At 47.2% G+C, this 71,335-nt stretch overlaps 3 protein-coding genes and 1 pseudogene across 3 annotated transcripts; 1 reads left to right on the top strand and 3 right to left on the bottom strand.

Annotated features, from left to right (window-relative positions):
* Nucleotides 1-18,679: 18,679 nt before the first annotated feature.
* LOC136173577 (eukaryotic translation initiation factor 1 pseudogene) lies at nucleotides 18,680-19,310 on the bottom strand (annotated as a pseudogene).
* A 35,782-nt stretch (nucleotides 19,311-55,092) lies between these two features.
* On the bottom strand, nucleotides 55,093-55,437 carry LOC136173597 (keratin-associated protein 12-2). The gene has a single exon (XM_065943288.1). It carries the CDS (start codon nucleotides 55,435-55,437, stop codon nucleotides 55,093-55,095), a length of 345 nt encoding a protein of 114 aa, XP_065799360.1.
* A 2,032-nt stretch (nucleotides 55,438-57,469) lies between these two features.
* Nucleotides 57,470-57,850, top strand: LOC136173580 (keratin-associated protein 12-2-like). Its single transcript, XM_065943267.1, has 2 exons — nucleotides 57,470-57,614; nucleotides 57,648-57,850. The coding sequence occupies exons 1-2, from the start codon at nucleotides 57,470-57,472 to the stop codon at nucleotides 57,848-57,850; spliced, it is 348 nt and encodes a 115-aa protein (XP_065799339.1).
* Nucleotides 57,851-65,820: 7,970 nt separating this feature from the next.
* Nucleotides 65,821-66,570, bottom strand: LOC136173575 (keratin-associated protein 10-8-like). The gene has a single exon (XM_065943265.1). It carries the CDS (start codon nucleotides 66,568-66,570, stop codon nucleotides 65,821-65,823), a length of 750 nt encoding a protein of 249 aa, XP_065799337.1.
* Between the last annotated feature and the right edge of the window lie 4,765 nt (nucleotides 66,571-71,335).

The following is a 71,335-nucleotide window of genomic DNA, read 5'->3' as shown; positions in this document are numbered from 1 at the left end:
TGCGATTCCATCACTTTAGAGACAGAATGCTTCTTGCAGAGTCTTAAATTGTGAGGGCAAGTGCGAGAGCGACTTGTAAGTGAGACATGAATTAGATATCGGGGAGTGAGAAGGGGGATGAAGGAAGAAGGAGGACAGAGAAGAGATTGAGAGGGAGCAGAGAAACTGGATGAAGTAAATGGAGTCTGGCAGCTTTGAAGATGACCCAATTACAGGCCAATTACTTCTAATAACACCTTGTATTTCCTCAGTGCCTTTCTCTAGGGAGCTCAAAGCCTGTTACCGATAACTATGAAACTGCATGACCTTCCATCAGGGGCAATACTGTTATTAGCATCATCACTATTTAATAGGCAAGGAGGCCTACAGAAGTGGAGGGACTTGCCAAGGTCCCTGGCAGCTCACAAAAGAGGAAGCCAGCATGCAGGAAAATGGTCCCACCGTTAGCAGCCGCCTCCCAATCCGGGTGAGTTGTATGGTCTGCCTGCCCCATGCTCTCGGAGCAAATGACCATCACTCTGAAGAATTAGTAAGTCATACCGGTCTACAATGCACTGTGAGGTCACAGACGTTACCAGCCTGGTTTTCAAGCTGAGGACGCCCTGACTCTTCCTAAGTCACTCCATATGTCAAGACCAGAACTGGGACAGGGTGAATCTCAGGACTGGGAGGCCAAGCTTTGTCCTTGGGCAGAAAATAGCACCAGATCAGGCGATGCCATGACTCAGAAGACATGCGAGGGTTGTCGCCTCCTCTCTTGCCACCGAGAGGCCACTTGGGACCTCCTTACTCCTGGCCCTCAGCTCCTCAGCTGTCCCTGACTCTGCTGTGATGAATGTCACCCCTCCAGCCTTCTCTGACACATCCTCCCACCCCTAGAGCCTCATGGAGCTCCTAGTTATCACCCAGCGGGGCTGAGGGGTCTAGAGGTCAGAATGTGGGCGGAGGGCATTCCTCAGACCTGAGTCAGAGAGATAAACTCCCAAATAAAGCAGTGGCCGCTCCCCGCCAACCCCCCTCCTGGGAAAAAAAAAAAAAAACCCAGATGCATAATCCCCAACACCGGAGCCAAGAATGTACCTGAAAGGGCTTGATTTCTTGGCTTCCTTCCTCCACAAGTACCTTTTGTACCTTTATTAAAATGAGAAAAATGCGGAGCATTCTTGGGTTGCCTGTGGCCTCAGGGGCAGTCCTGTGGAGACTGGCAGGGGCGAGGCTGCTAATTACCCTTGCCCAGGGGCGAGGTGTCCTTCTCTGCCAGGTTCCCACGCTTGGGAGCGGGGAGAGAGCAGCTCAGGTGGAGGTGTGCTCCCTACCTGGAAGGCAGTGAAGTGAAAGTCGCTCAGTTGTGTCCGACTCCTTGTGACCCCGTGGAATATACAGTCCATGGAATTCTCCAGGCCAGAATACTGGAGCGGGAAGCCTTTCCCTTCCCCAGGGGATCTTCCCAACCCAGGTCTCCCACATTGCGGGCGGATTCTTTACCAGCTGAGCCAACAGGGAAGCCACCTGGAAGGCAGGGCTGCTGAGGAACAGGCCTGAGAGCCAGAGCTCACCAGCTGAGGCAGAACAGGAGGGAAGGGGAAGAGCATACATTTAAAAGAGTGACATGGCCTGAGGACACGACATAAACTGATGGGAACCAAATAGGTCCATGATGATGGACCAGTCACCTTCCCAAGGCCCGGTATACGCTCATCCTAACACACCAGCTTCCCTGGTGGCTTAGATGGTAAAGAATCTGCCTGAAATTCGGGAGATCCAGGATTCAGTCCCTGGTTTGGGAAGATCCCCTGGAGTAGGAAATGGCAACCCACTCCAGTATGCTTGCCTGGAGACTTCTGTGGGCAGAGGAGCCTTGTGGGCTACAGTCCATGGGGTTACAAAGAGTCAGACACGACTGAGCAGCTAATACAACACAGCATCGAGCTAAGTGAGACACCCCAGGCTCCATGACAGTTCCCAAATCGATCATCACGGTCAAAAAAGGGGCAGCGGGGACTTCCCTGGGAGTCCAGAGGTTAAGAATCGGCCTTGTGATGCAGGACGTGGGTTTGATTCCTGGTCGGGAAACTAAGATCCCATGTGCTGTGGAGCAACTAAACTTGAGAGCTACAACTGCTGAGCCTGGGGGCCATAATTAGAGTCTGCATGCTGTCTGCAGCAAAAGATCTCACATGACACATTGAAGATCTCCAGTGCTGCAACTAAGACCCCAAGAAGCCTAATTAATTACTTTTAAAAAGCAGTGGTCCAATCCCTGGAAATCCCCACCCTTTCCCCAAAACAGCTGGAATACTCCTCCTGCTTATTAGCTTATGAAATTACCCACCTCTATAAAAACTGACAACCCTGTACCCTTGTACCTCTCTCGCCTTCTGAGATGGCCCGTACTCTGTCTGTGGAGTGTTTCTCTCTAAATAACTCCACTTCTTACCTATCACTTTGTCTCTCATTGAATTCTTTCAGTTATGAGACATCAAGAGTCTGAGTTTGACCAAGTCCTGAGACCAGATGTGTGGTCTCAGTTAAAAGACTGTAGATTCAGATCCTGATCAAAATTGCGTGGTTCAGTTTTAGAGCCAAGCTGTTTGTGCTCTATCACTGCAGATGACACCCATATCAAACATGCTGTCTGCTTCCTCTGGAGACCAAAGTCTCCCTGGCAGCAGGGCTCTGGTCTTGGTAAAGCTCTGTAGCTTCAGAGGCAAGTATAGCTCCTGGCAGAGTAGGAGGTGTTTAATGCTCTTCCATGAAATGAATGAATGGATGATGTATGATGAATGGATAGATGATAGATGATGAATGGATAATGGGTGACGGATGGATGGATGAATTAATGGATGATGGAAGATGAATGGTGGATGGATGAATGGCTAGATGAATGGGTAGATGGGGAAATGAATAGGATTCTAGGACATAAGAAAGAGATTTGGGATTCTGCCAAAACCCCCATTGTAACAGGCCATTTAATAGTAGGCTTAATAGAGTCAGGGTCAAATATAGGGTGTATAGGAAGAAGACACTCTACCCTACACAAGCAGCCCATCCAGGACTATTGACCAGCCCTCCAACTTTAGGAGCAGTGGGGCTTGGACAGACAGGTGGTAGAGCAGAGAAAAGAACCAAGGGAAAAGGGGGAGGGCTGAGGACTGCGGCAGCAAGGCCTCCCTGCTCCCCTGAAGCCCAGCTCTGTTCTGCCCCCAGATCAGACCAGCTGGCCCCAGGAAGTCGGCAGTCCTTGGGAGAGTCTGCCCTGGGGCCTGGCTCCTCCCTGTTGTCAGGGGCTTCAGGTAGCCCAATTACACTTCACTGTCCCTTCACTGGGACCTTTCATCTGGCTGGCTCACAGCAGAGGGCTGTGATTACACCCCTATCTTACAAGGGACATAAACTGGGGCAAATCAGGATGTGCCTTTCAAGCTGCAGCATGACTTGACTGGTGAAGCTGCTGGTGAAGTTCTCAGAGCTGGGGGGAGGGGAGCAGAGACTGCGCATTGCCGCTGGAGGGAACCCCCGTCCTTGGTTGTTGGTTTTGTGTGGGGCTTCTGGGGGAGCAGAAGGCTGAGAGGCAAAGGAGGAACGTGGTCCCCGCTGTCCAGTTGGGCCAGGCTACCAGGCCATGGTGACTGCAACATCCAGGCTGAGCCAGGATGCTGCCCCCTTGCATGAGACTCTGATACCCACACCTACCCCTCATTTTCTTTCCTACACACTTGGCCTGAATGTGAACCTCCTTTTGCAGGCAGAGGGGGCCTTACCTGGGAATAAATGACCTTAAACCACAGAGTCTTCATCTGCATGTCCCCTAAGACTGTGCAGGGCTTCTGGGAGCTATAGAGTGTTGTAGGCAGGGAGCGAGGCCAGAAGACAGTCTCCAGAGCCACTTGTGGTAAATTGCCTAGAGAAATGGCAGAAGGAAGGCAGTCCAATGTCCACTGTTCTTGTAATTTCTTGTTTGCATTCTAAATATGAATTCACATCTACATGTAATTTTGTGTTCTTGACCTCAAAGAGGGCCCCCAGTCATAAAAACTTCAGTCCTGCGACACCTGGATGTGAATTAGTGTGGATCCTAAGTAGATTCCCTCCTAGCTCAGTTGGTAAAGAATCTACCCGTAATGCAGGAGACCCAGATTTGATCCCTGGGTTGGGAAGGTCCCCTGGAGAAGGAAATGGCATCCCCTCCAGTATTCTCACCTGGAGAATCCCAAGGACAGAAGACCCTGGCTAGTTGATGGGGTCACAGAGTTGGACATGACTTAGTGACCAAAACCACCACCTAAGTCATGAGGCTGGTGTCCTTGTAAGAAGAGGGAGATCTGGACTCAGAGACATGTGAGGTGTGAAGACGGAAGCAGAGATTGGACAGATGGTTTTAGGAACCAGAAACCAGGACAGCGGTGAGGGAGATTCCCTTCGGAACCTCCAGAGGGAACCAAACCTACTGACACCTTGATTTCAGAGCTCTGGCTCCTGAATGTGTGAGGAGACCCTTCCGTTCTGGAAGCCCCTTATGTTGGGGCTTTGTTACAGCAGTTTCAGGAACTTTGCACATTGCGGGGGAGAGGAAGGATTCATGTGTGCATGCTAAGTTGTTTCAGGCATGTCTGACTCTTTGAGACTCCATGGACTGTAGCCCACCAGGCTCCTCTGTCCACGGGATTCTCCAGGCAAGAACACTTGAGTGGGTTGACATTTCCTTCTCTAGAAGATCTTCCCAGCCCAGGGTTTGAACCTGTGTCTCCTGCAGCTCCTGCATTGCAGGCAAATTCTTTACCACTGAGTCACTGGAAAAGCCTGAAGGATCTATACTCAGGGAATATGATTTAGACCATCAATAATTTAAAAAAGAAAGAAAGAAAGAAAGGTGGTAACATTCAGTGAGGTCAGGGATAATAGCATACATATACAATAGCATAAATTCTGTGCTCATGAGAAGAAAATTCATCTTAGGATAACTTTAAATTGAATAGACTTAGGATACGGGAGAAATGAGAACAGAAAAACATTTCACTTTAAGAAGCATGCTTAATAAAATTAAAAGTAGGGACCTCCCTGGTGGTCCAGTGGTTAAATGTCTGCCTGCTAATGCAGGGGACACAGGTTTGATCCCTATTTGGGGGAAGATTCCAACGTGCCGCAGGGCAACTGAGCCGCAGCTACTGAAGCCAGCATACCACGACTAAAGGAAGCTGGTGAGCAGCAGTGAAGACCCCACACAACCAAAAATAAAGAAATACATTTTAAAAATTAAGTTAAAAAAACAAAACAAAACAGCAACAAAAAGTACAAGTTGCATGTCACTCTTGATCGGCTCTTGATAAGTCTGTGGCTGTGAACTGGGACGGTCATGGGTTTTGCTCACAATTGTGCAAGACTTTAAATCCTTGGGCAGAAATCGCCCGAGATCATGTCAACACAGCCTGCGGCCCTTCGTGCCTTGGCTTCTTCAGGAGCACGGGATGAGGGAAAACTTTTTTTTCCCTTTGTGATCATAGCTGCCTGAATTGCTCACCCTTCTGAAGCGGGCCTGGGAGGTGAGGGCAAACACGCTGCCTCATGAAGTTCTTGCTAGCCCCGGTCCTGTGCAGAACTCGTGAGTCACCGAGGGCTTTTAAAGATGAATGATGGTGAGCCGGCTTCCCAGGAAGATTAAGCATCAGTCATGGCTGTGCTTGCCTGGCCGGGTGCTGTGGGGCTGACTCACGTGGACTGGGAAACACATCGATGTGGACGCCTGGGAAAGCGCAGCCCTCCAAGGCCACGATTCTGCTGTCTCCACATGTTTTGGGGTGTTTCCTCATTTTGGTATTTCTTTTTGCTATTGTATATACTATAGATTACATAAATAAATGTATACATTTGTTGCTGTTCAGTCGCTCAGTCGTGTCTGACTCTTTGTGACCCCACGGACTGCAGCATGCCAGGCTTTCCTGTCTTTCTCTGTCTCCCAGAGTTTTCTTCTCTGTCTATTGAGTTGATGTTGCTATTCAACCGTTTCATCCTCTGTCACCCTCTTCTCTTCCTGCCCTCAGTATTTCCCAGCATCAGGAAAATACCTCTATTTATGTAATCTGTACTTTTTATGTGTCTGTGTTTCTATCCCTAGGTGTATATATATAAAATATACATATATTTATAGGTATACACCCATGTAAATGGGGGTACTTGCATATATATATATATGTGTGTATCTCCTTTCTACATATGGTATACCTCTATTTTTATAATCTGTACTATATATAAATTCTGTGTATGTATAAAAATAGAGGGATATATAGGTGTACATATTGAGAGTACCTATATATATTTCTATGTGTATGGGATAACTCTATTTACATAGTTTGTACTACATGATTTTGTTCAGTCACTCAGTTGTGTCTGACTCTTTGCGACCCCATGGACTGCAGCATGGCCAGGCTTCCCTGTCCATCACCAACTCCCAGAGCTTGCTCAAACTCATGTCCATTGAGTTGGTGATATCATCCAACCATCTCATCCTCTGTTACTCCCTTCCACCCCTGCCCTCAATCCTTCCCATCATCAGGGTCTTTTCCAATGAGTTGGCTCTTGGCATCCAGTGGCCAAAGTATTGGAGCTTCAACTTCAGCATCAGTCCTTCTAATGAATATTCAGGATTGATTTCCTTCAGAATTGACTGGTTGGATTTCCTTGCAGTCCAAGGGACTCTCAAGAGTCCTCTCCAGCACCACAGTTCAAAAGCATCAATTCTTCGGCACTCCGTCTTCTTTATGGTCCAACTCTCACATCCACATATGACTACTGGAAAAACCGTAGCTCTGACCATACAAACCGTTGTTGGCAAAGTGATACCTCTGCTTTTTAATATGCCATGTAGGTTGATCATAGCTTTTGTTGCAAGAAGCAAGCATCTTTTAATTTCCTGACTGCAGTCATTGTCTGCAAGGATTTGGGAGTTCAAGAACATAAAGTCTGTCACTTGTTTCCATTGTTTCCACATCTACTTGCCATGAAGTGATGGGACCAGAAGCCATGATCTTAGTTTTTTGAATGTTGAGTTTTAAGGCAGATGTTCACGCTCCTCTTTCATCTTCATCAAGAGGCTCTTCAGTTCCTCTTTGCTTCTTTTGTCAGCACAGGGCACTGAGTAGGGTTCCCTGTGTTATACGGTAGGTTCTCGTTAGTTATCTATCTTATACGTAGCATCAGTAGTGTGTATAATATCAATCCTAATCTACCAGTTCATCTCATCTCTTACCCCCTTGGTATCCACACTTCTCTATGTCTAGGTCTCTATTTCTGTTTTGCAGAATCTATTAGGTTCATCTTGTTTGTTTTTTAAGAGCGAGAGGTATAAAACAGGCGCTGGATACTTGGAACAGAGTATGGATTGACTGGCAACCTTTTTCTGAAAATGGTTTCAACTTTGAGGACCATATAGTCTCCGTCACAAATACCCAGAGTTTTCTGTCATTGTGCAAAAGCAGTGACAGGCAGCATATGAGTGAGCAAGTGTAGCTGTTTTCCAACTACCTTTCTTTTCAAAAACAGGCAGAGGGGCCAGAGCTGTTTGGCAGCTGCTGGTGCAAAGGCATGAACGGTATTGGGTGAGTCTCACATCAGATTGAGGAGGAAGCTGATCAGTCATCACTGGCCTCGGACAGACTGGCAAAGCTGGGGCACTGGATGCCTTTCCTTGCTGTTGCACATGGCTTTCTACCAGAATCAAAACGGATTTGAAGAAACAATTTTGTGCTAGTTCAGTTTCACACTGCCTGAGCCCAGCAGAGTGGAGGATCAATAACAGCTGGAGATACTGCGAGAGCTGTGCCGACCCTTTAGCTGGATAAAACATTTGCAGCTAAAACATTCTATATCTGGAATGGAGACCCAGATGTAGAAAACGGACATGTGGACACGAGGCATGCATACCTGTGTGTGCTAAGTTGCTTTGGTTGTGTCCAACTTTTTGCGACCCATGGACCGTAGCCTCCCAGGCAAATTGAGAGAGTGGCATTGACATATATACACTACCATAGGCTTCCGAGGTGACGCAATGGCAAAGAATTTGCCTGCCATTGCAGCAGACATAAGAGACTCAGATTTGATCCCTGGGTCAGGAAGATCCCCTGGAGTAGGAAATGGCAACCCACTCCAGTATTCTCACCTAGAAAATCCCATGGACAGAGGAACCTGGTAGGCTACAGTCCATGGGATCACAGAGTCAGACATGGCTGAGCATGTGTGTGAAATAGCCTGTGGGAAGCTGCCGTATGGCACAGGAAGCTTAGCTCAGTGCTCCGTGATGATGTAGAGGGGTGGGTTGGGGGGTGGAGTGAGAGGTAAGTCCAAGAGGGACAGGATATATGCATACATATGGCAGATTCACTTTTATTGTACACCAGAAACTAACACAGCACTGTAAAGCAATTATATGCCAATTTAAAACCAACAAAACAACAACAGAAAACAAATTGCCTGGCTTTGGGGGCAGAAGGCAATTCCCCAAGGCCAGGAATCCACTTTCTGCAAAGGCAGAGCAATGCTGGCCGGCTCGAGCTTGCTTTCTCTGAGGATCTTGGAAGTGTTATCACAGAGTTTAGCTAGGAAAGTTCCATTTCCACTTCTCCAGGAAGATTGATAGGAAAGTTCCATTTCCACTTCTCCAGGAAGATTCAAATGAAAAATTATACAAACTAGTTTTGGTACACAAGGAGGTCATGGGGGCGGAAAGGAGAAACTTGAGGTCTTGTCACCCTCAGCATCACTACTCTTGACTGGAGCTTGACGGGGAAGGAACAAGGCCAGCTCTGCAGTGGCTTTTCCTCTGTGGGAAGGAACCAATGAGATGAGGGTCCTGTCACATCATGGGCCAGGCAGTGCTAGGCGGGCACTACTCAGTCCCTCGGATAATCCTCCCCATGACCCTGTGAATGAAGAACTGAGATGCCCATCATGCAGATCAGGAACCTGAGACATAGAGAAATTTGATAACCTTTATCAAGAATGTATAGCTTTAAAATAGCTGAAGATTGGCTCTGATCTGAACCCACAGCTGGTCCACTTGCCCACTGTGTGAGATAGTGCCTTATGTCATTGTATTAATCCGGACATGGGACTTTGTGACTCTGTTAGACTCGGGCTATGCAACTTTGGTCAGCAACATTTCCAGGTAACATCCTGCACATGGGGCTTTGTCAGAGTTCATCAAGTGATGTGAGCAAAGTCTGAACATATGTCTGCTTCCTTGCAAGCTGTCGTCAGCCCCCCGGGCCCCGGGCACTGTCTGCGTCTGCATGTGCGTTATACTAGCTGTGACATACGTGTGCGTGGCCCCACTTCTCAGGGCCGAGCCTGACTCAGCACCTGCCGGGAGGGAGCCCACGCCCGCTGAGCCACGGGGAGGTGCAGAGGGAGTTTCCACGGTCCTGAGTCACAGCCAGTGTTGACAATGCCCAGGAGAAGGCTCTCCGAAGTGAGCCTGGTGGGAGAGCCGTGGTCGAAGGGGTGGGAGTTGAGTGCCAGGAGAGTGTCAGCCCATCGAGACCTGTCCAGTGGGGACAGGTAGGATGGTGCCATGTGTATGGACCAGTGACCAGATGAGACCTGGGTTCAAATCCCCCTCCACCAGTCACTGGCTCCTGTGTTTGTGTAATAAGAACAGTTTTCTTCGTCGATGCTCTAAGGCTTAGAGTGTGAGTCTTAGCAAAGCACCTGGCCCGTAATAGTCTTCATAAAAATTAGTTTCCGAAAAACTCCCTGTGAAGCAGCAGAGTCTAATGATTTGGACAATAAACTTACAAACTCTCCTTTTTAAAATGTGTATTTATTTAATAAAATGTTTTTATTTATTTGTTTTATTTCTGGTTCCATTGAGTCTTCATTGCTGTGTAGGGGCTTTCTCTAGTTGCAATGAGCGCGGGCTACTCTTCTTTGGGGTGCATGACGTTCCTGCTGTGGCTCCTCTTGCTTTGGGGCATGGGCTCTAGGCGTGTATGCTTCACTGGTGGCAGTCCGTGGGCTCGGTAGGTGCGGCCCGCTGGCTCTAGGGTACAGACTCAGTAGTTGTGGTACCTGGGATTAGTTGCTCTTCGGCATGTGGATCCTCCCAACCAGGGATCGAAGCTGCGTTCTCTGCTTTGTCAGGCAGATTCTTATCTACTGTACCACCAGGGAAGTCCAAAACACTCCTTTCTGTAATCTGTTATAATGAGTCTGTTCCCAGCTGTCCTTTTCCTGGACCGCAAACCACAGTGCACCTCCCATGAAAGGGTGGACAGACAGGTCCCTGAGAATAAGGAGACCTGCCTGGAATGGTTGCTGATGCCTCCCGTCCTGCAACCAGGGGACAATGTCCCCCGTCCACCTTCTCTGGGGAAATCATGTGCTAAAGATAGAGGAGGACTGATTTTTTTTTTTTAGTATTTATTTATTTTTATCGATTGGTGATTGGTTTACAATAATGGTTTGATTTCTGTCATGCATCAATATGAATTAACCATAGTGAAGTCGTTCAGTTGTGTCCGACTCTTTGCAACCCCATGGACTGTAGCCTACCAGGCTCCTCCCTCCATGGGATTCTCCAGGCAAGAATACTGGAGTGGGTTGCCATTTCCTTCTCCAGGGGATCTTCCTGACTCAGGGAAGAACCTGGGTCTCCTGCATTGCAGGCAGACGCTTTAACCTCTGAACCACCATAGGTGTATATATATGTCTCCTCCCTCTTGAATCTCCCTCCCTCCTCCCACCCATTCCCACCTCTCTAGGTTATCACAGAGCTCCAGTTTGAGTTTCCAGAGTCATACAACAAATTTTCATTGGCTATCTAGTTACAAATGTTAGTGTATACGCTTCCATTGTACTCAAACCCACAAACAAAAGTTCTGGAGAGGGTGTGGAAAAAAGGGGACTTTCCTACCCTGATGGTGGGAATGGAGATGAGGGCCGGTTCTGACTGAAGACACCCCCATCTTGGTATTTTTCCATCACAGGAAACGTCACTTCTTGCATCATCACGTGTTTGTGGCTTATTGTCCCTCTTACAGCAGAATCGCTACCCGTGGGGGCAGGGCTCTGTCTTGCTTCTTTATCACTGTATCACCAGCCCTTCAAATAATGCCTGACTCCCTGAGTTTTCTATTATAAGATAAAAAACTTACTCTGCTTTCTTAACATATGAAGTAGAGAGTTAAATCTTCCTTAATTCCATATCTCTCCTGGCAGATTAATCATTTAAAAAATTGAGGTATAGTTGACTTACAATAATATTGTATTAGTTTCAGGTATACAATATAGTAATCTGATATTTTTAATGGGATATATTCCATACAAAGTTATTATGAAATATTGACTATATTCCCTATGCTGTACATTATATCTTTGAAGCAACTTACTTATTTTATACTTTGTAATTTGTTCCTCTTAATCCCCACCACCTGTTTTGCCTCTCTCTTCTTCCCTCTCCCCCTAGTAACCACTGATTTGTTCTCTGTGAATCTGTTTCTGTTTTGTTATATTTGTTCACTTGTTTTATTTTTTAGATTTCACAAGTAAGTGAAAACATATACTATTTGTCTTTCTCTGTCTGACTTATTTCACTAAGCATGATACTCTCCAGGTCCTTCCATGTTGTTGCAAATGGCAAAATTTCTTTCTTTTTAAATGTTATTGTTCTTGTTTAGTTGTCAAGTTATGTCAGACTATTTGCAACTCCATGGACTGCAGCACACCAGTCTTCCCTGTCCTGCCTTTCACTGTCTCCTAGAATTTGTTCAGATTTATGTCCATTGAGTTGGTGATGCTATCTAGGCATCTCATCCTCTGTTGTCCCCTTTTCCTTCTGCCTTCAATCTTTCCCAGCATCGGAGTCTTTCCCAATGAGTCAGTTCTTCACATCAGGTGGCCAAAGTACTTGAGCTTCAGCTTCAGCATCAGTCCTTCCAATGAATAGTCAGGGTTGATTTCCTTTCAGATTGACTGATTTGATCTCCCTGCTGTCCGAGGGACTCTCAAAGAGTCTTCTCCAGCACCACAATTTGAAAGTATCAATTTTAAATAGCTGAATAATATTCCACTGCACATATATATAATATATATATGAAAGTGAATATGCATATACACACACATATATACACACCACATCTTCTTTATTCATTCAACTACTGTTAGACACTTAGGTTGTTCCCATATCTTGACTGTTGTAAATAATGCTGCTATGAACATTGGATGCATGTATATTTTCAAATTAGTGCTTTCATTTTTTTTTCCGGATGAATAGAATGGAATTGCTGGATCAAATGGTAGCTCTATTTTTAATTTTTTGAGGAACCTCAATGCTGTTTTCCTCAGTGGCTGCACCAATTTACCTTCCCTTCAGCAGTGTGCTAGGGTTCTCTTTTCTCCACATACTCACCAACATTTACTATTTGTGGTCTTTTTGATGATAGCCATTCTGACAGGTGTAAGGTGATACCTCATTGTGGTTTTGATTTGCATTAATCAGTTGATTAATGATGTTGAATGTCTTTTTGTGTGCCTATTGTTCAGCTGGATGCCTGTTTTTTTGAAAAATGTCTATTCAGGTTCTTTTGCCCATTTTAAAATCAGGCTGCTTTATTTCTGTTGCATTGCGTGAGCTGTTTATAAGTTTTGGATGTTAATCCCTTGTTAGTCATGTATGCTTAGTCGCTCAGTTATGTCCAACTCTTTGAGATCCCATTGACTGTAGCCCAAAAGGGCCCTCTGTCCATGGGAATTCTCTAGGCAAGAATACTGGAGTGGGTTACCATGCCCTCCTCCAGGGATCTTCTCAACCCAGTGACTGAACTCAGGTCTCCTGCATTATAGGCAGATTCTTTACCATCTGAGCCACCAGCAAAGCCCAAGAATACTGGTGTGGGTAGCCTATCCCTTCTCCAGGGAAACTTCCTGACCCAGGAGTTGAACCAGGGTCTCCTGCATTGCAGGAGGTTTCTTTAGCAGCTGAGCTCCTTGGGAAGCCCATATCAGTCATATCATCTGCAAATATTTTCTCCCGCTAGTAAGTTATATTTTTATTTTGCTGGTGGTTACATTTGCTGTGCAAAAACTTTTAAGTTAGATCCCTTGTGTTTATCTTTGTTTTTCTTTGCTTTAGGAGGCATACCTAAAGAAATACCTCTACTATTTATGTCAAAGATTGCGCTGCCTTTGTTTCCTTCTAGGAGTTTCATGGTTTCTGATCTTACATTCAAGATTTTAATTCATTTTGAGTTTATTTTTGTATGCGATGTTAAACAATGTTCCAATTTCATTCTTTTAGAAGTAGCTGCCTAGTTTTCCCAGTACCATTCACTAAAGAGATTGTTTTTTCTCCATTGTGTATGCTTGCCTCCTTTGTGGTAGACTAACTGACCATATGTGTACAGGTTTGTTTCTGGGCTCTCTCTTCTGTTCCATTGATCTATGTGTCTATTTTTGATTACTGTATCTTTGTAGTGTAGTCTGAAGTCAGAGGGCTTAGTACCTCCAACTTTGTTGTCCTCTAAGATCAGAAACATGATAAGGATGCCCACTCTCACCACTTCTGTTTTATTTAGTATTGGAAGACCTATCCACAGCAACCAGACAAGAAAAAGAATTAAAAGGCATCCAAGCTGAAAGGAAAGAAGCTTGCAGATTACATGATATTATATGCAGAAAACCCTGAAGACTTCACCAAAAAATTATAAGAACTAATAAATCAATTCAGTAAAGTTTCAGGATACAAGATTAGTATACAGAAATCTGTTGCATTTTTATGCACTAATAATGAGCTATGAGAAAGAGAAATGAAGAAAGCAATCCTACTTACAATCCAGTTAAAAATAGTAAAATATCTAGGAATAAATTTAACCAATGAGATGGAAGACTGACTCTGGAAAATGATCAAGACATTGATGCAGGAAGTTGACAACAATAGAAATGACCAAGAAGATATCCCATATTCATGAATTGAAAGAATTAGTATTGTTAAAATGTCCATCTTACCCAAAGCAATCTACAGATTTAATGTGATCCCTATGAAAATACCCCTGACACTGGAACTGGAATTGAAATCCTACAATTTGTATGGAACCACAAAAGACCCTGAATAGACAGAGGTATCTTGGGGAAAAGACCAAATGAACCATTTTAACCATTTACTGGAAATTCTTATGCATTTTAAAACACATGTTAATTCTTTGATGCAACGATGCGATCTCATATGTAGAATTTTTACAACTTGCTTAGCAACATGACTTGGACATCTTTCCTATAAGTATGTACAAGTTAACCTCATTCTTTCCTTGGTTGTATACTATTTCAGCCTGTAGATGTGCCATATTGCACCAATTAAAGCTTTGCTGCTAGAAATGTGTGTTGTTTTCAAGCTTTACTCTTAACAAGCAATGTGGTAATAAACATTCAGCTGGCATACTTTGATGCTTGGAGTAAATGATGGAGCTTCAGGAGCTGGGTCAGAGTGTATGAAAGTTCTAAATTTTGTTAGATTTTACCAATTCCTCTTCCTAAGGCCCTGCCACTTTGCATTCCCTGCAACATTGTATGGGAGTGTGATCTGCTCATATGCTCACCAGCAAATGCTATCACATTTCCAAATCTTTACTCACTCGACTTTTAGCATGTTGTTTCAGAAAAAGGTCAGCCTCAGAGTGCCATCTTAATTTTGTGTTTTCACAAAAGTTTCACTGATTTTTACAAGTGTGTGTGAGTGTGCATGTGAACATGTGTCTGTGTGCATGAGCCCGTGGGAAATCCCATGGACAGTGGAGCCAGTGGGTTACAGTCCATGGGGCTGCAAAAGAGCAAAAAAGATTATCTGAATGACCACCTTAAATTCTCTGTAGCCACAAGCCCTTGTTACCTACTTACACTCGATTTATAATCATTATCAACTAGCCAAATATATGAGTGAGGCTTTGCAGCCAACCAAGTCACCTTGGACCAGAGGAGGAGTGGGGACCCCCAAGACTCCCACCTGCACTGTAGTGCTGAGGGTGGTGAACAAACGGTGGGGAATCTGTCCCTCTTCATATAAACTCCCAGCATTTCCTTAGCAGTAAATACAGTAGAAAAAAAAAAAATCCAGTGTAGACTTTAATATTGCAAGCTGTTTTTTATTATATTTTGGGATGAACCCAACCTTGAATATTCATTGGAAGGACTGACACGGAAGCTGAAGCTCTTTGGCCACCTGGTACGAAGAGCTGACTCATTGGGAAAGATCCTGATGCTGGGAAAGACTGAAGGCAAAAGGAGAAGAGGGTGGCAGAGGATGAGATGGTTAGATAGCATCCCTGACTCAGTGGACGTGAATTTGGGCAAAGCCTGGGAGATAGTGGAGGACAGGGAAGCCTGGAGTGCTGCAATCCATGGGGTCACAAACAACTGGACATGACTTAGCCAAGCCGCTGAACAACGACAACTTACATATTTAGGACCATCAAAGTGACGGATTGGAGGTTAAACAGTTTTCTGTTTAAAAAGAGAAATAATAATTACAATAACCGTAACTCCAAAGAGGGATCATTATTCTCAAAACCGAAGGAATCAACTAAAATATAAAACATAAATATAAATTTTTAAAAGAAAAATATAAACCCATCATGGGTGACTTAGTTTTAACAGAGCAGCATCATCCATTACATGAAGCTTCTATTGCTAATTTGAAATGTATTGATATTGTGGTTTTCTTTCATTTTATTTATAAACCTCCTTGGGTTTTAGTTACATAACAACTTTAAATGTAATATATTTATGCATATTCTCACATTGCTACACATATAAGTTATATTAACATTAAAAATGATTCAACAAAAACTTGGAAGTCCACACACTTTTTCTTTTAGGGGATTCATGAATAGAAGCTCTAGAAACACCGAGAAGCCCCAGTTGAATGTTTTACTTGTAAGCTTGGTCTGCGTTGGATAGAGAGGGGGGTAAACATCTGAGCTGGTGGAAGGTTCCAGGTGGTGTGAGATTCTTGGTCATAGCTTATTGTGCCTCTGGAGGACTTATTTCACTTACAGGATGGGGCCCAAGGGCAGTTGGCAGAGAGATGGGGAATCCAGTTCAAGAGACAAGGGCTCACAAGAGCTAGACAGGATCTGACAGGGTCCTAGAATGGCCCTGCCAAACCACAGAAGCGCTATCAAGGCAAACTGAGGCAGGAGACCACAGCACAGTATTGGGGTAAGAAGCTGTTGTCAGAGGGAGGAGATTAGTGATGCAGGGATCACGCCAGCCCCCAGAGCTGACCATGAGCCCATTGGAGGCCAGCCCATTGCTGGCCCAGAGGCTAGCAGGAAGATCGTCACCTGCCAGAGAACCCGCACCTTGGTCCAGAGAGCTCAGTCCTGGGGATGCTGCAGGAGTCCCCGGAGTCTGTGACCCTGAGGATCAGAGAGGCATGGCTGGCATGAGACAGTTGTTGGCCATTCTGCCCTCACTGGACATGTGCGTTGTTTTTAATTTGTTACAACTATGAATAAACAGCATATTTTCTCAGAATTTTCCAGACCTACAAAATCTCTACTCATTGTTGGGCAGAACTTTGGGCTCTTAATTAAATGTTTGTCCTGGGATTTGTGCTGCAGGGCTAAGTCACTTCAGTTGTGTCTGATTCTGCAACCCCATGGACTGCAACCTTCCAGGTTCCTCTGTCCCTGGGGTTCTCCAGGCAAGAACACTGGAGTGGCTTGCCATTTCCTCCTCCAGGGGTTATTCCCAACCCAGGGATCGAACTCACATCTCTTGGGTCTCCTGCCTTGGCAGGTGTATTCTTTACCCCTGTGCTACCCGGGAAGCCCGTCCTGGGACTTAAGAAGATTGAGATCTCTTTTGAGGTAACCTTCTGGCCTTCCCACAGGCGAGCTACCCAGTACACAGGAAAGCGTGGCCTGTGTTTGAATGAGGCCATCTCTGCTCTCCCATGAAAATATCTGAATGCCGATAGCTATTTTCTCATCAGGTAACTGGAGCGTTTTGTTCTCTTTTCTATTAGCAACACGAAACATAGAATTGGCATTCTTGGGCTAAACTGATTGATTTCTAGTTCCTGACCCCTTCCCCCAATATGTTTGAGATATTTATGACCAAACATATATTGTTACAAATCCTACCACGCATTTTTATTTTCCCAGTTCCACACTGCTTAAAGTTAAACACCATCAAAAATTAGCAAACCGACAATTTTAGTTTTGCCCTTTCCCCAGATAAACTACATCATTGTGTAATAAGCAAGTGTAACACCCTTGGCGTCTCTCCAGTGCTAATAAAAGAACACTTCCCCAACCCCTGCCAAACCAGATGTAAAAATGGTGCTGTCTCAGACCAGGTGAGTGCTTCAGAGAAGGAATCTGGGAACAGCAAGTCTCCCAGATACTGGATCATTTACTGACTGCCCGGCATTGGGCGGGTAACTTAACCTCCCCGTGCCCGGGTTCCTCATTAGTAAACCAGAGCCAATAATTTATTCATCACCCAGGGCTATTGTGAAGGTTACATTAGAACCATGCCTGGCATATAAGCACCATGTAAACGTTAGCCCACATCGTAATAGTAAAATTTTATGTGTAAAAAGAGATCGGGAGGGGACCAAGAATGTCTATTATTTTTAAATAATTTTTATTACTTTTTTATGTCATCTTTTTTTTTTTTTTGGCTGAGCTGGGTCTTCTTCCAGGTGCAGAGGTTAGTGGTTACTCTCTAGTTGTGGTGTGTGGCTTCTCTTGTCTCAGAGCTCAGCTCTAGGGCACGGGGGCTTCTGTAGGTGCAGCACGTGGGCTCATTGCTTGTGGCAGGCAGACTCCAGAGCGCACTGGCTTCCCTAATTGCGGTATGTAGGCTCTATTTGTGGCGCATGGCCTTAGTGGCATCAAGGCCTGTGGGATCTTTGCATACCAGGGACTGAACCCCTGTCCCCTCATTGGCAGGCAGATTCTTAACCACTGGACCACCAGGGAAGCCCCAAGAATGTCCTTTTTTTTTTTTTTTTTTTGCTTGTCGTTCCCTAAAGAAACTCTTGAAGGATACATAGGAAAACTAGTAACACGGTTGTTTAAGGAGAAGGCGGGGGTGTGGGGGAAGCACCTGACGGAGGAGAGTTGGGATTTTCACCGTATATATAATATGTGGTGAGTACCTATGGGCATGTATACTGAATTTTACAATATATGTGCGTATTTCAAACTATTTAAGCCATATGAATGTGTTCCCTCTAAAAACGCATACACGCCAATGTATATGATATGTCTTTGGAATCCTTTGGAGCTGCTCAGCGGGAAGAAGGCAGCCCCTTGGCAAAGCTGGCAGATGTTCTGCAGACGGCAGGAGGCTCCTGCCCCCCAGTCTGGTCTCCACTCTGTACCTGGCAAGTGCAAGCCCAGCGCGGTTTCACCTGCAGGAATGAGCTCATCGCAGACACCTGGAACATGCTCTTTAAATTGTCTGTTCGCACTTCATCACTTTCATGTAATTGTTCTGACATATACTTTCAAGTCCTCTTAAAGCAGATGATGAGCGTTCTATTTTAAATACATAAATGGGCCAAACTACCAGGAGCACCCCTTTCTTGAGATCCTAACAAAAGCCAGTCAGTGTGAGATGCTTTGCGCTTACCCTCCGTAATTGTCCCAATGACCCTGAAGTTGAGATTCTTTTTTTTCCCCATGGCTCTCTTCAGTTTATTGCATGAAGGAGTTACACTAGTCCAAGTTAAAAGCAGACCCCAAATGGTTACATTATACAAGCTGTGAGGTTTTTAAACTTGTGACAAGGGACAGAAGGGAAATTCTACTCATTGCAAGGAAATCCTCACTTAAGCTTCAGTGAGCCAAAAGCACTTAAAGCCCATGAACCTCCAGCTGGTGGTCCTTAGCCGGTCCAATCTCTACCAGGAACTGGCGTATGTTCTTGCACTAGTCACCCTGTAGCTGAATTACTTCTCCATATTCTGGATGCTCAATTACAGTACCATTGCAGGCAAGTTTCTTCTTAAACGCCTTCACTAGTTTCTTTTTATCGTAATCATCAGTGATCCCTTGGACAGTAGTAAGGGTCTTCCTGCCGTTTCTCTGTTGAATTCTTATATGGATATAATCCTCAGTGCCAGCAGGAAGCAGATCATCACCCTTACTTGCATCAGCAGAGGGGTCGAAAGATTTGAGGTTCTGGATAGCGGACATATGATACGATTCCTTTTCCTTGGTGGAAACGGCCTGCCAAAGGCGGCGGCAGGAGAAGGCGGGCAGAGAGGACGGAGCATCGGGAAGCGAAGGGGCTCAAGGGGGTGGCTGCTGAGTCCTCGGCGGTGGCTCGGTGACTGGCTAAAGTTGAGATTCTTATGCCTGGTTGGCAGAGGAGGATACTGAGACCAAGCCAGGCTGAGGAGCCACCTTGAATTGCACAGCTGGTCAGCAGAGTTGGGGTTCCCCTGCTTAGAGAAGTGGCTGACAGTGGATCCACCCGCCCTGCCTCACCCACCCTGCAAGGCAAGGAGGTGACCACACTGAATTCCTACTGCAGCAGCCTCACACAGAGGGCAGGTCTTGATGATTTCCAGAATGTCCCTGGTCATAAGCATGCTTGTTTATTTTATGGTTCTGTGCTAAGGCTGAGAGAAGGGGAAAGCAGCTCTATCCGGTGTTACCAGCCTCCTGCTACAGTTTCTGTAGCAAACTACCAAAAATTAGTGTGTAGAAAATGACCCTATTAAGCATCTTGAGGTCACAATTCTGCAACAGGTCTCACTGGGCTGAAATCAAGGTCTTAGCAGCGCAAATCCTCCTGAGGCTCCAGCAGGGAAAAGCTGTTTCCTTGCCTTTTCCAGCTCCTAGGAGCACCCTCACTCCTTGACTTGGAGCCCCATCATCTTCTTCACAGGCAGCTACTCTGGGTCAGAACCTCCCACTTTTAAGAACTCTTATATTTACATTAGTCTCCCATCTGGATAATCCAGGAAAACCTCCCAAAGTTAAGGTCAGTGGTTTAGCAATCTCAGCTCTGCCTGCCACCTGAATTCCCTTTGATGTGTACTGTAACATGTTCATGGCGATGTGCACAAGGACATGGGCATCTGTGGGGCAAGGTGTCATTCCTCTGACTACATGTAGGGTCTGGACTCAGGGACTGGAACCAGCCAGACTCCTCCGCACTCAGGGTCTCTGTTCTGTGCAGAAGGGCTTATCCAGGTCTCGGCTCTTCCCACTTGTCCTTCCCAGGTGGACTCTCAGGTTGCAGTTCTTGATGCTATTACCTTGGTTACTATCTCTTTTCCTGGACCACAAGCTCCAGAGACAATGACCAAGCTCAGCCCAGACTTCAGGCCATCCAGCCCTGATCAGGCCACCAGTCAGCAAAACCAAGGACAATGTCAGACCTCACATTTGTACATCACATTCTGAAAGTGAAAGTGTTAGTTGCTCGGTCATGTCCGACTCTTTGCAACCCCATGGACTGTAGCCCACCAGGCTCCTCTGTCCTTGGGCTTCTCCAGGCAAGATTACTAGAGTGGGCTGCCATGACCTCCTCCAGGGGATCTTCCCAACCCAGGGATCAAAGCCAGGTCTCCCGCATTGCAGGCAGATTCTTTACCATCTGAGCCACTAGGGAAGCTCCAACTCTCCCAAATCTGGTTCATTACCTGGTTCCAAGTCTATTGGGCCATCCTAGCACCATCTGATATGAGAGGTCCACCTGCTCTGCATTCTATCCCCTCCATGCATACCATGTGGCCCATTTCTGTCTCACTGATGCTCCGCAGCCCTGTGCTTTATCTTGTTATGTGTCTTTTCTCATTTTATATTATAACTCATGAAGTCAGAGCTGGAAAACTACATATTTAAATAAAATGATAAACATTTCTTTTATTATTTATTATTATTTTTGGCTATACTGGGTCTTCATTGTGGCGCATGAGCTTTCTCTAGTTATGGCTCATGGACTCTGGTTGGAGCATGTGGGATCTTAGTTCTCCAGCCAAGGACTGAACCCAAGTCCCAAGCATTGGAAGGTGGATTCTTAACCACTGGACCACGAGGGATGTTCCTCTAAATATTTGCTTTAAATTTACCAAATAATTTTGTTATGATATGATGGTGCTAGTCCTGACTTCCTATGATGTCTTTATCTCTTTCAGGATTTTATATATAATTTCACAGCTAAATTATCCCCTTGAATTCTTTCTTTTCCATTGTCCCACATTTTCTCACAGGAGAAAATATCTTATCATTATCGACTCTGAGATAAATCTGTTCTGTTGGGCTTAGTAAGAAAAAGATATTAAATAGCAGTAGCAAAGGATGGTTGACTACATACAAGGGATAAAACCCAACAGGGATTGCTGAACTCTGTCATATGCATATGGCTACATGACTCCCTTTATCTTCCCATAGAAACATCTTTGAATTTAAAGCTTTCTATAAATATTTATTTCTGCTTTTTAGTGTAGCACTATTCAAACTACAATATCTATTTACTTAACATTTTCTGGAATACCCAGGCCCAAGTTTTTTGAAAGTACACTGAAAAATGGGTAATGCAAAGTTCTGTTCTGATCTTTTTGTGAAGTGGTACAATCTTCTTTTCTTGTTTTTATTTTTAGATATAAAATTTTGATGTTTGAAGAATAGAAGATATGCTTAAGATTTTTAAAATATTTTCATTTCTTCACTGGGAGATAGTTTATCAAAATGTACAATGATTATCTCTGGGTCATGAGATTTTAGGTTTTTTATTGAAGTATAGTTTCTAATATATATGTTCAGTTCAGTTGCTCAGTCGTGCCTGACTCTTTGCAACCCCATGAACCGCAGCACGCCAGGCCTCCCTGTCCATCACCAACTCCCGGAGTCCACCCAAACCCATGTCCATCAAGTCGGTGATGCCACCCGACCATCTCATCCTCTGTCTTCCCCTTCTCCTCCTGCCCTCAATCTTTCCCAGCATAAGGGTCTTTTCAAATGAGTCAGCTCTTCGCATCAGGTGGCCAAAGTATTGGAGTTTCAGCTTCAACATCAGTCCTTCCAATGAACACCCAGTATTTCCTTTAGGATGGACTGGTTGGATCTCCTTGCAGTCTAACGGACTCTCAAGAGTCTTCTCCAAACACCACAGTTCAAAAGCATCAATTCTTCAGCACTCAGCTTTCTTTATAGTCCAACTCTCACATCCATACACGACCACTGGAAAAACCACAGCTTTGACTAGATGGACTTTTGTTGGCAAAGTAATGTCTCTACTTTTTAATAGCTGTCTAGATTGGTCATAACTTTTCTTCTAAGGAGTAAGTGTCTTTTAATTTCATGGCTGCAGTTACCATCTGCAGGGATTTTGGAGCCCAGAAAAATAGTCAGTCATTGTTTCCACTGTTTCCCCATTTATTTGCCATGAAGTGATGGGACTGGATGCTGTGATCTTAGTTTTCTGAATGTTGAGCTTCTTCACTTTCTGCCATAAGGGTGGTGTCATCTGCATATCTGAGGTTATTGATATTTCTCCCGGCAATCTTGATTCCAGCTTGTTCTTCCTCCAGTCCAGCGTTTCTCACGATGTACTCTGCATATAAGTTAAATAAGCAGGGTGACAATATACAGCCTTGATGTACTCCTTTTCCTATTTGGAACCAGTCTGTTGCTCCATGTCCAGTTCTAACTGTTGCTTCCTGACCTGCATACAGGTTTCTTAAGAGGCAGGTCAGGTGGTCTGGTATTCCCATCTCTTTCAGAATTTTTCACAGTTTATTGTGATCCACACAGTCAAAGACTTTGGCATAGTCAATAAAGCAGAAATAGATGTTTTTCTGGAACTCTCTTGCTTTTTCGATGATCCAGCGGATACTGGCAATTTGATCTCTGGTTCCTCTGCTTTTTCTAAAACCAGCTTGAACATCTGGGAGTTCACGATTCATGTATTGCTGAAGCCTATATAAAATAGTGATTCATGATTTTTAAAGGTTAGTTTCCATTTAGAGTTATTGTAAAACAAAATTATTCTTGATTTTGATTTTCTTTTTAAGATTTTCTCTTTTTTTTACATTCCCATTTTTTGTGGTTGTTTTTCATTTTTTTAAAAAAATTGAAGTATAGTTGATTTCTAACATTGTTTTCGTTTCAGTGTATAGCAAAGTGATTCAGTCATATTTATATATATATATATTTTCTTTTTCAAATTCTTTTCTCTTATAGGCCATTGCAAAGCACTGAATATAGTTCCCTGTGCTATATAGTAGGTCCTTTTATATTTCTGTATTTATAAAAATATACTTTGTATGTATCAAGTAACCTATTTATTTCACATATGTGCACATATGATTTAAATAGAACCTAGAGTAATACTTGGGGCTTTCCTAGTGGCTCAGTGGTAAAGAATCCACTTGCCAATGTAGGAAATGTGGGTTCCATTCCTGGTTCAGGAAGATCCCCTGGAGAAGAAAATGGCAACCCACTCCAGTATCCTTGCCTGTAAAATCTCATGGACAAAGGAGCCTGGTGGGCTACAGTCCATGGGGTTGCAAAAGAGTTGGACATAACTTAGCAACTGAACAACAAGAGTAACACTTGACTTTCTGCAAAAATGTATTAATGAAGGGATAACTTTTTTAATGACTTTCACAGACTCAGTTGGTTGGCTAATCAAATTCCCATTCCCCTTCACATTGTATGTCATCAGAGAAATGCAACAACAACGATGAAATACACACATATTAAGATGACCAAAATCCTGAACATGGACATTGCAAAAAACTGGTGAGGTTGTGGAGCAATAGAAACTGTCATTCACTGCTGAAGAGAGTGCAAAATGGTGCAGTCACTTTGGAAGATAGTGTGGAGGTTTCTTACAAAACTAAATGTACTCTTATCATACGACCCAGCAATTGTGCTCCTTGGTATTAAGATTTATCCAAAAGAGTTGAAAACTTATGTCCACATCAAAACGTACACGTGGGTGGTTATAGTAGCTTTATTCATAATTGCCCAAACTTGGGAGCAGTCAAGATGTCCTTCAGTTAGTGAATAAATGAGCAGAGGCACATCCAGATGGTGGAACATCGTCCAGGGCTAGAATGAAATGAGCTATGGAATCATGTGAACAAGTGTTCCTCAACCCTAAGGGCATGTTACTACTAAGTGAAGAAAGCCAATCTGAAAAGACAGTGTAATTTCAACTGTAGGATGTGCTGGAAAAGGCAAAACTATGGAGACAATTAAAAAAAAAAATCAGTGGTTGTCAGAGAGTGGCTAGAGCACAGAGGACTCGGGGCAGTGAAAATCCTCTGTGTGATGTTAGTGTTCAGTTGCCCAGTCGTGTCTTACTCTTAGTGACCCGTGGACTGTAGCCCGCCAGGCTCCTCTGTCCACGGGATTCTCCAGGCAGGAGTACTGGAGCAGGTTGCCATTTTCTCCTCCAGGGTATCTTCCCCACCCAGGGATCAAACCGATGTCTCCTGCACGGGCAGGCGGGACCTTCATCCCCAAGCCACCTGGGAAGCTTCATAATGATGCACACAAGTCATAATGCATTTGTCCAAACCCACAGGACGTGAAACACTGAGAGTGGACCCTAATGGGAACGATGCAATCTGGGTGAGACTCTCAATTTTATTGTAAACCTAAAACTGCTCTAAAAAATAAATCTTAAAACATTGCCCTTCTGGACTTCCCCAGCGGCTCAGTGGTAAGGAATCCGCCTGCCAATGCGGAAGACATGGGTTCGAGCCCTGATCTGGGAAGATCACACGTGCCTTGAAGCCATGAAGCCCTTGCGCCACAACTACTGAGACTGTTCGAGAGCCCTGCAGCTGCAACTACTGAGTCCACATGCGGAAACTACTGAAGCCTGCGTGCGTGGTCTGTACTCCACAAGAGAAGCCACCGCTTTGAGGAGCATGCAGACTGCAGCTACAGAGTAGCCCCCACTCGCAGCAACTAGAGCAAAACCCGTGCAACAGTGAAAACTCAGCACAGCCAAAAATAAACAAAAAAATCATTTTTTTCCATTTATTTTTATTAGTTGGAGGCTAATTACTGTACAATATTATAGTGGGTTTTGCCATACATTGACATGAATCAGCCGTGGATTTACATGTGTTCCCCATCCCGATCCCCCCTCCCGCCTCCCTCCCTACCCCATCCTTCTGGGTCTTCCCAGTGCACCAGCCCCGAGCATGTGTCTCATGCATCTAGCCTGGGCTGGTGATCTGTTTCACCCTTGATAATATACATGTTTTGATGCTGTTCTCTCAGAACATCCCACCCTCGCCTTCTCCCACAGAGTCCAAAAGTCTGCTCTGTACATCTGTGTCTCTTTTTCTGTTTTGCATATAGGGTTATCATTACCATCTTTCTAAATTCCATATATATGCATTAGTGTACTGTATTCGTCTCTATCTTTCTGGCTTCCTTCACTCTGTATAATGGGCTCCAGTTTCATCCATCTCATTAGAACTGATTCACATGAATTCTTTTTAATGGCTGAGTAATTATTCTATGGTATAATATTCTAATATATACCATAGCTTCCTTATCCATTTGTCTGCTGATGGTCATCTAGGTTGCTTCCATGTCCTGGCTCTTTTAAACAGTGCTGCGATGAACATTGGGGTGCACGTGTCTCTTTCAGATCTGGTTTCCTTGGTGTGTATGCCCAGGAGCGGGATTGCTGGGTCATATGGCAGCTCTATTTCCAGTTTTTTAAAGAATCTCCACACTGTTCTCCATAGTGGCTGTACTAGTTTGCATTCCCACCAACAGTGTAAGAGGGTTCCCTTTTCTCCACACCCTCTCCAAAATTTATTGCTTGTAGACTTTTCAAAGTTATTTTTAAAAATGACATTCTTATGGAAGCTTTTTCTCTCCCATCTATCAACTACAGAGGCTAGAAGTTCTCAGTCTTCCAGCCCTCTCTTCTCATGTGTTCTCTAGATCAGGCTCGGAGTATCCACTGAACCAGAGCCTCAGAAGGATAAATCCTCCATCCCAGATTGAAGCTCAGCACTGGGGTGAGTGAGGGACGCGGGACATATTTGTGAGATGAAGTGGAAGTAAAGTGAAGGGTTAGTTGCTCAGTCATATCTGACTCTTGGAACCCCATGGACCACAGCCCACCAGGCTCCTTTGTCCATGGGATTCTCCGGGCAAGAATACTGGAGTGGGTTGTCATTCCCTTCTCCAGGGGATCTTCCCGACCCAGGGATGGAACGCATGTCTCCTGCATTGCAGGCTTATTCTTTACTGTCTGAGACATCAGGGAAGCCCAGTGAGTGAATAAATGACTAGGAGACAGGGGCTGGTTTAAATAAGTGACATGAGAGGTATAAGGAGAGCTTCCCCCCTGTAAACTTTTGGAAATGTCCACCATCTCGCGGAGCATGGAGACCAGAGGTACAAGGTGGCTTGCTCTCAGAGGTCTGGGCCTCCTCCTGGGAGTTTCCTCCAGGGTGGCCCCTTCACGGAGCTCGGCAGGGGAGTTAGCAGGGGAGGGCGCCAGGCAGAGGTGAGGCTTGGAGCGGAGCTGTCAGGGCTTGTTCCCAGGCCCAAGGAGCCGCAAGCTTCCCACACTCGAGGTTCCAAGATCCGGATCAAAGCACCGTTCAAGTCCTGAGGCTAAAGCTGCTGCCGGCAAACTCTCATTCCTGGGCATCTTGGCATCGAGGGGCAGGAGAGGAATCTGGGTGGCTCTACCTTTCTTACCAGGAGGATGCATTCTGAACCCACTGCACGGATGCCCTCCACGAGGCCAAGCCTTCCCCCTGATGGATGGCCCAGGGGGCTGGGGCTGGGGGCTAGAGTGTGTGTGGGCAGGGAGGTGCAGATCAGTAAGAAAGACTCCCCCCTACTCCCACCCTGCCCCATGCAGAGTCCCTAGAGAACTCAGTCTACAGTCCTTGCTTTGCTCAGGCTTGGTCACCCTCAGCAACCCCAGGAAGGTTGGGTCAGACCCCAGCAACAGAATTTGAGGCATTCAGCATGGACCAGTTTTGCTAAATTGTTGGAAAAAATCCTGCTGCTGGTTAAGTTTGAAGGCAAAAGGAGAAGGGGACAGCAGAGGATGAGATGGTTGGATGGCATCACTGACTCAATGGACATGAATTTGAGCATTCTCTGGGAGATAGTGAAGGATGGGGAGCCTGGCGTGTTGCAGTCCTTGGGGTCTCAAAGAGTCGGACATGAATTAGCAACTGAACAACAAATTTTGCAAAAAAAAAAAAAAGAAAAGAAAAATTTTATATTTCTTGCCTCTTTAAAAGTTGCAGTGTCAAGACAATGACAGGGACCCTCTACCCCACCTCTCCAAATACAGAACATGTGTTTTCCATGGAGTGAGAGGAGGGCTTTGGGATTTCTACTGCCCACCTTGCAGTGTCCTGTGCTTCTGGGCCTGTGGAATTTGAGGCCAGCTGCCCTGGCGGAGGGCTAGGTCCCTACTCCCTTACTCCAGAAGGCATAGAAGGTGGAGACTCCCTTCAAAGCAAGGGAGAGAGCTCCCTCGTCTGGACACTCCAGCTCTGGACCCAGATGTCTCTCCTGCTCGGATTCAGCCAGGTTCCCACAAACAGCACTCACCAAGACGCTTGCCTCCGGTCCGAAGCAAGGAGCCCTTGGTGCAGAGAACCTACAGGTCCAGATGGAGAACACACGTGGTGGAGGCCCAGTTGCCCGCTGCCTGCCTGCCCCCAAGGGGCCGACACCAGGTGACATGCTGCCCCAGGGCCTCCCTCTCTGGCCCATGGACTGTGGCACCTCCTGCCTCACACGGAGACCCCCAAGCCCTTTCTGCATAGGGTGCAGACATGCCTCTTCTGGTTGAGGCTCACACAACAGCCAGGACCAATGATAAAATATCCAGAGCAAGGTTCATGCTTTAGGGGGACAATTAATGTATGTGCAATAAGTGATAGACTATACATGAAAAAGTCATGTGTGTGCACCCCTTCAAGGACTAAAGTCCTAAGTGTCATTCCACGTGGGCAGAAGCTGGCCAGTGGGGAGACGCCAAGGCCCAGGACAGCTCCTTTCCTCTGCCAGGGCAGGTTGCTGACAGGACCTCTCAGAAACTCCCCTGAGATCTGTCTTTGTACTTTTATTTGCATTTGCTTATGTATTTTTGGGCTTCCCAGGTGGCCCTTGTGGTAAAGAACCCACCTGCCAATGCAGGGGACATAAGAGACGTGGGTTTGATCCCTGGGTGGGGAAGATCCCCTGGAGGAGGGCATGGCAACCCACTCCAGTGTTCTTGCCTGGAGAATCCCATGCACAGAGGAGCCTGGTGGGCTATGGTCCTTGGGGTTGCAAAGTGTCTAACCAACTGAGGGACCAACACTCACTGCCAAGCAATCCTTTCCTTAGAAGCAGGGCCCTGGGTGCCACACTGCCCCCTGCTGACCAGGTCTCCCGCATCCTTCTTGAGATTGCTCTGCCTCCAACCCCAGCCCTGGACAGCTGAAGGAATGTCCATTACTCATAAAGGAAGGTAATCAGAGAGAGTTCTTCCACTCCACCACTTTTTGGGAGGTGAGTAAGCTGCACAATGAGCGGAAGTGGCAGAAAAGCAGCGAACCTGTGCTTTCTGTGGTCAACTGAAAAATAAAAGCACAAAGTAAAGTTGAGAATTATTAATATATTTCAGTTGGTGGACTTTCTGTGGATTTAAGCCTGGGACACAACATCTCAGAGCTCTCTGAGCGACTGTTCTGAGGAGGTCAGGGAGGAGCCAGGATACACAGGAGTTTTGTAACAAAGAATAGGTAGTCGGAAGATCAAAAGATTAAGGAAAGGAAACCAGATTTCATCTCAGGTTAATGAATTTAGCACTTTTCTATGTATGGGAAGATGCAAGAGTCTGGGCTCACTGCAATCATTCCTTTGATGAACAGCTGCTCTAGGAGGGACCGGGATCCTGTGTTTTCTCATCCTGAATCTCTTGGGGGGCACCGTCAGGGTAGCTGTAATGTGATGGCTTGACATCCTTTGTTTACTGATCTGGCAGCAACAGTCTTCACTCACAGTGTCCACAGAAGTTTGAAACCACCAACCATACCCTCAGCGCTGTGCTGGGCCAGACAGGGTCCTAGAACACCGGGATCCCGCCTGCATCCTCCAGGAACTCTCCAAGGACTCCACGGCCTTCTACCCATCGAGCCCAGCATGCAGACCTGCTTCTACTGGCTGGGGATTAACGACCTGAGCACACTTTTGTCCACAAGGTCATCCAGCAAAAGATGTGTGGCCTGCCAAGGCCACCCTCCAGGAGGTGGAGTCAGTGGACAGTAAGTGGGAAGAGCAGAAACGTAGAGATTCCGTTTCTAGGCTGGGGTGAAGGCTCCCCAGCAGTGGGCCATCATAACCAAAGATATCCGTGAGCTGCCTCTCCTCATGAGGCCCCGTCTAGACCCAGTACCCCAAGTGTGAGCTCCAGAAACCCCTGGGAACTTATATCGAAACTGCCCAGTGCCAGCAAAGTGCAATCTTTCTTCCAGGGAAGCCTAGGAGGGGCCAAGTTGAAGCCCCTCCTGCCACAATGCGGCAGGTCAGAACATCCGAACCCCTCCCACTGCTCTCTCTGGTGGCGAATGTAGCTCTAGGCGCAAGCGGGAGCCACATCAAAACATTTCAAAAATTAAAATGTGTTATTAAAATTAATCTCACCAGTATGTTCTAACTCCATATATCCAAAATAGTAACATTTGATTATGTAATGATATAAAATGTCATGGATGAGACATTTCACTTTCTTGCTCCGCACTGTCTTTGGAGGCCAGTGTGCCTGCTATAAGGACTCAGCATTTTACATCAGATCAGCTGACTCTCAGACAGCCCGGGATCTATGGCTTGGGGCTGAGCCACATTCTCCCTTTTGGACCTGGTAACAGCCACTTGGCCTGGAGGAACTGGTGTTCTGGGTAGAAATGTCCCTCTCCCCAAATCTACCTCCCATGCCACTGCATCAGCTAAACTCTGTGCTGAAGAAAGAAACGTGACTTTCCTTGGTCCATGAATTTAACTCACATCTGCCAGGCATTCTGGTGTTTCTTCTCTCACCAGTGTATCACAGTGCAGGATGGCGTTGAGGCCCGTTGTGGGTCCTGGCTCTTTGATGTCTCTGTAAGTGTTTGATGAAAGAAAAGATTCTATGGACAGAAACTCTGCCTGGAAAAATTCCCCAAGTTATTTATTTCCTCCAGCGCATCTCAGAGCTGACGACATGGTAATATGAATGTCCCTACAACAGGGAGCTTTAGAGCAGCACGAGGTGGCCCCCAGGTGCATGTGGCCACCAGCTCCATGTATTACCAAATCCAAGCTTTCTCTGCTTGCCACAGGACAAGCCAATAAACTCAAGAGAACAGATGTTGAGACAAGAAATATGACTTTATTTGGAAAGCCCACAGACTAAGAAGATGGTAGACTAATTTATCAAAATAACCATCTTATCAGGGTCTGATGCCAGGTTCTTTTATAGAACAGAGATAGGGGGCGGGTGGTGCAGTGAGGAAGTAAAGTTAAAAAAAAAGAGACATCAATCTTGCAGAACATCTCCTAGAATGGCCAGTCTTGCCAAAGGGATATGTTAATTTCTTCTTTTCTGGGCTGGGTCAGACTGTCTCTCTGTAAGCTGAACAAATGTTTAGTTAAACATACAGGCAGAGGGATGGGGGTTCTCTGAGACAGACCATGGTGTATGATTATAATAGTAAAGCAATGAAAAGAAAAAGTGAAATAAACAGATCCAACATGGAGGCTGATTTTAACCCTTCCCTGTTACGCATGAAACCTGGCATTTTTCTCTCTTAGCACCTATTCCTGTCTTAAGGGAAGCTAGGTGTCATGGGACACAAGGTGAGTGAGGCTGGACCCATTCTTGAGACATGCTACCCGCCAACACTTCATGATCACAGGGGCTCTTTACTGGGGCGGAATTGGAAATGGGAGCAAATTTAGAGTTAGAATTCCCAGGTGTCAGGTTCCTAGGGCTGCCAGAACAAGGGACCACAAACTCTGTGACTGAAACAATAGGAGTTTATTCCCCTCACCCTTCTGGAGGCCAGAATTCCAAAATCAGCATGTGGGCAGGGTTGGTCCCTTCTCTCCAAAGGAGAGTCTGATCCAGGCCACCCTCCCAGCTTCCTACTGGTGGTCAGCAGCCGTTGAATTGTACACACCTCACTCTGGTCTCTCCCCCATCTTCCCATCCCTGTCCATTCCCATGAACTATTCCTCTTCTAACCAGGACAGCAGGCATTGGATTCACAACCCATCTGGATAATCCATGGTTAGCTCATCTCCAGGTTCTTAACCAATTCTTATGTATCCGCAAAGGTCTTATTACCAAATGAGGTCACATCCTAAAGTCCTGGATTGACATGAATTCTGGGCAAAACAATGTTCAATCCACTACAGCAGTGAACACCTATGTTCCAGAAAAACAAAACAGAATAGACTGGACTGCCCCTCATTTGTACGTTTTTCTGCTTACACAGGCTTACTCTAGCCTATTTCTTGGTACTTGCCTAGGTCTCTCCAGCCCAGCCTGACCCACGGTCCCTCCACATAAACGGGTCTCAATAGACACCCATGATGACCTGGGTCTGTCACCTGGCTAGTGAACTAATCAAGTGTGTCTACCCAGTGATTTTATTAATATCACCAAGTTAAAGTTCCACATGATCGTGAGACAAGTACTGACAAAGTGGGTGCAAAGGGCCAAGTATGAACAGATGGGCTGGTGTGCTTTTATTAGCTTTTCTGCTTACTTGTGGCAGCTGTCAGAGGTTGCATTCATCAAAACTCTCTATGATACAAGTGTTGCCTCAGTCTGGCTTTAAAACAAGATCCTTTGGCTGTCACTTCTGGAAAGTCTGGGAATGGATATCACTGAGGACCTGCTTGCCTTCTGCCTCTTGTCTCTACCTTAAGGGGTTTCCCTCGCGGTGACAAAAATGCTGGTGGTTCCAAGCATCATCTCACACCATCCGAGAGAAAAGCAGGCTGGTTTCCCAAATGCCTCCTAGAGGAGCCAAGAGCCTCATGTTCCCTCAGCCCCTGTGAAGGTAGATATCTCTCATGCCTCAAAGGCAGGAGACAGGCTGCAGGTTCATTTCTGAACCCATCTCACATGCATGACCAGAGGACAAGGTCACTCTGATCCCTGGGTTGAAAGGGTGAACTTACCCAATTGGGTTAAAATAATGGACGCCTTCTCTGTCGCTTGGCTAATTTCATCCAAGTGCTCAGAAATGCAGGAAATGAGTTACGCACAAGAATGCTCATTTGCATTTCTCTTAAATTGCAAACAATTAGAAATAACGAAATAAAATTGCTTAGCTATTTGGTGATGTACATTACCATTTTAAGGAACAAGTAATAATGTAGGAAAATAGTCATATTTTGAAGGAAAAGTACAGAATGTGAATTCAACTTTATACCTACCCACATAGGGCAAAAAATTTAAAATATGTGCTATTAATATCTCTGAGAACTAGGGTTGTTATTTTCTTCTTTATGATTTTTGTATATTCCGTATTTACTCAATAGGCATGGATTTTGTATATGTCTATCCATCTTAGTTTCTTGGGGTTCCCAGGTGACTCAGCGGTAAAGAATCCACCTTCAGTACAGAGATGAGAGCTCTATCCCTGGTTTGGGAAGATCCCCTGGAGAAGGAGATGGCAACACACTTCAGTATTCTTGCCTGGGAAATCCCATGGTCAGAGGAGTCTGGCGGGCTACAGTCCATGTGGTTGCAAAGAGTTGGACACATCTAAACCACTAAACAGCAACAACAATTAATTTCCTTGGGCTGCTATAAAAAAGTGCCACAAACTGAGTGGCTTAAACAACAGAAGTTTTCCTCTCCTGATTCATTCTGGAGGCCAGAATTGGAGATGGAGGTTTCGGTAAGGTTGGTTCTTTCTGAGGCCTTTCCCCAAGTTTTGGGGGGTTTGTTAACAGTCTCTGTTGCTCCTTGGCTTGTAAGGAGCATCACCCTGATCTCTGCCCTCATCTTCACATGGCATCTGCCTGTCTGCCTGTCTGTGTACAAATTTCTCCTTCTTATAAAGACACCAGACATATGGGGTTAGAGGGCCCACCCCACTCCAGTACAACCTCATGTTAACTAGTGGCATCTGCAGTGACCCTATTTCCAAATAAGGTCACATGGAGAGGTACTAGCAGCAGGGCTGGAATATAAAAATTTTGAGGGGACACAATGCAGCCCATAGCAACATGCATATATATATTTATATACACATATGCACACACAATTTTCTTAAAAGACAGTAAAGGAGAAGGAAAAAAAGCCAATGTTTCTAAGCTTTTTTTTTTTTTTTTTTTTAATTGAGGTATAGTTGTTTTACAATGTTCATTTCTGCTATACAACAAAGTGAATCAGTCATATGTACACATATGTTTCCTCCCTCTTGGACCTCCCTCCCACCCTCACCCCAAAATTCTACCCTTCTAAGTCATCATGGAGTACTGAGCCGAGCTCCCTGCACTATACAGCAACATCCCACTAGCTGTTTATTTTACACATGGTGCATGCATGCTAAGTCGCTCCAGTCATGTCTGACTCTGTGAGACGCTATGGACTGTAGCCCCTCCCCGCCCCACAGGCTTCTTTGTCCCGGGGATTTCCCAGGCAAGAATACTGGAGTATGTTACCATTTCCTTCTCCAGGGTCTCTTCCTGACCCAGGGGTTGAACCTGCGTCTCTCACATCTTTAGCATTGACAGGCGGGTTCTTTATCACTAGCGCCACCTGGGAAGCCATGTGGTAGTGTGTGTGTGTATATATATATATTAATCCCAAACGCCCAAATCATCCCCTCCCTGCCTCCCTGTGTCCATGTGTCTGTTTTCTACGTCTGTGTCTCTATTCCTGCCCTGGAGATAAGTTCATCAGTACCATTTTCCTAGATTCCACATACATGCGTTAATTTACCATGCTTATTTTTCTCTCTCTGACTCTGTATGACAGGCTGTAGGTCCATCCACATTTCTACAAATGAAATGTGGTTGAGTAATATTCCGTTGCACATATGTACCACGTCTTCTTTATCCATTCCTTTCTAACCTTTGAGAGCAGAACAGAATAGTCACTGAAGCCACCAGCTGAGAGAATTTCTACCCGGGGATGGCTGGCGGATGCAGGGCTCCATGTCTTGGGGGACCTGCAGATGGAAGCCAGCAGCTCCCATGAGGGCTGGAAGCACAGACAGATCCCCCCCGCCAAAGTGTCCCCTTGAGGCAGGTCAGGGACTCTGTCCTCACTCAACTCCTCTCAAGTCGAAGAAGCAATTTGGGGGAATTTGGATCCTTCATATGAATGTGAATGTGAAAGTCGCTCAGTTGTGTCCAACTCTTTGTGACTCCATGGACTGTAGCCCGCCAGGCTCTTCTGTCCGTGGGCTTCTCCAGGCAAGAATACGGGAGTCTGTTGCCATTCCCTTCCAGGGGATCTTCCCAAACCAGGGATCGAACCCAGGTCTCCTGCATTGCAGGCAGATTCTTTACTGTCTGAGCCACCAAAGAAGCCCAAGAATATGGAGTTGGTGGCTTATCCCATCTCTATGGGAACTTCTTGAGCCGGAAATTGAACCGGGGTCTCCTGCATTGCAGGCTGAGCTACCAGGGGAGCCCTGGATCCCTCACAGCTGTCTGCAACCCCTGTACTGCTAGCGTTGTAGTTAGGACAGGAACTTTACCACGCTTACCCCGGCTAACAAGCCGGAGAGGGTAGCGTAGAGCCATTGGACTGTGACATTAGATTCTTGGGACGCCGTGTGGTGACAGTCAAGAACTGGCTGCGGGGAGGGGTCCCGAGACTGCACCCCAGAGAACAGCATGCAGAGACACCCCACCGGGGCCCACTGGCTCCCCCGTTCGCTCTTTGGTGCCGGCCTGCTTCCCTCCGGCCTCTGTGTCAGAACCTGGCTGCAGGGATGCACACAGTCATTGCCGTCTGACTTCATGTCTGATGACAGCACAGGAGCTCTGGGACGAGGAGAGGATGCTGCCTCGGGGCCCCAGATGGGAAGCTCGTGGAGAGTGAAAGTGAATTAACCCCTCGCCCGTGTGGAATCCCTTCTCTGTTCCCCTGATGTTTACGGGGTGACTGTCAGCACCAGCCCCATGCTAATCAGGGGCTCCATGAGTATGGCCGGAGTCCCTGCCTGCAGGAGGCCACTGTCCAGTGGAGGACACACACGTATGGACAACGATCAACCCCACACTGTGGGAAATGCCAGCATGAGGCCTCCTTCAGAACACGGAGGTTTTCCAGAAGACTTCCTGGAGGAGGCATTGTATGAATGGGGGTTTCCAGGCTTTGAGAGCAGGCTAAAGGGGGTGGGTGGGCATGAGCTGCAGAATGGCATTATTCTGGCTGGACAGGGCTTCCCCTTGTGCAGGAGAAGCAGCAGATGGGGTCATAAGGGGGTCTGGGCCGAGCTGCTCAGTGACCACAGTCAGGACTGCAGTCAGGGCCGGGTGGGGTGGAGTGGGGCAGTGGGGAACAGCCTAGGGTCAGACGAGAAAGGCCTGGTCAGGAGGGTCTGTGGGACCTGACTCCAGTCTGAGGTCATCTCACATTGGTCACACCTGGCCTTCCGTGGTGGCTCAGAGGTAATGAATTCACCTGTAATGCAGGAGACATGGGGGACGTGGGTTCGATCCCTGGGTCAGGAAGATCCCCTGGAGGAGGGAGGAGGGGACAGCAACCCACTCCAGTATTCTTGCCTAGAGAAGCCCATGGACAGAGGAGCCCGGTGGGCTACAATCCGTGGGATCGCAAAGAGTCGGACACGACTGAAGGGACTGAGCACGCATGCCAAAACGTATTTCCAAACGTCGCATCCAGGTGCTAGGGAGGGACCCGGTTTTTTGGGGGGACACAATTAGGGAGAAAGTCACACACAGCGAGGTGAGCACAGCACCGGGACACCTTGTTTTGTGCACAAAAACAAGAGAGGTTCCCGAGGGAACGGGGAGTGAGGAGAGCCCAGTCCCCGCTCCAGGGAAGAGTTATGAAACCTCAAGAATGCAGCGCCTCAAACTTCCTTAACTTGAGACAGTGAGAAATCCCGAATCAAAAGCATCCAAAGAACAATGCCCGGAGCTAGTGGCGTCTTCTCCAGTATCTCATGTCAGGCCTGAGCACGCTGAAGACCTCAGCCACTTTTAACTCCTGCCAGTTCCGTGTGTGCCTGAGACTTCCAGTGTCCCTGCGCTCTTAGCTGAAGCCCCCGGGGCCACAGTGCCCAGGTCAGCCAAAAGCCCGGGGGGCCTCGCCTGGAGCTGGCCTCACCCACTGCACGACGGCCTTGGTGCAGCTCCTGCTCGGCGCTCAGGGCCGGCCTGAGAGTCTCTGCTCACCTGTCCCGGCTGGACAGGCTGGGTCTGACCACAGCCTGGCTCCCTGCCAGGGAAAGACATCGGGGCCTCGTGGTTAGAGTCCCGGCTTGGGACTGGGTACAGGGGCGGTGGCAGGGCGTGGAGGAGCGAGAGGAGAGGATTGGGAAGTGGAGGCAACAGGCAACCTCCAATGTCAGCCCAGATTCCAGCCTGACTCTGCCTCTGCCGCCTCAAGAATTTGGGGAGGGTCCTCAGCCCTGTGTTGGCTCAATCACTTCATCTGCAAAGTGGGCCCATAGGAACAACGTCCGCAGGGCTATGAGGGTTAAATGATACAGCGTGCCTGCCGGGAGCCTGGCTCTCAACTAATGATGCTGTAACTTTTATTATTCTTGGCCTGGTTTTTTTTTTTTTACTCATTTGCATACTGAATGGAAGAACCTTGGATCCCTTCCAGAGGCCTGTGGCTACCTGCTCCCCTCCCCGGGGCGAGTGCCTGCTCCACCAGCAGGCTGGGCTAGTCTCCTCATGAGAAATTAAACAGAGGCAGCATGAACATTTTAACAGTATATCTGAGCAAAAGTCAGTGGGATTGAGGTGGCGCCACACGGGGCGTGGAGATGGAAACTTACATTTGGGGAAGCGGATGGGACATTCCTGATGGTGCAGCTGAAGGCCTCCGTGGCTGTTAGGACTGGTTGTTCTAAGGGTTTGATTTCAGAACCTTGAGGTATTTGCAGGCTTGGATCTTGGTTTGTTTACACAGCTGTCACTGCCTTAGAGCCGTATCCATCAAATGGCCTCCTCATTGAATGTATTAAATGTAATACCTGCTATGGAAGACACCCCAGTCTCCAGGACAGCCCTGGCCCTTCTGCTCCATGAGGACCACCTGGTTCCTCTAGGATGACTGCCCAGCCCAGGCTGGCCTCACGGGCTGTGACCTGGGCAGTAGTTCAAGGTCCCCTGTGCCTCCCTTGCCCAGCACAGCAACCTCTGCACACAGCGCCTTCTTCACTTCCTTCAGTAGAGGGGTTCACATGCCCAAGAAAAGTCCCTGGCCTCTGTCCTAGGAAGGAGACAGCGACACTCCAACCAGGACCGCTCTGTCTCCCCAGGCCCCTGGGGCTCGTCCTGGGTGTGGGGAGGTGGGCGAGAGGAGTGGATCTCGGCTACCCAGAGGGCAGAGTGGCTGGAGACTTATGTGGACGTGCCCTGTCCCACGCATGTGCATCTCTATGACCCACACGGGGGGGCTGGCTTCTCATCGTCCCCCACTGGATGGGCATGCTATCGGGGGTCAGATGGCTGTCTGCAAGGGCTTTGTCTCCTGACCTCACGCTTCCTCCCTCTACCTTGCCTGTTGGTCTTGCTTTGCTCAGATGCCTCTGCCAAAGGCCCATCTCTGGCAGTGTGTGTGTGTGTGTGGTGGGTGCAGACCCTGCAGCGAGGCCTATCTGATTGTCCAGGTGGTCGTAGCTTGCTGCGTGTCCATCAGGGACCACATGGGCAGTGTGCGATGGGCAGTGTCTATGAGGACCAGCATTGGCTTCCTGGGGCTGCTGCACCGACGTTCCACAACCTGGGGGCTTAAGCAGCAGACACCTGTGCCCTCAGTCTGGCAGCCAGAAGTTGAACCCAAGGTGTCCTTGGGGTGCTGCTTTCTTAGGGTTCTAGGGGATGAGCTTCCCTGTCTCTCCCTGACTCTGATAGCTGCTGGCAGCCCTTGGCTTGTGGCTGCATCACTCCAGTCTCTGCCTCTGTCTTTACACAGCCTCTTCCTCCAGGCTCTATGTGTCTCCAGCTTTCATAGGGACACTTGTCACCGTTCAGGGCCCACCCTAAACCAGCCTGATCTCATCTGAACTTGACTATGTCTGCAAAGACCATCACTTCCAAATCAGATCACTTTCTTGGGTACTGGCAGTAGGACTCGAGTGTATCTTTGGGGGACACAATTCACCCCATCAGGACCTGTGATGCAAGGGTTCTGCTCCTCGTTAATCACAGCACCTGTTCCCATCTCTTCACCACCCCCTCCCCTCCCCATATCACCCCAACCACCAACCCTTCCCCTCCCAGTCCACCCCACCCTCAGGGCTGTCCTCAGCAACTTTGCTCCCATCCCGAGCTCACCTCTTCCTAACCCTCCACTGTCTCCCTCCACTCAGGGGGAGAAGGGTCACACCTTTCTCCCCCACGGCTCCGCCGGCTTCACCTCCATAGTCCGGACCTTGGCTCACCCACCTGCTTCTTTATCCCTCCTCTTTCCTGTCTCTCCACCTTCCTGTGGAAGCCTGGAAGGAGAGGCGGCTGTATCTCCTCCCAAGGACGATGCTTCTGGCAGCGTTTTAACCTGGATTTTCAATGCCACATCTGCTCGGCTTTGCCGGCTCCTTAAAGGGGGCCCGCAGAGTGGGCTGGGCACAGTGATCACCCCACCAGGGTGGCTCCTGAAGCCCTTCACACAGAAGGCAAGCTGCCTGTGCATCTGGTGGTCCAACCACTGCTCCATCCCTTCTGTCTGTCCCGTCACTCTAAGCAGCCGCAAGTGCCCTCCACATGGGATGGTCCATCCTCCCTGCTTAACCCCCACTGGCTCCGGGGACCCTGAGATGGAGTTCATAGTGTCCAGGGTCAGGTCCAGGTCTGGGTCCCCGGCTCTGCAGCATTGTCCTGCCTCCCCCCACCCTCTGCCCTCAACTAAGGCTGTCGATTTCAGCTCCTATTGCTGCCAGAGAGACTTTCATTGACTCTTGTCCTTAATAGAAAAGTCATGTGTTTATGCTAAATTTTTTTTGAAAATTCCAAGGAAAAAGAAAGTTTTAAAACACCTGTAATCTCAGATTACATCCAGAGAAAACCATCTGTAACAAATTGGTGCCTTTTCAGTGTTCTCTGTAGGTAAGTGCTGTGCTGAGCTCAGTCATTCAGTCATATCCCACTCTTTGCGACCCTGTGGGCGACAGCCTGCCAGGCTCCTCTGTTCACGGAATTCTCCAGGCAAGAATACTGGAGTGGGTTGCCATACCCTCCTCCAGGGGAATCTTCCCAACCCAGGAATCGAAGCCGGGTCTCCTGCACTCCAGGTGGATTCCTTACCGATGGAGCCACCAGGGAAGCTCAGGTAAGTGCTACATAGAACCTTAGTTGTATGTTCCCTCAGAATTCAAATCCTGAGCTCCTAATGCCCAATGTGATGTTGAGGGGGTGGGGTCTTTGGGAGGCAATGAGGACCCTGAGGTGGAGCCCACGTGAATGGGATCAGTGCCCTTGTCAAAGAGATTCCAGAGAGCTCTGTGTCCCCTCCCCAGGTGAGGATGCAGGGAGAAGGGTGAAGCCTGGAAGAGGAACCTCACTGATCCCCCTGAACCCTCCAGAGTTGGGAGAAATTAATGTCTGTTGTCTGTTTTTTTAAAAAACAATTTTATTTGATTATTTATACTTGGCTGAACTGGGTCTTTCTGCTGTGTGGGTTTTCTGCAGTGGTGGGGGCTACTCTCCCCCTGTGGAGTGAGGGCTTCTCTTGTTGTGGCTGGTGGGTCTGGGGCACACGGGCTTCAGCAGCTGTGGTGCACGGGCTTAGTTGCTCCGCGACATGTGGGATCTTCCTGGACCGGGAATTGAACTCGTGTCCCCTGCATTGGCAGATGGATCTTAAGCACTGGACCACCAGGGAAGCCCTCTGTGGCTTATGAACTGTGATACCTGCTCCAGGGGCAGCCTGAATGGACTCAGACTGTCAGTGTGCACTATCTCAAAACCCAAGATCTTCTGTGCGATTTGGGGCCTGTTTTGTTCACTTGATGGCACAGCAGGCACAGCCCTGCCCGCTGCAGGCTCCACAGTGATGCCTGCAGGCTCGGGCCGAGGGGCTGGGACGCCAAGGTGGGCCATGGTGGAGCATGGGGGCACTGGAGGGCTGGCACTCACGCTCCCCCTGCCATACTGCAAGCGGAACAGCTTTAGGCGTTTGGTCTGGAGACCACTCTACAGTATTTAAAATCATTCAACAAAGATTTTCAGTGCTGCAATATTAGAAGATGCTGTTTTATGTTCGCCTCTGAGCTGTGAATGCATCTTGAGTGACCTCGTGGTCCCGACGGGGCACAGCATGGCCACCTCTGTCTGCCAGCACACACAGCCCCTGTGAGCTTAGTAAGTGGATTCCTGAGCCACTCACCATCAAGGAGGCCACCATCTGCATCCCTGATGCACCCATGCTGGATGCAGGCTCAAAGGAGGACAGATTCCAGCACCGGAAGCCGAATAGTCAAGGGCACGTGAGCTTAAGGCGTTTGATACTGAGCCCCAGCCCCTGAGGTCATCTTAGGGTCACAAGTAGAACAACATAAAAAAGAGGGAGACACAGGTAAGAGGAGAAGGGGTCAGGGAAAGGTTAAATAAGATGGAAGAGAAATTTACCTGAGCTTGGAGGTAGAGGTAGAGGTGATGAGAGGGGAGCGGGTTGGAAGGAAGAGGATCTTGAGATGAAAGGGGCTGAGACACTCGTCACATGAAGCAATTTCCATGTACTGAGTGTCATTGAAGAGCCTCAAAGAGCAGCTCTATGAGCCTTCACCAGAGCCCTGCTGATGGTATTGTCACCTCCACTTTCTGTGCTGGCAAAGGGAGGCACAGAGAGATTGAGCAACTTGCCTAAGGTCACACAGCTGGTCCTAAAGGAAATCAACCCTGAATCCTCATTGGAAGGACTGATGCTGAAGCTGAAGCTCCAATACTTTGGCCACCTGATGCGAAGAGCCAACTCATTGGAAGAGCCCTGATGCTGGGAAATATTGAGAGTAGGGAGAGAAGGGGGCAACAGACGATGAGATGGTTGGATGGCATTACCGACTCAATGGACATGAATTTGAAGGCAGAGGAAGAATTTGAGCACACTCTGGGGGATAGTGGAGGAGGGGGAAGCCTGGCATGCTGCAGTTCTTGGGTCTCAAAGAGACGAATACGACCTGGCGACCTGGCGACTGAACAACAAGCAACAACCACACAGCCAGTAGTGATAAAGCTGGGACTTGAATTCAGCGGGGAGTCATCCACCTAGCCTGGGGATGGAAGTGGGAAGTTTGGTGAGTCCTCGACCCTCCCCTCCTTTCTGTTAGTGGAGGTTAGAGGGCTGGGACCACCTTGAGGCAGAGTCCCGGCTTGGCCAGGGATGTACCCAACATCAAGTGGTAAGACCAGACATCTGAGAGGGGCAATTTATGGGGCTGAGGTTTTATTTTTATTTTAAAGCAACCATGTAACAGAATGACAATATTTCATGACTCAGAGATAAAACAGAAGTCTCAGAAGACATTGTGAACTTTGAGGAGGCAACACAGGACCAAGGATGCCCCAGGAGGTGCCTGAGTGGTAGGCAGAGCTCAGTGGAGGAGTTTGAGACCCACTGAGATGGCCTAGCTCTCTTCATCTCAGAGCTGCAGGCACTCACCCCCAAAACGGTGGGAATTTCCCAGGACACCTTGATGAGTGACTAGTGGCTGAGCTGGGTAGAAACCAGGATGTTCTTCCTTTCACATTCAGCTGTTCAGTGCAGGCTTTGAGGGCTTGGCAGTCGTCAGGTCAGCTAACAGACAGATGCCAGGCCCATGACTGGGCTGCCAGTGTGTGACCAACCTGGGCATAGCCATTGGGGAGACCACACCCAGTCCCCCTAGCTCGGCTGCCTGGCTGGACATGTCCCAGGGAGGGTCATCTTCTCTTACTTGCAAAAGCATTCACAGAACTCTGGGTGGAGCAAGGGGAAGGTAGCTGGGCTTTTCACATCCCAGGTAAACACTTGTCCAGCACAGGGGTGACCTCTGTGAGAAGGAGAATCTCAATTAACCAGGAGGAAGTTTGTAAAGACTCTCTGCTGTCAGTTCACCCCAGAACTGCCCTGTTGACCTAAGTATCAAATGTAGCTGAAGGTGCAAGAAGCTGGTGTAAGAAAGGCCCTCTGAATTCCCTTTTCCTCCTGAAAGTGGGAGATAAAAGTCCCCTTTGAGGGGACTTCCATGGGGGTCCAGTGTCTTCTGAATCTAAATTCTGATTTCTTATTTTTTAGGGTCCCTCTCTCCCCATACAGGCTTCTCAAGTGGCTCAGTGGTAAAGAATCCACCTGCCAGTGCAGGAGATGCAGGAGGTGTAGGCTCAATCTCAGGGATGGAAAGGTCTCCTGGAGAAGGAATTGGCTGCCTGCTCCAGGATTCTTGCCTGGAAAATTCCATAGACAGAGGAGCCTGGTGGGATACAGCCCATGGGGTCGCAGAAGAGTCAAACAGTTGAATGACTGAACACTCGCTCCCATATAGCAGATTATTATAAATAGCAAAGTATTGTGTCTGCAGCATCAAGGACCACAAACAGGAGGCTGATTGCCACCATAGCGATTTGTTTTGCTTATAGATCTATGTCACAAACAAGACATGAGAGAAAAAGGCAGGAAACAAAAGTTCTACCAACAATATAACCACATCTTTATAAAAAGCAAACTATTCCTGCTATTCCCAACAGCACACATACACACAAAACACAGAAAAAGGATTTTTTAAAAAACACACCAAAACCTCAACTGTGCTTCACACTCCAGGAAGCAAGAACATGGAGCAAGCTCTTTTCCCTCCTTTTAATAGGAACTGTGACTTGCAAGGTCCAAGAAATTCTCGAGACTTGTCCTGAGCACTGGGCAAGCACGGCTCTTGCCCTTCAGTGAGTCTGTTGACTGAAAAAAAAAATGTACAACCTGAAAGTTGAGAATTATATTTTATCCAGTGACATACTGAGAGTTTATCTCAAGAGGCAGCCACTCATCACTCTGAGAGACTGTTCCAAAGGGGTCAAGGGGGAGCCAGGATACATAGGAGTTTTTGTAGTGAACTCCTATATAGTTGGGGGACATCCCTGGCTGTCCAGTGGTTAAGAATTCACCTTCCAGGGCATGGGGTGCAAGTTTGATACCTAGTCAGGGAACTAAGATACCTGGGGGCCAAAAAACCAAAACATAAAATAGAAACAATATTGTAACAAATTCAATAAAGACTTTAAAAAAAATGGTCCACGTCAAAGAAAAAAAATCTTTTTTTAAATAAGAGCTATATAGTTGGAATATCAAAAGATTACTATTAATTAAAGAAAACCAGACATCTCAGGTTAATGATCTTAGTGCTTTTCTCTGTATGGGAAGATGCAAGAGTCTGGGCTCACTGAAATCACCGCTTTGATGTGCCCCTTAACAATCATTGGGCTTCCCTGGTGGCTCAGTGGTAAAGAATCCGCCTGCCGGTTCAGAAACCAAAGGAGCCCCAAATTCGATCCCTGGGTCAGGCCAATCCCCTGGAGGAGGAAATGGCAATCCACTCTAGTGTTCTTGCCAGGATAATCCCATGGACAGAGGAGCCTGGCGGGCTACAGTCCATGGGGTCGCAAAGAGTCGGGCATAACTCAGTAACTCAGCATGCATGAGCACTTACTTAACAATCTGGAGCCAGCATCCTGCTATTCTCCATCCTGAATCCCTTCAGGATGAACAGGCAGGCTGGCTGCAGTGGCTGCTGGCTTGATGGCCCCAGCATCCTCCGTTTACCAGAAGGATAGGGGGCATTCTTCGTCCACACGTCTAGAAACTTGCATTATGCAAAAGTGCCTGATATCTCCTCTGTGTGAGCCAGTGGGTGGATTTCTTTCTTTCTTTTTTTTTTTTTTTTTGGTGCCAGTTTGCTATGGTAGGACCTCAGCCAAATGGACTTTCCCAAAGGCATACCTTAAGGTTTCCAAGATACTTGAGTCTTGGGGTAAACAAAGCTTATCTAGGATTATTTACCTGGTGATAGAAATGGCTCTTTGAAAAGTCTCTCTACCACTGCATCAACAGTGACTCCGACTTTAAATGTAAGTTATTAACACATTCTTACAGAGAAAGACACAGAAAGCCCATTAATGTTATATCATAGTTACCTACACCATATTATTTTCCAGTTGCTCAATATACTTACAAAATGTAAAAGCTAAGAGTGTCAAGAGAGGCGGGCAAGCAAAGATCAAATTTGCCTCACAGCTTTGTAGATTAGAAAGCAAATGGAAGGGCTCATATTTCAAAGAGTTTTCTTAGCGTCTATTGTCTTCTTGCCCAGGGAATCTTGCAGGTTTAGGAAGGATTCTTTCTGAGAACTGAAAAATCTCGTACTGGCCAGACATCTTCCCAAAATCAGGCTAGAAGTGCCCTTTCTGCCCTCTGGTGACTTTACAGAATTTGTTTTTCTTTAAAACTGGTTGCCACCTTCCCACTGCAGGTGCTAATAATCAACCAGAGTTAAGAGTTACAGGAGTGGAATGGAATAGTCCAAGGACGTCATTGCACCTTTCTGGTTGCTAGGCAATGCGTCTTTTGCAGAAATGGATAAAACAGGTTGGGGGAGATACCAGAAAAGAAGCCTTCTGATTCCAGGTCAGCCCCATTGCCCCCTGGAAGGGGATAAGACAGGGGAGCCTCTCTCGGGGCCACCCACTCAAGAGGCATCATTGTCCTTTTTCCTCCAAAGTCCTCAATTCAATGGAAGAGGCCTTGAAGCCCCTGGGTGCGGCAGGTGTGTGTTACCAAGTGTAAGCCCTAGAGGAATCCCGCCACACCCACAGTCTCATCCTCTGCCACTGCCAGGATGACCCGAGTGGGCAGCCATGGGCTCCTTTGGTTTACTGGATTCTGACTGAGAAATGTCACTCAACCCTGGGCAGTGGAGTGGGTGGCTCATGATCCCCAGATTCACTGCTTGCAAGTTTTAGATGTTTGCAGTGACTGTCAGCCTGGTGGGCTGCCACTGCAACCCCTTCTTGACGCTTTTACAGTCAGTTCACCGTACCATCTGAAAGAGTCCCCAGAGCCAGAGGCAAGGCAGGAGGCAGAAGATGTGATCAGCTTTTGGACAGACAGACCAGGCTTTGAATTCCATCCAGCTCTGCTACGTATGTAGTGACTGCAGCCTGGGATTGGGGTCATTCCAGGCCATTTCCCCTTTCTTTAAAAAGTGGATATTTTTGCCTAGGAAACAGCCCAACCAAAATACCTGCACAGAGATATACGTGAGAGTATTTGTGACCACATTGTAACAATAGCAACAGCAGAAAAGGAGGCCAGATGAAAATGGTTAACAAAAGTGAAAGTGAAAGTGTTTGTCACTCAGTCCTGTTCAATTCTTTTTGACCCCATGGACTGTAGCCTGCCTGGCTCCTCTGTCCATGGGATGCTCCAGGCAAGAATACTGGGGTGGCTTGCCATTTCCTTCTCCAAGGGATCTTCCCAACCCAGGGATCAGATCTGGGTCTCCTGCATTGCAGGTGGATTCTTTACCATCTAAGTCACCAGGGAGAGGAATGTTGTTATTCTGCATGTCTTGTGTAATGAAATACAACTCAAGAATTAAGAAAAACAAGGTATATCTATGTGTATCAACATGGGAAGAAGCCCTTAATATTTTATCAAGGGGAGCAGATTAATTTTAAGTACATTAAAAAAAACTATGTGCCTTTCAGCTTCTTCTCATGCATGTGCTTTTTAATTGAAATTCAACAGGAGAAAGGAATCATTTTTATTTTGACACTGTGACAGTTTTGGTAACTAGTATTCCAAAGTGGAGAAATGTTCACCTCTTTTAATTACATTATGAGGAGATTTAGTTAGATCATTAAGACAGTGGTCACACAGCTTCAGTGGCAGTATGCCAGGTATTACATCATTAGAGATGTCTGAAGTTCAGATGCTTTTTGTAATAAAAGCAGAATATTGGAAACCCTGAGAACAAAACAATCTGATTGACATAATATATAATTTCAACCATAAAATCTTATCTTGCAGTGCTATCAGTACTCTGCTGAATTTATTATGTATATTATTTCTAACATCCAGAACTAAATAATTGATTTTTATATGTTTGTTTATTTTATGATGTTACTATTAAATTTTTATTATCGACCTGAAAAAAAAAAAAAAAAACTATGTGCCTATTTCTCCATTATGACCACCCCCCCCAAAAAAAAACCTATGTGTCTACCCAACAGTCCCACTGCTGAGCATATATCCTGAGAAGACCAAACTTGAAAAGGATACATGTACCCCAATATTCACTGCAGCATATTTTGCAATTGTTAGGACGTGGAAACAACCTAGATGTCCATCGACAAATGAATGGATGTAGAAGCTGTGGTATATATACAAACTGGAATGGTACTCAGTCATAAAAATGAACACATTTAAGTCAGTGCTAATGAGGTGGATGAACTTAGATCCTATTATACACTATGAAATGAGTCAGAAAGAGAAAAACAAATATCGTGTATTAACACATATATATGGGATCTAGAAAGATGGTACTGATGAGCCTATTTGCAGGGCAGCAATGGAGATGCCTAGGACTCCCCAGCTGGCACTAGTGGCAAAGAACCCGCCTGCCCAGGCAGGAGATGTAAGAGACACGCATTCAATCCCTGGGTTGGGAAGATCACCTGGAGGAGGAAATGGCAACCTACTCTGGTATTCTTGCCTGGAGAATCCCGTGGATAGAGGAGCTTGGCAGGCTACACAGTCCATAGGGTCCCGAAGAGTCAGACACGACTGAAGTGACTTCGCACACAATGGAGACACAGACATAGAGAACAGACTTAATGGACACGGGGTCGGGGGTAGGAAGGAGAGGATGGGACTAATGGAGAGAATAGCATGGAAACATATACACTAACATAGACAGCCAGTAAAATAGATGGCCAGTGGGAATTTGCTGTAGACTCAGGGAACTCAACCCAGGGCTCTGTGACAACCTAGAGGGGTGGGATGGGGTGGGAGGTGGGAGGGAGGCTCAGGAGGGAGGGGACATATGTATACCTATGGCTGATTCATGTTGATGAATGGCAGAAATCAACGCAATATTGTAATTATCCTTCAATTAAAAATAATTTAAGAAGAAAATCTATGTGTGTATGGATACACATGTGTCTATTGTGAACGAAAAATGTTGCCTGCCATATCAGCAAACAAAGGAGGTTACAGGCGTCAAACCATCTCATTACAGCTGCCCCGACAGTGAGCCCTGCGGGAACTCGGGATGGAGGCACAATGTCTGCCCACTGCCAAGCCCTAGGCCGCTGCAGCACCCCCTCTCCCAACTGCACATGCTGAGGGGATTCAGGATGGAGAAAAGCAGGATACCGGCCCCAGACAGCTGAGGTTCCACATCAAAGGAATGATTTCAAGAAGCCCAGACTCCTGTATCCTCCCATACATAGAAAAGTGCTAAATTCCATAACCTGAGACTTCTGGTTTTCTTTAATCAGCAATCATCTTTTGATGTTCCACCCACCTGGTCTTTGTTGCAAAGCTCCTACATATCCTGGCCCCCTGCCTGGCCTCTTTGGAGCAGTCAGAGTGATCTGAGATGCTGGGTCCTGGGCTTGAAGTTTGCAGAATGTCCATTGCATAAAGAATAATTCTCAGCTTTTAGGTTGTGCATTTTTCCCAGTTGACACTGTTACACTAACCAGTCAATATTAAAGGGAATCAACCCTGAATAGTCATTGGAAGGACTGATGCTGAAGCTGAAGCTCCAATCCTTTGGCTACCCGATGCGAAGAGCCAACTCATTAGAAAAGACTGTGATGCTGGGAGATATTGAGGGCAGAAGGAAAAGAGGGCAGCAGAGGATGAAATGGTTAGACAACATCAGCGACTCAATGGACATGAATTTGAGCAAACTCCAGGAAACAGTGAAGGACATGGAAGCTCAGAGTGCTGCCATCCATGGCTGTTGCATACAGTCAGACACAACTTAGGGACTGAGCAATAGCAACAATGTATATACTATGAGCAATTATACAAAAGTGAAATACTGAGCTATAAAAGGTGGTGATTATCTGATATCTAGTCTGTTCAATTTACTCTGATTGCCTAAAACAAGACATTTAAAGTACTGGCTTGTTCAGATCAGAATCCAAACAAGGCTTGCATAAAGCACAAGGGTGATGCTACGCTTAAGTCCCTTCTGGGACTTCCCTGGCGGTCCAGTGGTAAAGAATCCACCTTCCAAAGCAGAGTACACATGTTCGATCCCTGATCCAGGAAGATTCCACATGACGTGGGGCAACAGCTACTGAGCCCACAATTTGGAGCGCAAGAGTTGCAACTGGTGAAGCCCTCACAGCTCTAGAGCCCATGCTCAGCAACAAGAGAAGCCAGCACAGGAGAAGCCTCTGCTGGCCAGAGTTAGAGCAAGCCTGTGTGCAGTAGTGAAGACCCAGCACAAGCAAAAATTTAAAAAATGTTTTTTTAAAAGTCCCTTCTGGTTTATAGCAGTTCTTATAGCATGCAATCATTAAAGAAACTCAGCTATTGTCCTGGAGAGTTTTCTGCATTCTGGATTAGGTGTTCTTTAAAATAATCCTCCATCCCCTGTGTTTCTTGTAAAATGGGAGGCCTGTGGACAGGCTAAAATGCAGGTTCAACGCCTGTGGTGAGAACACGGGACCTGTGCGCTCCCAAGGGCTTGTGGGGAGATGCTGGGGCTCATCCCTGGGGACTGTTGTCAGCTTGTTCCCATCAGCCTTTCAGCGCAGTTTCAGTCACCACAGGAAGTCTGGTCTTAGATCTGTTACATGACCGGGCTTCGGAAGGGGGCGACTGGCTAAGCCTATAAGCTCATCTACATTTTTAACCTGTAATTCTTCTATAAAGGACTTTCCTTCGGTGCCTGTTTGGTTACCCTAAAATGCTCTTTTTACAGAGAAGCCCAGATATGTGATTTATTCTGTCCTTTTAATCAATTTATAGAATTATTTTTTGGTTCCCTAGTAACTTTTACAGATCTATAACTATACACATACATGCTTATAAATGTATATATATTTATACATATATGCTCTTATGTATATTTATGTGTGTATATATCTATACTTTGGTCACCTGGGGTGAAGAACTGACTCATTGGAGAAGACCCTGATGCTGGGAAAGATTGAAGGCAGGAGAAGAGGACAACAGAGGATGAGATGCTTGGATGGCATCATTAACTCGATGCAGATGAGTTTGAGCAAGCTCCCGGAGTTGGTGATGGACAGGGACGATAGGGTCGCAAAGAGTTGGACATGACTGAGAGACTGAACTGAACTGAAGTGACATCTATATGGGCTTCCCTGATGGCTCAGCAGGTGAAGAATCTACCTACAACGCAGGAGACCCAGGTTCAACCCCTTGTTTGGGAAGAGTGCCTGGAGGAAGAAATGGCAACCCACTCTAGTATTCTTGCCTGAAAAATCCTATGGACAGAAGAGCCTGCTGGGCTACAGTCTGAAGGGTCACAGAGAGTTGGACATGACTGAGTGATTAAGCATACAGCTTACACATGTATCTAGACACATAAAATTCTGTGTATCTTATGCATTTTTATGGATTTTTATATAATTGGTGTGTTTCAGTCTATACAGTAGCTCTTCTTTAGCAGAATGAAACTCCTCTTTCTTCAGCAGGCATCAGTGGGAGCCCCTTCAGGTTGGCTCCTATGTCCCTTTCACATAGTCTCAGGAGTCTTTGATAGCTTCCTTGCTTGGGGGCTCAAGGTGTCCCAGACTCACTGAGTTTTTCCCCCGCCCCAGGAGCCAACCACGGATCCAGGCAGCACCTGTTTTTTTCAGTGGGAAATGAGACTTAGCAATCACATCCCAGATGTTCAAGCTGGATTCAGAAAAGGCAGAGGAACCAGAGATCAAATTGCCAACATCTTCTGGATCACAGGAAAAGCAAGAGAGTTCCAGAAAAATATCTACTTCTGCTTAATTGGCTACTCTAAAGTCTTTGACTGTGTGGATCACAATAAACTATGGAAAATTCTTCAAAGGATGGGAATACCAGACCACCTGACCTGCCTCCTGAGGAATCTGTATGCAGGTCAAGAAGCAACAGTTAGAACTGGACATGAAACAACAGACTGGTTCCAAATAGGGAAAGGAGTACATCAAGGCTGTATATTGTCACCCTGCCTATTTAACTTATATGCAGAGTACATCATGAGAAATGTTGGGCTGGATGAAGAACCAGTTAGAATCAAGATTGCCGGGAGAAATATCAATAACCTCAGATATGCAGATGACACCACCCTCATGGCAGAAAGTGAAGAAGAGCTAAAGAGCCTCTTGATGAAAGTGAAAGAAGAGAGTGAAAAAGTTGGCTTAAAAATCAACATTCAAAAAATGAAGATCATGGCATCTGGTCACATCACTTCATGGCAAATAGATGGGGAAACAATGGAAGCAGTGGCAGACTTTATTTTCTTGGGCTCCAAAATCACTGCAGATGGTGACTGCACCCATGAAATTAAAAGACATTTGCTCCTTGGAAGAAAAGCTATGACAAACCTCTACAGCATATTAAAAAGCAGAGACATTACTTTGCCAACAAAGGTCTGTGTAGTCAAAGCTATGGGTTTTCCAGTGGTCATGTACAGATGTGAGAGTGGGACCGTAAAGAAGGTTGAGCACCAAAGAACTGATGCTTTTGAACTGTGGTGTCAAACAAGACTCTTGAGAGTCCCTTGGACTTCAAGGAGATCTAACTAGTCAATCCTAAAGGAAATCAGTCGTGAATACTCATTGAAAGGACTGATGCTGAAGCTCCAATACCTTGGCCACCTGATGTGAAGGGTCGACTCATTCGAAGAGACCCTGATGCTGGGAAAGATTGAAGGCAGGAGGATAGGGGTACGACAGAGGATGAGATGGTTGGATGGCATCACTGACTCAATGGACATGAGTTTGAGCATCTTCTGGGAGTTGGTGAAGGAAAGGGAAGCCCGGTGTGCTGCAGTCCATGGGTCACAAAGAGTCAGACATGACTGAGCGACTAAATAGCAACAACAATAAGGCTACGAGGATGCCATTGCTCCCAGGTCCTTTGCTGCAGATGGAGGTGCCCAGATACTAGGTTTCTTAGGGAGCTCTCTTGGGATCAACAGCGGTTGAGGGAGAGGGAGAGGATTGGACTCAGGAGAAGTCAGCCCACGATGCAGTCAGTGACTCCGGAGGCAGCTCCCCAGCTTGGAGGGTCTTTCAGTGCTGTCCTGTGCTGTGGACCCAGAACAGGCTTTTATTTCCCTGGATCAGGAATTAGATGTGAGCTTTGGGACTTCCCTGGCGGTCCAGTGGCTAAAACTCCATTCTCCCAATGCCGAGGGCCCTGGTCAGGCAATTAGATCCCACATGCCTCAACTAAAGATTCTGCTTGCTGCAGCTAAGACCTGGTACAGCCAAATAAATAAGTTAATAAAAATAAAAGCTTTAGATGCGAGTTTTCCTGAGAAGGGGGTCTGACCTTGGTCAAGAAAATCATCTTCAACTGAGGCAACTCCCAGAAAGGGATGACCGGTGACTTCAACTGTCTTCTAATTTTTCTAATTCTCTCGTCAACTGTGTCTAATATTCTGTTTGAATGAGTTTTTAATTTCCGCTACTTGATCTTTTGTTTCTAGAGGTGTTGTTTGTTTTCCCAAAACCTGTTCCTTTCTCTGTTTTAATAGACATTCATTCTCTTTGTTACTGAACCTAACTCAATTCTGCTCACCCTGTGTACAGAAAGACCAGTCTTCTAATACCAGGTTGTGGTGAAGGAAAGTCCAGTATTTATGGCAAGTGTCAAGCAAGCAGTCCAGGCAGCTAGTGCTTAAAAGACCCCAATCCCCCCAAAGACTTTGAGGAAAATATTTTTAAAAACAGGGTTGAGGGAGGAAGGTTGTTGGGTATGTGATCAGCTTGTGGACGACCTTCTGATTGGTTGGTGGTGAGGGAATCAGGAGTCAACCTCATCAACCTTCTGGTTCTAACTGATCTGGGGTCTCCATGCTTGTGGGCAGCATGCAGTTAACTTTTCCCACTTGGTGGGGGTTTCAGTATCAGCAAAACAGCTCCAAGGACATGGCGAAGAATATTATCTATAGCCCTTAGGAGGAACTAAAGGTCCTTGACTTTGTTTAATGGTTAAACTATTGTTATTATGTCTTGCTTTACTGTTTGCCTTTGTTTCTGCATTTTCTCACTTCTTTCTACTTTGACAAAGTTATGCTCTGATTAAATTTATACTTTGAAGTTTTTCTACAAAAGGTAGGTGCAGACACGGTGGGTGCGTGTCCTATTCTGGGAATGCACCATAAGGTCTTGGCTGGTTACATATTTTCATAATTCTGTTTTATTTCTCTAAATACAAGTAAATAATTAAAAATAAATGTTTTTTCTCTTATAGCATGCTGTCCATCAAGGAGATCAGTTCTGGGTGTTCATTGGAAGGACTGAGGTTGAAGCTGAAACTCCAATACTTTGGCCACCTGGTGCAAAGAGGTGACTCATTTGAAAAGACCCTAATGCTGGGAAAGATTGAAGGCAGGAGGAGAAGGGGAAGACAGAGGATGAGATGGTTGGATGGCATCACCGACTCAATGGACATGGGTGTGGATGGACTCCGGGAGTTGATGATAGACAGGGAGGCCTGGCGTGCTACGGTTCATGGAGTCACAAAGAGTTGGACACGACTGAGTGACTGAACTGAACTGACATCGCATCCTGAGGACATATTGTTGTATAAGTAGAAGTTTATACCTTTTGATCCCCTTAATCCATTTTGCCTACACCTCTTCCCACCTCTGGCAACCACCAATCTCTTTGTATCTATGAGGTTTTTTTTTCTCTTAGATTCCACATATAAGTGATTATACAGAATTTCTTTCTCTGATTTATTTCACTGCTCATAGTTATTTTAAGCTTTCACTCTGATGGCTCCAATATCTGGGTCACTTTGAGTCTAGTTGTGTTGATTGCTTTTTCTGTTGACAATGAATTCACATTTTCCCCATGTTTTTTTGTATGTCTTCCAAGTTTTGTTGAATATCAGATGCGTGCATGCTCAGTTGCTCAGACAAGCCTGATTCTCTGGGATACCATGGACTGTGGCCCACCAGATTCCTCTGTCCATGGGATTTCCCAGGCAAGAATACTGGGATGGGCGGCCATTTTCTTCTTCAGGGGATCTTTCTGACCCAGTGATCGAACTGAAGTCTTCTGCATTGGTGGGCAGGTTCTCTACTGCTGAGCCAGCAGGGAGGCCCTTGAATATCAGATAGCATGTGTTAATTTGTTGTTGCTGATGTTCAGCTCTTAAGTCATGACTGACTCTTTGTGACCCCATGGACTGCAGCACCCCAGACTTTCCTGTCCTTCATTGTCTTCTGGAGTTTGCTCAAGTTCTTGTCCATTGAGTTGGTGATGCCATCCAACCATCTCATCCTCTGTAGCTCCCTTCTCCCCCTGCCCTCAATCTTTCCCAGCATCACGGTCTCTTTCAATGAGTCAGCTCTTCATATTAGGTGACCAAAGTGTTGGAGCTTCAGCTTCGACATCAGCCCTTCCAATGAATATTCAGGGTTGATTTCCTTTAGGATTGACTGATTGGATCTCCTTCCTATCCAAAGGACTCTCAAGAGTCTTTTCCAACACCACAGTTCAAAAGCATCTATTCTTTGGTGCTCAGCCATTTTTATGGTCCAAGTCTCACATCTGTACGTGACTACTGGAAAAACCACAACTTTGGCTAGACAGACCTTTGCTGGCAAAGTGATGTCTCTGATTTTTAATACACTGTCTAGGTTTTAAATGGACACAAGCAGTGCTTCCTTCTGGGAATGGGTATGCCTTAACACTGCTTCTCTCAGGTCATCAATGTTTACGCGGCGGTTTGCATCAAACTGCCTGGACCTTGGTTTGGGTTTTGTTACGACTTGAGGACCTTCAGGGTACCAGTGACTTCAGATTCTTGTTGGGAGCTGTTAGCACCTTGTGCTTAGGACAAGGGCTGGGGACACAATGTTTTTGCTCTGTCCTACATTTTCAGCATCTCCTGCATTCCTATCACACAGAAGTGACCTCTACACATGTCTGCCTATCCCCTGTGAAGACTGATGCTGCTCAGGCAGCTGTGCTGGCCAGGCTGGAGCCAGGAGGACAGAGGGCTCTCTGGTTTTGGTCCAGGGTCAGCCTTGGAAGGCCTTGTGTGTCTGGGGCTGAGGGGTGAGACTTTTTCAGATCTGCCTCTTTTTGCTGGGATGGCCTTATTCCCCTTTTTGTGTGGGATGGGTTTGTGTGAATCTCTCTGGCCTCCCTGTTGGTCATCCTTTAGGCCCCAGCTGGGACCTGAGTCCAGACCTGTTTCCCATCCTACCCACCTCAGAGAAAGGGGAAGTCCTCCCCCATCCACAATGTGAGTCTTGAGTGGCGGCCTTCGGTGGGGACACACCCTCCCCCACCCAGCACCCATCAAGGACCGTCTGAGCCATCAAGAGGGCTCTTCAGGAGGGTCCTCTGTACTTAAGATTTGTATTCACCTCCAAGAAGAAAACTTCAAAATATGTGAAGGTAAAAAAGAAGGACAGGCTGCATTGAGATAGCATGGTTTATTTGGCTCACGTGGGGTGTGGTTTCCTTCAGGAGATAGAGAAGGACCCTGGGAACCAGGGCTTCCTGGCAGGGGGCTGGGGGGGGAATGCACCAGTTCACAGAAGAGTCCAGATCATCCTGCCACACTCTTGCCTGGGTTCAGACGTTGGTCGATCATGCTTTTCATCTGCCACATTCAGACCTGGAGGCCCCCTGAGGACCCGTGCTGGGAGGGGTATAGGAGTGATCCGGTCTGCACTGGGAGCAGCTGGGAGGAGGCTCGTGATCACAAGCAGGAAGGGGTGCTACAGGAGACAGGTCTGCAGACCAGGGTGGGGCGGGAGGGCTGGTAGCACCCTGAGGACTGGCAGGACGGGGCCACATACACTGCTGGCCTGTAGCTCACGGGCAGGAACACAGAGGACTGGCAGGAAGGAGTCACACACAGGGTGGGCGTGTAGGTCACTGGCAGGCGTATGGCTGGCCTGTAACTCACGGGCACGCAGGTCGCCCGGCAGGGGCTGGACGTGAAGCAGGATGTGTGGCAGGGACTGGATGTGCTGCAGGACGGCTGGCAGGAGCTGGGCACGCAGGCAGCCTGGCAGCCTGAGGAGCAGCTGGTGTGGCACATGGTGGCGTGGGGCTGGCTGGTGTTGGGAGGAGAGCTGGTGATGTCTGTCTGCAGGCTGCCTGTCTTGGCAGCTTTTATACCCAGGTTGTGGGCATTCCAGCAGTAAAGAAGCACAACTATTGACTTCCTTATGGTTGTTGCTACTGTGATTCCCCAACATCTTATTATCCTGTGACACGATTTCCTGTGCTATTTTCCTCCATAAATTAGTTTGGCTTTGAAGCCAGTTCCCCCTTCTGTAAACAGGATGTTCTAGTTTGCCTTTCCATGGTGTTCACATTGTTTCTCCAGGTCATCGCTGTGCATAGGGCACCTCAGAATCAACTCAGAGTACTGTATCCTTTTATTCCATTTTATCTCATGCCGTCAATGAAGACTTTGAGGTTATGGTATATTTTGAGCTTTTATTTTGCACAGGAAAACTTGGAAACAGGAGTCTGCAAACTGCAATCTGTGGGGCAAGTCTCTCCCGCTGCCTGCGTGTGAATGAAGCTTTCTGGGGCATAGCCACACTCATGTATTTAATGTATCTAAGGCTGCTTTTCCTTACAATGTTGAGTCATTGTGAGCGAGACCATGTAGCTGCAAAGCCTGAGATGCTTACTCTTTGCAGAAAATTTGTCAGCTTCTGCCTTTTTGTAATCATGCAAGAACTGATTTGCTGAGGCAGCAGATTTATTCTGTGTGCTGGCAAGAGGCATCCAGGCTCGTGAGCCCTTCAGGTCAATGGACAAATGAATGAGTGAAAAATCAATGCATGAAATCATTCCAGAGGGGGCTAAAACCCACAATAGAAAGTGGGTTCAGCAGAGAAGTGAGTGCCAGTGGGTGGTCCATGGGCCTCTGGAGATGCTGAGCTGGCAGTGGGTACAGTAAAGTGTTAGGGGTAGTGGGTGCTCCAGGCAGAGGCAGCAAATTGGGTGGGGGGTGGGGGAAGGTAAGGAATCTGCTGCAGAAATGGGCATGTTCCAGGAGCAGTGGGAAATCCCACAGTGTGGGGTGCCAGGGAGCCAGTGTAGGGGGATAGATTCAGATTACAGAGCCCGAGGTCCAGACAGCACAACCTGGGTTCTGGAAGAAGAAAGAGTCGATGAACTTGAAGACATGTCAGTCCTAAGATATGTCTCAATCTGAAGAAGAGGGCAAAGAGTTAAGAAAAATGAAAGAGTCTTTGAGATCATATCAGAAAGGCTAACATGCAAAAAATTTCAACCCTCCTTCAACAGAAGGAGAAAAGAATGACACTGAAGCCTAAGGATATTTTGAAGAAAAAAAGGGATAAAATCCCCAAATCTCATTAAGAAAATTCCAATTTATAGATCCAAGAATCATACACTGCCCCTAAGTCCCATCCCATTGGGTACAATATAAAGACCACAGATCACAGAATGAGACCAAGCAGCTTCAGAGCTTCTCTGTTTGCAGGGGTGGAACCTGCATGCATTACAGGACTTTCCAGGTCTTCCTGACTGGACATCTGTTTTGCCGGCCCCTTGAATGGTGGCAGGATTGATAACTGGTTGGTTATGAGACAATCCATGTAAAATGCTTAGCTCAGCCCTGGTACAAACTGGAATCCTACTGTTATGATTATGGCAAAAATGTGGCCACAGCCCCCAGTAAGGAGCCCCACCCCGAGGGATAATCTTCTGGACCACAAATCAAATGGAGGTGCTGGTGCAACAAGTGTGATTGTGCTCATGTGGACAGAGGACAGGGTGGTTAAATTGGGGGAAGACCTTGAAAATCACCATGTGGGGGCCCATTCCTGGCCTGATTCCAGAAATCCTAGGGCCATGGGGTCATCATCAGCCTCCAGCTGAGGGAGCTTCCTGAACTGAGTCACAGCAACCAGAAGCTCCAGGAGGAGGCCCTTGTGGGGAGGAGGAGGAAAAACAACAGGCGGCCACAAGGAAGACACCCAGTCCCTCGTTGCCAGGACGCCACGGCCCAGGTATTAAAGGCACCCTGGGGAGGAAGCCTCCAGACCAGCCCTGTCCTCTGTCCCGGCCCCTCCCAGCCTCACGCCAACATGTGTGACACCAACTGCTCTGCGGGCTGCCAGCCGGCCTGCTGTGTGCCCAGCTCCTGCCAGGACATTTGCTGTGTACCCAGCTCCTGCCAGCCGGCCTGCCCTGCTGTCTGCTGCCCTGCCCTGGGCTGTCGAATCCCCTGTGGTGCTCCCCACGTGGCTCTGCTGTGCCGGCCAGCCTGCTGTGTGCCCAGTCCCTGCCAGGACACTTGTTCTGTGTCCAGCCCCTGCCAGGCATCCTGCTGTGTGCCTGTGAGCTGCAAGCCTGTCCTGTATGTCCCCGTGTGCTACAAGCACATTGTGTATGTGATCCCCTCCTGCCAGCCTTCAACGTTCTGCCAGTCCTCCTGCCCTGCCCTGGTCTGCAGACCCATCCCCTGAAGCATCCTTTCCTGCTTCTGAGCCCATGACCTGTAAGCCCCCTGCCCCGTGTGTACCTCCCACGAGGCGGCCCAGACACTGTCGTCTTCACATCTCCCAGACCTGACTACACCATGTTGCAGCAAGGCCGCCTAGTCCTAACCAGCTAGGCTGAGAGACTCACTCATCAGCATCCCCAGCCCCTGACCAGGTCATCCCCATGGTGCCCACACTGGCTGGTCCAGGCTCTGAGGCCTCTAGCATCACAGGCCTTATAAACATCAGAGTACAATGCTCACCGAGCATGTGATGTGTCTCCTCTAGTGTCTTTCCCTAAAATGATTCCTCTGGGGGTGGTTCCCCAGGATCTGCAAAGTCCTTCTGCAGAGAAGGCCAGGTCACAGATGGCCCTGCTGGTGACCGAGCACTGGAAGATGATTTCTCGGCTGAGGGTCGAGCTCCCAGTGCTCAGCCATAGGGACCACACTGTCCCCTGAACTTATGAGGTCAGTCCTCACCCTACTCTGTGATCAGTTCAGTTCAGTTCAGTCGCTCAGTCATATCCAACTCTTTGCAACGCCATGGGCTGCAGCACGCCGGGCCTACCTGTCCATTGCCAACTCCTGGAGTTTACTCAAACTCATGTCCATTGAGTCAGTGATGCCATCCAGCCATCTCATCCTTTGCTGTCCCCTTCTCCTCCTGCCTTCAATCTTTCCCAGCATCACGGTCTTTTTGAAGGAGTCAGTTCTTCACATCAGGTGACCAAATGATTGGAGTTTCAGCTTTAGCATCAGTCCTTCCAATGAATATTCAGGACTGATTTCCTTTAAGATGGACTGGTTGGATCTCCTTGCAGTCCAAGGAGCCCTCGAGAATCTTCTTCAACACCACAGTTCAAAAGCATCAATTCTTCGGCACTTTCTTTACAGTCCAACTCTCATATCCATACATGACTACTGGAAAAACCATAGCTTTGACTAGACGAAACTTTGTTGGCAAAGGTTCAACTTTATAATATGCTATCTAGGTTGGTCATAACTTTTCTTATAAGGAGCAAGCATCTTTTAATTTCATGGCTGCAGTCACCACCTGCAGGGATTTTGGAGCCCAAAAAAATAAAGTCAGCTGCTGTTTCTACTGTGTCCCCATCTATTTGCCATGAAGTGATGGGACCAGATGCCATGGTCTTAGTTTTTTGAATGTTGAGCCTCAAGCCAGCTTTTTCACTCTCCTCTTTCACTTTCATCAAGAGGCTCTTTCGTTCTTCACTTTCTGCCATGAGGGTGGTGTCATCTGCATATCTGAGGTTATCGATATTTCTCCTGGCAATCTTGATTCCAGCTTGTGCTTCATCCAGCCCAGCATTTCTCATGATATACTCTGCATATAAGTTAAAAAAGCAGGGTGACAGTATACAGCCTTGATGTACTCCTTTCCCTATTTGGAACCAGTCTGTTGTTCCATGTCCAGTTCTAACTGTTGCTTCCCGACCTGCATACAGATTTCTCAGGAGGCAGGGAACGTGGTCTGGTATTCCCATCTCTTGAAGAATTTTCCACAGTTTGTTGTGATCCACACAGCCAAAGTCTTTGGCATAGTCAATAAAGCAGAAGTAGATGTTTTTCTGGAACTCTTTTGCTTTTCCGATGATCCAATGGATGTTGGCAATTTGATCTCTGGTTCCTCTGCCTTTTCTAAATCCAGCTTGAACACCTGGAAGCTCATGGTTCATGTAATGTTGTTGAAGCCTGGCTTGGAGAATTTCAAGCATTACTTTACTAGTGTGTGAGATGAGAGCAATCGTGCTCTGTAGTTTGAGGGAAGTCACTAACTGCCTGAACTGACCCCTTCTAGGTAAAAAGGTCTTCTGCTCAGCAACTGATATGTAACCCCTACTCTTTCAGTTCCTGCCAGTCTAAATGGAAACCAGATGCTTCTCTGACAAGTGTGGCTCCTCTCCCTCCCATTGGGAGGTTCATGGAAATTTCCCCAAGATGCCCACATCTGACCCCATGACCTGTGATAAATCCCCTTAGATGGACAGCAGAGCAACTTTGTGGATGGGAATAAATTAAGGGCCTTGTAACGGGAGGTGTTTCTGAGTCATACAGGTGGACTTGGGAGAGGTGACAGGAGATGTGGCCACTGAAAGGCAGGCCACAGGGAGAGGAGAGCAAGATGCCAGGCCATGGGCCAAGGATATGGTGCCTCTAGAAGCTGAAGGAGACAAAGAAGAGATTCTGCCCTGAGGCCCTGGGTTGGATCAGACAGTCCATCTGTGACCATGGCCAGTGAGACTCACTCCTGATCCCAACTTCACAGCTGAGAGGTGACACCTTGGTGCTGTTTCAGCCACATGATCCTGGTTACTTTTTAGGGCAGCCACAGTAAAGTCCAGTGTTGCGGCCCCAGAAAGGGGTGGAGCTCCCTAGAAGACTCTGTCACACTCCTGGTGATCCCCTGGGAGCCCCTCATTTGCCTGCAGAGGGCGTACCTGCCCATCCCTCCTCCTTAGGAGGGTGGGGGGACATGGCACAGCTCTCTTCAGGGGCAGCTCTTGCCCTTGGCACCCACATGCCTGGACCCCTGTAGCACCGGCATGCTCTCGGCCTCTCCACTCTCTGTTGGGCCTGGAGCAGGGGAGGGGCTGGAGAAGATTCCTGTGATTGTAGAGCACCCAGACTGGGTACCATCTTCAGCAGCATGTGTGGTCTCAGGGACTGGAGGCCAGACACAGAAATCAAGGTGTGGGCAGGCTGGTCCCTTCTCAGGGTGATGAGGGAGAATCCATCCTCTCTCCTGGCTCCTGACATCTCTGTGGTTCCTTGGCTTGCACAGGCCTGACCTCTGCCGTCATCTTCACAGCATCTTCCCTCTGTGGTACCTGTGTGTCCAGAGTTCCTTTGTTCATGAGGACACAGTTATGTGTCTCTGTGTTAAAGTGCACCCCACTGGCCTCATTTTAATAGATCACAACTTACTCCTTGGAAGAAAAGCTATGACAACCTTAGTATATTAAAAAACAGAGACATCACTTTGCTGACAAGTGTCCATATAGTCAAAGCTATGGTCTTTCCTGTAGTTATGTACAGATATGAGAGTTGGACCATAAAGAAGTCTGAGCACTGAAGAACTGATACTTTCAGATTGTGGGGTTGGAGTAGACTCTTGAGAGTCCCTTGAACAATAAGATCAAACCAGTCAATTCTAAAGGAAATCAACCCTGAATATTCATTGGAAGGACTGATGATGAAGTTGAAGCTCCAATAATTTGGCCACCTGATGTGAAGAGCTGACTCATTGGAAAAGACCCTGATGCTGGGAAAGATTGAAGGCAGGAGGCGATGGGGGAGACAGAGCATGAGATGGGTGGATGTCATCATCAACTCAATGGACATGAGTTTGAGCAAACTCTCGGAGATGGTGAAGGACAGGGAAGCCTGGTGTGCTGCAGTCCACGGGGTCGCAAAGAGTCGGACATGACTGAGTGACTAAACAACACCTGCAAGGACATTATTTCCCAATAAGGTCACATTCAGAGGTATTGGGGGTTAGTACCCCAATATATCTTTTTGGGAGGGACACAGTGCAGCCCATCAGAGGACGTCTTAAAGCTGCAGGACGAGTCTGGCCCCTCCCTCATTCACCATGTGGCCTCACCGTGGCTCCCTTTGTCCTGCGGCATCTGATGTTTTGCTTCCTCAGGAACAAGAAGGGTCCAATTTGAGCATTCCACCTACTGGACACTTGATAAGCTCACTGTGCACAAAGACCCCGTCCCATCCGGAATCCTGGCACTTACAGGAGGAATGTGCAGGCCTGCACGTGGGGTGCCTGCGATATTCCGGGAAGGGGAAGCCTGGCCCTGGAAACAGAGGGCTGCCCCAGGAAGTGCCAACTCAGCCCCTGTGGTGTGAACGTGGGCCTTTCGAGAGTAGGGGCACTGGGGCCATCCTAGGGAGGGGTGGGGGCTCCCCAGAGAAGGGAGCCATTGGCATACCAGGGTTCCAGGGACAACCGTCTGGGAACCAAGGAAGAGTCTAAAAGGAGCGCCATCGGGGCATCCTTCCTGTCGGAAGGCACAGACCCAGAAATTCCCATCACTATGATGTCACATGACTGTGAAGATGTGAAGAAGGAACTCTAAGAGCGAGAGCATCCACTGTTCCTGGCACTGCCTCATATGCTTCCATTCAAACCAAACCTCCCGCCAGTTTATCTTCACCAAGCCAGGCATCGGATGTCACGTCCCACCTTTCTGCTGCCCTCCCAACTACCCCCAGGAGGGTCCCACTGCGCTGCCCACCAGGCGGGAGAGGAAGTCTGCACGGGTTGCTCTGGTTCACAGGATGCCTTTGGGGTTGCGACGGTCCCTGACTGAGTCACGTGGATGATAAGGGCGTCACACTGATGGAGAGGCCCGCCTGAGATCTGAAGAGTTTCGGAGCATTTAGAGTTGTCGCTTTGTTACTAGGGTAAACTACATGAACGTCTTTCACCGGCTCTCCTCCCAGGTCAGCGCTGTGGCCTGACCCATGTGGATGCACAGCAGCAGGAGTCACCTGCTTTGGGCTTGGTGTCACGGGATGCACACGCGGTCTTCATGGGTGCCTGTGTTGCGCTGTGCACGGCGACACCGCTATCCGGTCAGGAACCCCACAGGTGCTCTGCTCATCCCGACGGACGACACTGGCTTTGCTGTGGGCTGTAGGTTCTGGTTTCCATGCGTGTCAATGTTGCTGCACCTCACTTTTCTTGGGTTGAGGTGAAGTGAAACCTTCTCTGTGTCTTCTTAACTCTTTGTGCTATGAAGAGTCCACCAAGGCCTTTGTCCACTTATCTGTGGAGATGGTTCTATGTTATTAAAATTGAAATGAACAGGTAAAGGGTACAGTTTAGTTTAGTTCAATTGCTTGGTTGTGTCCGACTTTTTGTGACTCCATGGACTGCAGCACACCAGGCTTCCCTGTCCATCACCAACTCCCGGAGCTTACTCAACCTCATGTTCATTGAGTCAGTGATGACATCCAACCATCTCATCCTTGGTCATCCCATTTTCCTCCCACCTTCAATCTTTCCCAGAAACTCATTGGGTCTTTTCCAATGAATCAGTTCTTCGCATCAGGTGGTCAAAGTATTGGAACTTCAGCTTCAACATCAGTCCTTCCAATGAATATTCAGAACTGATTTCCTTTAGGATTGACTGGTTGGATCTCCTTGCCGTCCAAGGGACTCTCAAGAGTCTTCTTCAACACCACAGTTCAAAAGCATCAATTCTTCTGCACTCAGCTTTCTTTATAGCCCAACTCTCATATCCATACATGACTACTGGAAAAACCACAGCTTTGACTAGATGGACCTTTGCTGGCAAAGTAATGTCTTTGCTTTTTAATATGCTGTCTAGGTTGGTCATAACTTTTTTTCTAAGGAGCAAGCATCTTTTAATTTCATGGCTGCAATCACGATCTGCAGTGATTTTGGAGCCCAAGAGAATAAAGTCTGTCTCTGTTTCCATTGTTTCCCCATCTATTTGCCATGAAGTGATGGGACCAGATGCCATGATTTTAGTTTTTTGAATGTTGAGTTTTAAGCCAACTTTTTTCACTCTCCTCTTTTACTTTCATCAAGAAGCTCTTTAGTTCTTCACTTTCTGCCATAAGGGTGGTGTCATCTGCATATCTGAGGTTATTGATTTTTCTCCCAGCAATCTTGATTCCAGCTTATGGTTCACCCAGCCCAGCATTTCTCATGATGTACTCTGCATATAAGTTAAATAAGCAGGGTGACAATACACAGCCTTGACTTACTCCTTTCCCGATTTGGAACCAGACTGTTGTTCCATGTTCAGTTCTAATTGTTGCTTCTTGACCTGATACAGATTTCTTAGGAGGCAGGTCAGGGTGGTCTGGTATTCCCATCTCTTTAAGAATTTTCCAGAGTTTGTTGTGATCATCACAGCCAAAGTCTTTAGCATAATCAATAAAGCAGAAGTAGATGTTTCTCTGGAACTCTCTTTTCCGATGATCCAATGAATGTTTGCAATTTGATCTCTGGTTCCTCTGCCTTTTCTAAATCTAGCTTGAACATCTGGAAGTTCATGGTTCATGTACTGTTGAAGACTGGCTTGGAGAATTTTGAGCATTACTTTCCTAGCGTGTGAGATGAGTGCAATTGTGCGGTAGTTTGAACATTCTTCGGTATTGCCCTTCTTTGTGATTGGCTTGAAAACTGACCTTTTCCAGTCCTGTGGCCACTGCTGAGTTTTCCAAATTTGCTGGCATATTGAGTGCAACACTTTAGGATTTGAAATAGCTCAACTGGAATTCTATCACCTCCACTAGCTTTATTCATAGTGATGCTTCCTAAGGCCCACTTGACTTCACATTCCACGATCTCTGGCTCTAGGTGAGTGATCATACCATTGTGGCTATTATGAAGATCTTTTTTGTATAGTTCTTCTGTGTATTCTTGCCACCGCTTCTTAATATCTTCTGCTTCTGTTAGGTCCATACCACTTCTGTCCTTTATTGTGCCCATCTTTGCATGAAATGTTCCCTTGGGATCTCTAATTTTCTTGAAGAGATCTCTAGTCTTTCCCATTCTATTGTTTTCCTCGATTTCTTTGCACTGATCACTGAGGAAGACTTTCTTATCTCTCCTTGCTATTCTTTGGAACCCTGCATTCAGGGTATATCTTTCCTTTTCTCCTTTGCCTTTGATCACTTGGCAGTGATTAAGACCATCCCCAAGCAAAAGAAATGCAAAAAGGCAAAAATGGTTGTCTGAGTAGGCTTTATAAATAGCTGTGAAAAGAAGAGAAGCTAAGGCAAAGGAGAAAAATGGTACATATCTTGAGTAAACTCAGGAAAGAGATTTAAGAGTTGAGGCAGGTTTACATCTGGCCCCTACCTGTTTACAGGTCTTCTTAGGGTTTTGCCCCATTTCCTCTTTCCTGGGTGGAGCTGAGCTGGGGTGGGGGTATCCTGTGGGGAGATGCCTTCAGTTCCTGGCCCCTCTTGCCCCAGCCTCCACTGTTCTCCTGCTCTTATGGGCCTCAGTCTGTTTCTGGTGGGAGGATAAGTGGGGGGATAAGGGAGCCTGGTGCTGACTGGAGCCCACTTCCTCTATTGCTAGTGTCCACTAAGACTGCAGGCTCCTTCTCCCCTACTGTCCTGAGGGTTTGTTCACAAGGCGTCTCTTTTGTTCTCTCCCTCCTCAGTCAGGCCTTGAAACCCTGAATAGAATGAGTGATGTCTAAATTGACATTGCACCCCCTTGGAGCCCCCAGAATCTCGTACACAGACCAGCACATAGGCAAGCCTCCTCAGTGTCGGCACCTCTTTCTAACGGCACTCGCCCTGGACTCTCAGATCCTGACCCGGGAGAGTTTCTGCTGCTCCCCAAGTCACCTTCAATCTGCATGGGCAGGGGGTGGTGTGGGAGGAACCCAGGGTCCACTCAGGATCTGAGCCTTCTGCACCCACACCCGCCTCCCATGCCAGCCTTGAAGGGCCACCTGCTGCAGGGAGAGTGGGCCTGGGGTAGGAAGGGACATGGAATGTGTGGATGGCACCAGCTTTCAGATCCTGTGGTCCCTCAACTGCTTTGAACTCAGATGGGAGAATGTGTCTTTACTGCCTGGCTTCTGCCGGCAGAGCACCCACAGGCCAAATTTGCAGGGGCCGAAGGGGCCCAAGGGAGGAGGGCAAAACAGACATGGGTCCGTATTTCCTGACATAAATGCTTTATTCATTACAGCAGCTTATGTTTGTCATATGGGATTCAAGCAGCCCGTCCTGCAGAGGAGGCTCCTGGGGCCCCACCATCCACCCTGTCGAGGGCTCTTTGGGATGCCTGCCAAGTTCAAATCCCCTCTGGGCAGCATCTGCATGTCCACCTTTGGGAGAGGGGAGATCCTGGCACCAGCAGATGGGCTCCTGGAGCTTGTGAGAGAGACAGCAGCTTGTGGAGGGCGGATGATCGGCCGGTCAGCAGCAGGGCTCCGGGGCTGAGGCGGAGATGCAGCAGGCGGGGCGGCACACGGGGCGGCAGAGCAGGGACACGGAGGAGGCCGGGCGGCAGCAGCTGGGCTGGCAGGAGGAGGCGGGCACGCAGCAGGCGGGGCGGCACACGGGACGACAGAGGAGGGACACGGAGGAGGAGGGTCTGCAGCAGGGGGATGGGGCTGAGCAGGGGGAGGCCTCACAGCACACGGGCCTGCAGCAGACGGGCGTGCAACAGACAGGCGTGCAACAGACAGGCCTGCAGCAGACGGGCCTGCAGCAGACGGGCTCACAGCAGGCCTGCAGGCAGGGGGAGGAGGTGCAGCATGAGGGCTGGCAGCTAGACTGCTGGCAGCATGAGGAGGTTGAGCACGGGGAGGCTTCATAGCAGACAGGCCTGCAGCAGACAGACACACAACAGGCCTGCTGGCAGGGGGAGGAGTTGCAGCAGGAGGACTGGCAGCTAGACGGCTGGCAGCATGAGGCCAGGCAGGAGCTGCTGCAGGCTGGCTGGCAGCAGGGGCTGGACTCGCAGCTCACTGGGGCACAGAGGAGGGTCAGGTGGGGGGCCGGGGCGCAGCAGCTGGGGGCACAGCAGGGGGGCTCACAGCAGCTCTCTGGACAGTCGTCCACCTGCCAGGAGGAGCCGGTGCAGGAGTCATAGGACCCGGGCAAGCAGACCCGGCTGCCGTAGCTCACGTCGCTGGAACAGACAGACAAGGTTGAGGCGGCCATGGTGGAGGTGGTGGGGCTGGAGGAGGTGTGAGTGTGTGTGAGTGTGAGTGTGTGAGTGAGGGGCTGGGGGATGTCTGCTTTTATACCCGCCCTGGGTATGCACGTGGCCCTGGTTGGAGGCTCCCACGCCCTCCCTTCCTTGTTGCTGTTTGGTGCTGGTTGCACGAGACCCTCATTAGGGCTGCTGTGTTTTCTACAATTAGCTTTTACTCATTAAACATGTGAGTACATTGCAAGAGTCTGTTTTCCCATCTGTTCTTTGTTTGGCTCCAGAAAACTTGTGGAGAATACAAGACGCAAGTTTCTGCTGAATGACTGCCAGGGTTTTTAAGTCACGTTCATGGAGGGAGGGGCTGAGCGGTGGATAAGTTCCCAGCCCCTGCAGCCCCTCCCCACTTCACACCAGCCTCGACAGTGTGAGAATACATAGGGAAAGATGCCTAGCTTTACCGCAGCCCAAACTATACCTAAGAGCAATACTAAGAAGATAAGTTGTGAGCGAAATAGTAAACTTGATCAAAGAACACACACAACATATATCCACTGGGACCCGAGAGCTGTGAGCAAGAAACTCAGGGCTGTAGACTGAATCGCCACTCTTTCTGGATCAATCCATCACTGATGTAACTTCAATCAGAATCCAAAAGAAATACTGTTGGCATATAAAGTGAAGATATTGAACTGCCAGAAAATATTTGCAATATAGAATTTAAAAGTCTTTACAACTAAAGCAGGATATGATACCAAAGAATCAAACACAAACACACAGTTCATTCAAATTTCCAATCAATGTATGAAAAGCTACCGGATATCACTGATAATTAAAGTCTCTAAAACACAAGTGTCCCACCTATAAGATCAGCCAAGATTTACAACACTGATAATACCCAGTGCTGCACAGTCTGAGGTCCTCACTCTTCTTTAAAAATTACTTAGCTAATTTTTCGCTGAGCTGGGTCTTTGGTGCTACATGTAGGCTTTCTCTGGTTGTGGTGAATGGGATTTACTGTTTGTTGCAGGTCGCAGGCTTCTCTTGGCAGTGACTTATCTTATTGTGGAGCACTGGCTTTAGGACATACGGGCTTTGGTAGTTGTGGTACGTGGGCTATTCCCAGACCAGGGATCAAACTCAGGTTCTTTGCATTGGCAGGTGGATTTTTAACCACTGGGTCACCAGGGAAGCTCTGGGGGCCTCCCTGTTAGAAATCCTTAGCAGGTATGTTTTTTATTACATGTAACAAATAATATAAAATTAACCATTTTAAAGTGTTCAAATCAGGGGCATTTAGTACAGTCACATTGTACAACTATGACCACTATGTAGTTCCAGGACATTCCCAAAAGGAAATCTTGTAGTATTAAGTAGACCCTCCACTGTCCCTGTCAATCACTGCTCTGCTTTCTGTCTCTATGCCTTTGCCTGTTCTGCACATTTCATAAAAAAGGAATCACACAGTAGGTGGCCTTTTGTGTCTGACTCCAACATGGCATAATGTTTTTAAGGTCCATCCACTTTGTAGCATACATGTGTGCTCCCTCCTTTTTTATGACTGAATAATATTCCTCATAGAAATAGACCACATTTTATTTATCCATAAGTCAATGGACATTTGGGCCATTTACACCTTTTGGTTCAAAAGATGCTTCCTTCTTGGAAGAGAAGCTATGACAAACCTAGACAACATATTAAAAAGCAGAGATATCACTTTGCTCACAAAGGTCCGTAGAGTTATGTATGGATATGAGAGTTGGGCCATAAAGAAGGCTGAGTGCCAAAGAATTGATGCTTTTGAACTGTGGTGTTGGAGAAGACTCTTGAGAGTCTCTTGGACTGCAAGGAGATCAAACCGGTCCATCCTAAAGGAAATCAACCATGAACATACATCAGAAGGACTGAAGCTGAAGCTCCAGTACTTTGGCCACGTGATATGAAGAGCTAACTCTTTGGAAAAGACCCTGACACTGGGAAAGATTGAGGGCAGGAGGAGAAGGGGGCTACAGAGGATGAGATGGTTGGCTGACATCATTAACTTAATGGACTTGAGTTTGAGCAAGCTCCAGGAGATGGTGGTGGACAGGGAATCCTGGGGTGCTGCAGTCCACGGGGTTGCAAACAGTCAGACAGGACTGAGCCACTGAACAACAACAGCAACACATTTTTCTTAGTGTGAATAAGGTGTGATGAATATTTGTGTACAAGCTTTTGTTTGAATATCTCTTTTTATTATTAAGTCTTTTGGGTGTATACCTAGAAGTAGATTTGACAGGTTATATGGCAAACTGTTGAGGAACCGCTAGACCATTTTCCACAGCAGCTGTGCCATTTTACATTTCTACTGGCAGTGTACAAAGATCCCAATTTCTTTACTTGCTCATCGAGACTTATTTTCTATTCATTTATTTGTTTGTTTTAAATTACAGCCACCCTAGTGGACATGAAGTGGTATCTCCTTGTGTTTGACTTGCATTTCCCTAATGGCCAATGACATTGTAATTCCTTTCTTGTGCTTATTTGTATATTTCCTTTGGAACAACGTCTATGATAGCACTTTGTCCATTTTAAATTAGGTTGTTTGTCTTGTTGTCCAGTTAGAGGCATTCTTTATGTACTCTGACTACTAGGCCCTTTATCAGAATAATTTTTTGCAAATATTTCCCCTCATTTTGTGGGTTGTCTTTTCCCTCTCTTGACAGTGTCCTTTGATAGACTTTTAAAATGCCGATGAGATCTGATTTATCTGCTTACCATGCACTGAATGCTGGGTTCGGGTGCTCCAGCAAACACATCACCTGTGTTGTAGCAGCTGCAATTGGGGCTATTCATTGGTGGGTTTGCAGTAGTTCTTTGTCATTTCCCAGGATCCAACTGGTTTTTATAGACTGGTGAGTGGAGATGTTATGGGGAAACACCCCCACATTCTTCAGGTCTTTAAAGCAGCACAATTTCTGCCACTGCTCCCAGGTTGCAATGCTGATTTTGAAGCACTCCCCTGACTCGGGGCACAGGGGTAGCAGTTTTGGAGGCTTATCTTTGTTAATATGAGAATTCCTTCCAAAGTTTGGAATGAATGTGGGGTTGTTTTAAACACCAGGGACTTCCATTCCAATTACACATCCCGAGACATAGGAATGACCTCTGAGTTGGTCTGTGGGCCTGGGGGACCCTCTCTGAGCTGAATGTAGCCTGGACTTGGATAAAGACGTTCCTTCCCTCTGTCCTATGGACACAGAGCCCATAAGGATGTTTCAGGACTGAACACTGCTCAACCGTCCTCAAAATGTTGGGGTTCTTTCTCTTCCCTCGTATTGTTGCATGGGTGAATGCTGGGAGTGGGGGAAAAACTGGGATAATTCTTACTACATAAACTTGTCTTGGGGCTTCCCAGGTGGCTCAGTGGTAAAGAATCTGCCTGCCAATGCAGGAGATGCCGGTTCAATCCCTGGGTTGAAACAATCCCCTAGAGAAGGAAATGGCAACCCACTTCAGTATTCTTGCTTGGAGAATCCCATGGACAGAGGAGCCTGGAGGGCTGCAGTCCATGGGGTTGCACAGAGTTGGACGTAACTGAGCAACTGAGAAAGCATGCATGCACACTTCTCTTGATTGCAGGGTTCTTCCGAGGTGGGAGCACTTACATCAAGAAAATTGGCAAACACTGCAAATCACCATCTTTTTTCAGGAAGCTAGATTCCATCACTCGTATACTCTTCAAAATCTGTAAAACAAAATACCCACTCCCCAAACCAACCTCCTAAAATAGCAGAAATCTAAGATGGTTGAATGGGAAGGGGAGGGAGTCACCCCTATAGAAAGCTTGATCCTAGATCCGAGCCAGTCCTCAGACAGGAACACCTTGATCATGTCCAGTATCAAGTTACCAGTGGTTTAACAGCCAGTTCGTGAAATTCCTGAATAGTTAATACTTGACTCCTGCCACTTAGTACAAGTCAACTCCAGGCGGCTCCAGCGAGATTGCTGGCAGTAACCTGACTGGCTGTATATCACTTTCCCTGAGGAAAAATGTATTCTGAGAACCACCTGCAATAACTCCCTGCAAGATTCATGCACAGAGGTCTGGCTTGCATCACAGTGCCCTCCACCTGGTTTTTTAATTCCCCTTATGGGTTAATAGTTTATTAAGTTTTGGTTTATCTTCCCATTATTTTTTTCAAATGTGACCAACAATCTGTGTTTGTTTATTCTCCTTTCTTACAAAAAGGATAGCCTTTTATACACCCTGGTCGGCACCTTACTTTTCCCCTCATCCATACATCCTGGAGCCCACTCGAGGGCATGTACTGAGACCTCCTTCACTCCTTCTTAGAGCCTCACAGCACTCCATGTATGAATGCAGCATAGTTAGTGGATGGACAATTGTTTTCCTTCATGTCCTTTACTACTTTGAGTAACACTGCAGTGAACAGACTGTCATTGTTCAGTCGCTTAGTCGTGTCCTACTCTTTGGGACCCCATGGGCTGCAGCATGCCTGGCTTCCCTGTGCTTCTCTATCTCCCGGAATTTGCTCAAATTCATGTCTGTTGTGTCGATGATGCCACCCAATCATCTCATCCTCTGTTGCCCCCTTCTCCTCCTGCCCTCAATCTTTCCCAGCATCAGGGTCTCATGTACTAACTTTGCCAGTGTATCTTTGGGATGCAGTTCTAGATTTTAGTGCTGACTGTTTATCACTGGATGAGGGGTGGTGGTGCTCAATAGTGTCTGACTTTGTGACCCCATGGACTGTAGCCCGCCAAGCTCCTCTG

The sequence above is a fragment of the Muntiacus reevesi genome, chromosome 8, assembly GCF_963930625.1.
Source record: "Muntiacus reevesi chromosome 8, mMunRee1.1, whole genome shotgun sequence".
In the NCBI taxonomy this organism is placed as follows: domain Eukaryota; kingdom Metazoa; phylum Chordata; class Mammalia; order Artiodactyla; family Cervidae; genus Muntiacus; species Muntiacus reevesi.
The sequence above is the reverse complement of the archived record's forward strand: the minus strand, read 5'-3'. Positions and strand labels throughout refer to the sequence as shown.

Excerpts from the sequence above, each read along its gene's own strand:
- LOC136173597 (XM_065943288.1), bottom strand. The coding sequence starts at position 55,437 with ATGTGCCACACCAGCTGCTCCTCAGGCTGCCAGGCTGCCTGCGTGCCC.
- LOC136173580 (XM_065943267.1), top strand. The coding sequence starts at position 57,470 with ATGTGTGACACCAACTGCTCTGCGGGCTGCCAGCCGGCCTGCTGTGTG. Across the intron at positions 57,615-57,647 it reads GGGCTGTCGAATCCCCTGTG|CCTGCTGTGTGCCCAGTCCC; the intron begins GTGCTCCCCACG and ends TGTGCCGGCCAG.
- LOC136173575 (XM_065943265.1), bottom strand. The coding sequence starts at position 66,570 with ATGGCCGCCTCAACCTTGTCTGTCTGTTCCAGCGACGTGAGCTACGGC.